The following is a 58,734-nucleotide window of genomic DNA, read 5'->3' on the forward strand; positions in this document are numbered from 1 at the left end:
CTGTGCGTGTTACGTATCCACGCTTGATTGGAGCAGATGATGTGGAGTGGCATAAGACACCATTCGTGCTGTTAGAGAGAGTGATGCTACCTTTTAGGGCAAATGGGGGGTGTAATACGTGTGATTCGTACGTGTTTCACGCAGCTGTGCAGTAAGTTCAAGACGGCGTGTATTGAAAAATAAACTTACACACAACAGCTATTACAATGCAAAATATCGCCTGCATACAATGCCGATGGAAATCAGTTGAATGGCAAATGTATTATTTATGTGTCTGTGGTTGATTTATAATTGACAGGAACAACACGCTTCTTACAATTATTCCTTGGGCAATAGCACACATTCTCATTAATTGACGCACACGTGTATGTACAATTAGTTTTACCAACCTTGAATATTTTAATGAACATCACTACTCCCTTCATTTTTCCAAAGATGTACCTGATAATGACCTTCAAATAAATGTAGAATTTAGAGTCGTTTGTTCGTGTCTAAATGATCATCCATGCCCATCAAATGTGTGATGTGCTGTTCACTGTATCTCACTGAGTATATGGCCCTTCAGCAGCCATGCATAAACAGAGCATACATGTTAAATGGAACTCAAGGACTTATGCAGTCTTTTCAGTCGCCAACGTTAACACGCGCACTTCTCTCCAATTTAACATCACTCTTGGGATAACCGATATAAATGATTTTCAGCAAAAGAATTGTTTTCCGTTCGTCAGCTTCAACGACTGGTGACTTAAAGCTCATTTTGGCGTTTTCTGCGTCTCTTAAAAACTTCATTTTAATTCTGTGCCACCCCCATATCAGATCGTCCTGATTAACTATGTTAGATTCGATTGATCTCCGATCGCTCTGTAATTTATGGTGACTTGAATTGGGAAATTTAATTTTAAAGATGAATCAGAATATGTGCATCAGTCTAGAGAAATAATCTTGTTGACATTCGTATCCTGTGATGTATGCAAACAACTTTTCAGATATAATTAACAATTACAATTAACGTTTATTTAATTAATATGCATTTTCGTACGGTGTTCATTCTGGCACACAAAACGTATAAATAGTGTTGTTGCATTGCAGTGTAGCCACAAATATCAACGACAAATAGTCAATAATACGTAGGATTTGACACCATTAACAGATTTCAAAACGAATGTGTTCCGCCGATGTGTAACTCAGACATGTTTTAACACTGTTATTGTTTGCACTGGTTATTCTAATAGGTTTACCAGATTTCTGTTATTTTGTTAGAACCCCATCCCTACAGTCGATGTCACATTCTACCCATTTCTAGTTGTTTCATCTGGGCACGTGTGTTATGTTGTGATACCACTGAAATCTGTCATGAGGAGCACAATTTCCAGCGCCATGACACAATATGAATTGAACTGTTACGATTGTCTAGCTGTTTGCCCTTTTTAAAGATAGTATGCAAAATACTACACTGTGTAGTTGGTTGTTTGCAAAAACAAAAACCTTATGCTCGTCCTTCAACAGTTCTAGAAAAATGCATATTCAAAAAAGAAATCGATCAATATAATATGTCACATAAAAGGGGTGACAGAAGGGGCATGTTGGTTAACAAACTAGAGACATATAAACATACATAACGTGTGTTTGTGCAGGTAACCTAAGAAAGGTTCTAATATTTTAGTGACTAAATGTTGTTTTTAGTGATGTGGTTTTACTGACATTTCTTCCATATCATGGAAATTCAGTGTAATAAAACAGAATAATAATCTTTGATATTTTCATTTTATATAATATAATATGCACATTATCACATAACACGCAAATACTTAAATATGATGATGGTTTACACTTTAATGCTTTTTTGAATTATTATTGTGAATTGTATTGATTTGATTATTTCTCGTATCTTCAAATATCAGCTAAAACGTCTGTGCGATATAAATCCACATATACTTGAGACGTATACTCAAATTCTTCAAAGCTCACTCTTTGAATTGACTCTAAAATTATTGACTATGTTACAAGTGCATTCTCGGAAGGTTAATAAAGTGAAGGCTCCAACCAAAAATATCTATATTTCTTACTAAGATAAACTGAAGGTAATCAGTGTTTATTGCAGGCGATAGTTTATGCTAATGAGCCAAGACGCACATATAACGATCTCCATCTTTAGCGTTAGCCGCTGGAAGCTGGGAGCGGATATATGGGATAAATAGGATATCAAATTACTGACTCGTACGGTAATTCTCATCTGTTCCGTAACAAAATGGAAAATACTACACTCGTTCAATAAATCTATTATTGTAATGTCATCATAAAAAATCCTCACATGTACTCAATGATCATGATATAGATAAAGGGTATGATATTATGAGGTTATTACGAGGATACCTCAATGTTTGAGTGTCTGAGTGCAGATCTTGAGGTGTCCTCGTAATAATCTTATTATTATTAATACATCTTTTCCTTCCAAGAATACATCATGGAAATGCCGAAATCGAAAATGTTTAGAAGAGAATCAGCGAACTTCTTGGTGTGGAGTCCGGTCAAACTCTGGTGGCAGCCATGTTTGTTTTTATTATTAAGGACGCTTTGTGCCATGCGTAATAATACATATTATATTATACAACTGTCACCGTAACGCCATAAGTTACAGCTTGCCGTAATTTTTCGGTATTTTACGGAGTATTTTCATCCTACCATATTAGGAAATGCGAATTCCAAATATGGAGTGATTACGCGCGTGTTACGAATTAGATAAGATACCACCATGATAAAGTGGAAATATCATACTCGACCCTAGAACGTTGAACGGAAATCGTATACTGCAATAAGTCTAAGAACGCAATATATGTATTAAATTATAACATATTTATGTCCAATGTGAAACGTGCAACAAAAGAGTTGCTCTGATACACAAAATACATTTTTTAGGTTAATTTATTTTATTAATTTCAATTGAAAAATTGTGATTTGATCGGTAAAAATAATGAAAATATGAATGAAATTTACAATGTGACGTAAGACATTTCAGAAATATCTCATTAAAGCAATCTTGTGTAATTTCCATATAAATGACTTTTGATAGCGGCGAAGTGCTATAAATGTTTTAAATTAACTCAAGATATTGGACTGTTAGTGACGCTTTTTGCTATTGAAGGCAAACACATACTGTCGTTTAAGCACAACGGGGAATATAATAATTTCTATGTGATGTTTTCAATGATGTATTGTATACCCCAATCACATTAATTGCTCGTGTATTTCATTCGCTAGATGAGTCTCAGTTTGGGCGTTGCCACAGGTGTTATTCGATTACAAAAGACGTATTTGCTTTATTGTCGTGACGATAATGACATTATATATATATATTCCTTCCGTTAACAGATTCTGCATATGCTGTTCTATGCCGTACTTATATAATTTAGTTGTGCAATCTGATACGATGTATCTGGAAATTGCTTTTCAACAATACCATTATGATTGCGATAATATCGTATTATACAAAAACTGCATGTTCTTCTCTCTGCAATGTAATAGGTATTCATACGAATCGGTGACAGCTTGGGGCCATTCATTATACAAAATGCACATTACATACAAAATGTCGTCGTTGACTTATTCTCGTTAATAAATGCGGCGTCAGAATAAGGATATTATGTTCATTTTTTAATTTTTCAGAGTGCAACACGAATTAATCACAATATACGACAGTGTATGTTTACACAAACTTGATCTTTTATTGTTTGATTGCGAACGTCCTAGTTTTCATAATAAGTGCAACTCCTAGTACTGCAGCGTGCAAAATGCAAAGTGAAATGTAATACATCACAATCAAAACCGTTCAACCTGAACAAGTCAAAGCCAGCCGCAACGTATTTATGTTTTTTGCCTGATACAATTGCAGCAGTTTGTTTTAACTAGTCACCAAGAAATTGACATTTGTAATCTAATGAAACTCATTTCATTTGCTCGAACAATTTCATGTTGTCGATTTAACAATCTGCCAGCTGGTTACATCATCCAACCGATCCATCGTTTGTTTTCTAGTCGGAGTGACATTGGTTATATTTCAGATTACATGAACTGTCATACTAGTTATGTAGAAAAGTATGCACTAACTGACAGGATTTTTGAGTAAAATATCTATATATACCGACACACTCATAGCTCGATTTATTCACATTCCAATTCATTTCATCTGTTACAATTGAGTATTGTGAGTGAAATTGTGTTGTATTCAACAGGCTGGTCGATGAGATGTAGGTTTTATTGTAAAATCTAATTACATTATTAACTGTTTGAATGTGTATATTCACTACGCAAAACTGAGAATAGTGCGGATTTGCATTGGTACGAACCAATGCGTGGGTGTAGTGCGCTTCGAAGAAACATCTGGGGAATCGCATCTTCAAAGATGTAGTACATTCGAACCTATGACAGGACACAATAATCATCCACATGAGCACACGTAAACAGTTCTTCTGGTAATTCTTCGTAGTTGTATCTCCTGGTTAAACCAAGCTTCCCATGTGATTTGCGTTGACAGAAATGTGACACGCAACAAGATACGATTCCACACCATCTGTCCTATGTGTAGCATATAATATAAAAGAACAAGTAAGCAGAGGCTGAATATTGGATTTCCACGCCCATGTACGTGTGTTATATAGCGTGATGTACAAATTCTAATAAGTATAACATGTCTATATGTAGACAGTTATACTATTGTTAACCTTGGGCATGGGGCGTAACTTTAATTTGTGTCACGAGTCAAAGTCAACAACTAGACTCATATATTTCATATATTTCTCATAGTAATTATGCCGTAAGATTATTGGCGTAATATCAAACTGGTGTACATTAATACATATTCATAATACTACGTTGACACATTGTGAATACAGCGAATGGTCCAATGAATATCCATGATATGCAACATATTGGAGATGTTAATTATACTTGTTGAAATTGGGGAATATGAAAATAGACATTAGCTTAAATGTTTATGAATCTATCAGTGTCGAAGTAGGAATCAAGTCATAGCTATGGTGAAACACTGTCGTGAAAAAAACAAAACAAAATCACGTCAATATCTGCTATTGTATCCGCACTCGGTTGACATAATTTCGATTGCCATTGAATAACATTTAATGCGAAGATTAAAAGTTAGTTGTATTCTGTTTTAAGACTATAATATTAAGGTAGTATCGAATTCTAAATTAAAAAATAATCTTCTTCTTATTTTTTTTACAAATGTTCAACTCATGGCACTATAATAATAAAAATTAATATGGCGTAACCTGGTAAATCGATGTACAAAATGGTGTGAAAATAGAATGTTTTTACCATTGTACTTATGGCAAGGATACATATAAATATTTCTGAAATTTGGTTAGGTGGCATATAGTGAAAACAATATTATATAGTGTCTTACAATATAATTGTTCATATTTAGAAGTGGTAAATAATTGTCACTATTATTGTTTTTATAATGACGAAATGTATTTTTATGCATATTATTGTACAACTTTTCGTAAAAAAAACGGCTCGACATTGAATTTGAAGAGTCAACACGTTAACCTCATGTTAAAAACGCACAGGTAACATTCAACCTTAAGCTGTTAAAATAATTTCAATCGTTTATTGTATACGTTTATATTTCTCAACAATGACAAACTTTGTAAAACTGGTAGAAAATCTTATTACCTTGTGCATTATTTTTTATAAAATGCAGAAAGTTAATTAAGATTTAGAATTATGTAAATTTAAATCTGTATTTTCCTTTTCAGTACGTTCCCCCTCATTAATTTCAACCTTATATTTCAGTGTACACTCGGTAATTTGACTTGTACAATATAATTATGGACACGCTAAAACCAATCTTGAAAAAAACGTCCTTGTAAAGTATAGAATAGGATTTATAGAGATAGGTGTAAAGTGCGATCAGCTATCTTGAAGTAAAACCAACATCAAAAACTTCCTTTAATTATGGTATGCTAAAAGTGATTAGTGTATATGTAATTCGTGTCTTTTAGTTGTGTACGGCATACAATTCAATAATAAACGACCTTAGTATATTATATTCAATGAAGCACGCTAACGTCAGGAAAACTACAAAGTTTACACACAATATACAGAAAAAACGTATTCTCATATTTGAGGTCAAACAGTTATTCAATTTTTAAATCGTTAATATAAATCTGCAACAACTCAGCACGATTCGCGTTGTTTAATAAGCACATAAGTTGATTACTCTCTTCAGCACTGGCCTTGTAAAAGCAGCATTCTAAATGAATGCGCTGATTGGAAACATGAATTATTATGGATGATAGGACACGATGAACTGTTTACATTTAACGTGATATATATTTAACGACATCTGGTCCCTAGTGTTTGCATATGGCATTTGATTCATGTATTGCAACTTTTATCACTAATTGAGTAAATAACATGTTTCACCAAACAGCCATATATCATTTGTGAATTGTGATTTTCTTTACTTGATCTTGTTGTGAAGAGATTTAAGCGAAGAATATTTGGATGATCTTTGATATCTATATACGAATACAGCACTGCAGAGATTAAGGTGATGAAATATGTGTGTTTTCAGAATCAAACCATAATGACTGAGCAGGTTATTTGATTGATTGGAAATTAAGATGAACGTGGCTATACTCAACACGTCATCTAATACACTTCTGAACTAGCTGTGGAATTGAATGGTCAGATGAATTCATCGTAATACTTAATCCATGCACTAATAAATATTATGAGTATGTATGGATCGCCAAGAAACACTCAATGCGTATTGAATTAATTGTACGTTTCTCAATTCATTATACGGGGCATATGCTTTTAAACAACCAATACTGGAACATGACGAGAGAACAAAGTTGTGGTCCAGTGAACACAAACAGAACACATCTGTTAAATGATGCATCATTAGACGAACTGACTGGTTCAAATGAGGTATCTCTTCATCAAACACTCCAATCTGCTTTCTTGGCTGGCAATGAAATATGATCAAGGAATGTCTTCTTATTCAAACAGACTTAGATTGACATTCATTCAACATTGTCACTCCACTGCATGTACTATCCGATTGGCAAAGGTCGCTTTAGAACGAATGAGAAAAATGTAATTGACAACATTGGTTCCAATTACCTACCAATCGCACAAAAACATGCCACTCCTATACAGATTGCCAGACAAGTAGGGTATAGCAGAGGTAATTCAAATATTAGTACTATGGACTATCAAAAATAAAAAAAAACGTTAATGACTGTGACAACGAAGATGAGGTTAAGTATAGGTGATAGATATAACAGTAATTGGTAATTAATACATTATTATAAAAGCAGATAGAATGGGGAAAAGTCGACGGATATTAAAGCAACTGACGTGACCCACAATTTTAATTTTGGTGGCAGACACATTAAATTGATCAATCTTGCGTGTACATTCACACTTTGGATGGAAAGGTCATCCAGATTTATCTATCTGTAATTATGACAAGAGCTATGGCGGTTACACAAAGCCATAACATGTTCGCAACATTCCCTAGTCATGTAACGCAAGGTAATTAACGCGTTTGATTGTGCCGCAATAACATGGAATGAAAAACTGTGTAATGTGTACACAAATGAGAGGTACTCGATCAAATTGGACAACACAATCGGGGTGAGAGGGGATCACTGACCATGACATATTTCGTTTATTGCTGTGTATACTTTCCTTTGCGTTACACGCTGTCAATATTTCTACACAATCCCTTTATATAGAAAAAACATCACCAAGGAACTTTGAAACCAATACAATCTGAGAGACCTTCAAAAGTTGTTAATTGGCATATACGGCTCGCACTTATTTACCCTTCCCCCATATATTCCGTCTCTTCTGAGAAGGAGAAGTAAAAATCTCCGAACTGATTACAACAACATACACAGGAATGAAAATCGCAACGGCGTCATTCGCTGAGCCTGCCAAAATCTATCCAATTCCCTTGTGTATGAATGAACACAACCACATGCTTGTAAGCCAAAATTAAACATCATATTTGGATGAAAGACAGTGCCTTGAGAGACTTGGATATTTAATAAGGTCAGGCCAAATATACTGAATTTAATTAGATGCAATAAATGTCCAAGAGTATTAACAATATTTATCACAATTTGATTGAAGTATGCAATGCATTCCTGGACCACCAAGGTCAAATACATGGTATTTGCATTAAAAGTTTATAGTTCGAACTATGCATTTGAGTTTGCGCACTGCCAGTAGACGCATATGTGGTCACATATAATTCCGTTCTGGTGTCAGATGACTAAATAGATTGAAATGTATGCGGTAAAGTTTTTGCTTGAGAACGACTAGCCTTAACATTCAAAAGTGTGTTTGCTTATACACTCTGTTACACGGACGATCTCAGATGATTTATATAGTCCAAAAAAGAAACTAGTTGGTTGTGACTTAAATCAACGTATGGAAAAGTGGGGCCCACTCTTTTCGAAATACAAACACCATTTATTGTTTGTATGCACTGTAGTCATTGCATTTTGGTAATGCACTTTTGTCAGACTGTGTGTAAGTTTGTGTTCATGGCCTTGTATATTCAATATTCAATTTAACGAATATGATTTCGAATATCGTTTTGATATGATGTCATTTCTACTTTGCAATCAGTTGTTTATGTATGTCGATGCATCTGCTTGATTGGTTCTTGAAATTGTCCTAAAAAGAATTCACATGCTGCTTCAGATATCTATCTTGGTTGAGGAAAGTATGTATTGATGTTTGTAGAATGTTAAATGGAAATAACAACTCGGTGCTGCTCACTCAACAACTGTATAGAGATCCTATTATGGCCATTTTATAGATAAGATTCCTCGGACTGAAGTTGAAAACAAAATATAGATAAAAATATATATTTGCTCGCACATACAAACCAACATTTTTCCGGGACTAGTGAGTCTGAAAGGTGAATTGTCCACTCTCAAAAGCTGGTATAAACCAATTAGTCGTGGCACAGACAAAATTGAAATGTGTATATGTTGCTCATTATATGTTCTGACCGATAGGTTCCAGAAATGATGAATGTACCAGCACTTCTCATCGTTTATTTCAGTCGGGTCGCTTGTTCGTGGCCTAAACAAACAAACACGATATTTAGGAAAATAATATGCTGTTCCAGTGTGATATGTGGGAAAAATAGGAAGTTGGCGGAAATTGCTACAAAAATCAATCAGAGTTCGAGTCAGCAATCGGAAGTGAAATAGACAATCAGAAAATTGAAATGACAAGTTGAATCAACAACAAGCAACCGAAAACCAGCTTGACGCTCTAACAATTTCCGATTTTTGTCACATAGAATGAATAGACCTATCAGAACATGTATAAGAAAAGGATGAACAAATTTCATTGGGAGAATTTTAGTTAGGGGGAAGAGGGACAACAAATATATTCTCATCATCAAGCATGGCTGTTATAACACGGTATCAATATACACATATATGTATTCTTTTCAATACAATGTATACTGATATTCTCATTAGCATTCTGGGCAACATAGTGATTTGTTTCCTAATAAATGCGGGACAGTTTTTAAATTGCGTAGTTTTTTGCAGTTCATGGTCGATTTTGCACTTTAATTAGTTCAAAAAAGGTTCGGTAAATTCATTCTTGTATTTGGTGAAAAATTTGTCATGACATGAATATTCCTTAAAGGCAACGAATGGCGTTACATATACTATATGACGTAATCATAAAAGCAATGAAATACTGATTACCCTGCGACACTACTACTAATAATTGTGTAAACAAGTCCTGAAACCCACCACATAGCGTGAGAAATGAACAACAAACATGTATTTACTATTTTTAGTACACAGTTTGTGACTATCGTCAAAGTACTGGCATAGGTTCGGGAGCTTAAATTAGTAATTAACATATATTTTCCTACTTCTCAAAACACTACCTAACTATCGCAATCAATCGCGAAGAGCTAAAAAGTGATAAGATGAATGTTAATAGCTACTGTTCGTATTTTCGCCCAGTAAAATATTTATATGTTGATCCTCTCAGGTCAGTATAATGTATACTAAAATATTTAATTATAGTATAATTCAGTATTAACTATATTTAGCACGTTATTGGAGACCTAATTTAAATTACTGGCAATATTATAACTACAAATACAAGACGAGGAGTATGAACCGACTTTTATTCTATTTGAGTCTTTTATTATGAGTTAATTATCTTTCTGTATACACTAGCCTTTCATCCCGCTTGCTTCTGTTGACAGGTATGTATTGATGGGAAGGGCTTGAAATATCACAATTCATATTGTGGAGCTGTAATCCGTTTTTTTTTAATTCTCAAGACAAAAAAGTATATAACAACAAAATATAACAAAAGTTAACGACTTTTACAAAAGTTAAGAGAAGTTTCTGCATTTCAACACACTTGTTCAAAATTAAATTTCAAATGAACACGTACGCATTTTATTTTACTTTATTTTATTTATAGTCGCAGCCGCAAAAACATTATTTTCGACTTTCTGTTGTTGTTTCGACTTGGTTGTAATGAATGCAAAACAGTTAATTTGAAAATTTACGTCTGGTAATCCCTGAAAAACTCGTTAAGTGTTATCTTCGGAGCAAATAGTCGGCAGAAGTCATGAAAACAATGTCATCAAAGGATGTTTACTTTCCTTCTATTTTTAGCTACATGCTGGTAGAGATTTTTCTACCATTTATTTTATTTCCGCTCTCCACTTTTGCAATGTAATTGAGGAGCGGGGCATTCCATTCTGTAAACAGGTGGTGAAGGTTATTGGCAAGGAGAACAATCAGAAACGAACAGAAAGGGTAAACAAAAAACAAACTATATTTTGTAATAATCTTTTGCTGATATATTGTTCATACTCTTTGTGGTTGTACTTGTTAACGTTGTCAAGGTCGTTCTTCAAACGTGGGCGTGCGAGGTGTTTCGCTAATACAGTGGCATTCGATTTATAAAGTTGCCCTTGAAAATATTAGCAACTTTTGAGGATGATTTGTTTATGATCATATTACTCTGTGCGAATAATCCTCATCTTCACGTGTCCGACTGATCTGGCGCCGGAAAAATCACATAATTCAACAAGGAGTATGGAAAAAGGATTATTAAAATAAATATTGAAAATTTAGTTTGTCTTTTATCTACCCCTCCCATAAAGTGGACAGTTCTCCTTGACAATTTACACCTACTCACACAATCGAGTGCTCCGCTTATCAATTACCTCCATAGATGATATTATTTACTCAGTAAATATCAGTGTACATTGTCAATGCAAAGGGTGGATGCTCTTGGTCAGAGTGCACAGTTTTTTCAAAAAGAGTTTCGGTGTGTGTGTTGTGCATCAATTATACAGCAATATAAGACGAGAATACCCATTGGAATGAGTTTTAAATAAAACTTTTGAAACAAAATCGGACTCATTACTAAGATACGAGAGCAGCCGTCAAACCGGAAGTCGGACGAAATACCAAATTTCGAAAGACATTTTCGATCCTTTGATCTATCAACATTAATGGATGGTAACATCGCCATTTTATCTGAAAGTAAAACTGCATTACAAATCAACATACCACAAATTATAGACCAATATTTCAAAATCGGATGTACGATTAATAACTAATAATTAAAAGAATAATGTTAATGGAACATCAAAATGTTCAAGGACAATAATAGAATTAATGATCAGAAGGATAAAAAATAAACTAAGAACATATCGACCTGCTATGGAAATCTACCTTAAATTATCAACTTCGTGAATGTGTCACTGAATTTTGCCTCAGTGACCACCAATAACAAATAGAAAGGAGAAGACATACCAGACCAAAAACCCAATAGAAAACAAAATGTGAGGTATCTTCGATGAATGAAATGCAGAATTGAATAGCTTTAAACAATCGTAGGAACTTCCTAATGTTAATGAAAAGCAAAAAAACTATGATCAGTGTCCTTCAAAGACAGCAGCACCTCCTTCTAAATTATCTTTTTTTCAAATTGTCCCTTTGCTTATTACATTGTTATGTCTTGAATTCTGTATTTTTAGTGTATTTTTTTTTTAATTATAGTTCGTGAATTGTTTTATTTTCCAATTGATTTTTATTATGAGAGCAAGTTTTATCTTTGTTATGTATTCACTTTAATTGTTTTCGAGGGGAAATTTGTAATGTTTAGAAAGAAAAAAGCTTAATGTGAAAAATATAAATACGGATTTTAACTTCATGGCCTTTGCTTCAAAACAGTGTTAAGTTTTTGGCCGCATGCATGGCCGTAAAGATGATATTTAAAAATGGATTCACGTTAGTTAATTATCAGCCCCGCCGATTGTTAGAATCACGTGACACTAAAACAAACACAATGTTCACAAAATATTAATAATAGAAAAGTACAAGTCAAGGGCTTTCCAAACATATATAGATGGTATGGTTTCTTGTAATATTTATTCCGATTATAGGTGTTTACATTTGTCATGTCAATAAACTACTAGTATTCAATTATCGTCTTATTAACGTTACGCCAGGTATCCGGAATCGTCACGTTTTCAAACCTTCCAACCAAGCAAAGACACACACAAATGGAATTCGTGTCAACCTCTAGTCCCAGCCGCCTCGTGTAGAACTGACCAAGACCGCTTTATTCACTTTCCAAAACACCGTATCTTACATGGAAGTTCAAGATCTCGAGGCGTGGCCTCCACACATTCCACTCATGTAGCCAATCACACACGAAGTATTTAACACGTCATATATACTTGAATAATTGTTCACTATATTAAGATACTACTCATATCGACTGTCAGAAATAACAGTCCGTCAGCAAAGTTTATATCCGTAATTAGTTTCAAGCACTGACTCGATTTCCGTCTAGTACTTTGTATAGACCTAACGATAACAGGTTATGAGTGAGCGTTGAAAGATCTCGCCCAGCCCTTCCACCGGAAACCAGTTATCAAGTCGTATCAGTGAATGACGTTATAAATGCTGAAAAGTGGACCTATATCTAGAAACATGGAAATATAATCATGACACTACCTTAAGCGTTTTTTAATAAATTTAAATGGAAAATATACATGTCACGGTTAGACTTTATGTGGTTTATATATTTACCTTATAGTAACTCAAACCTTATAGGTTCTGAATGATACCAAACTAGTTATTCACAGTACCCCATATGTGAATTTCGTGGAAAAGGATCATATCAAAGAATTAAATTTACATTCGGCGATTTAATCGCATATATGTGCGAGAAATAATATTTGAGTTTTCGCTCGGGTTCTTGGATTCAAATTGCTACAAATATAACTGTCACAATTGTTTTGTGATACATGCACAATATAAGCTTGTTGAAATTTATCCTGCATATTTTGTTGAATACGTACGTGGACAGTCATTAATTCTTTCTTTACAAAAAAGTGAATCGCAGAATGTTTTCTTCAATGTTGCCGTCAATCCGTCGCCATCAAGAAAACAACTTACTAAAGTTGTATGCATGCGCGTAGACGTCACGTATTGCCTTATTCACAGCGTAAGAAGCCCCATAAAAACGTTCAGCTAAGAAATTGGATGAAACATAAGTGTGTTCGTCTCCTACACAATTTTCATATATATTTCACAGATATGACCAAAATGAAATGTCAAAATTTCACGCATGATTTGGTAGGTATAAAACTTTTATCGTTATGAAATGGCGATGGGAAATATAGTAGTATTATTAGAGGTTATAAACGGTTATATAGCGGATAATTAACATATTTGAGAATTTACCCGTCGTGCAGTGCGCGTTCTAGATGTTGTATTCAAATTACAGGGCTAAAACGCAATCCATTTTTTTTGCATTTAGGACGATTTACGAAACCGATGACATGCCTGGCAAGTGTCAACAACGAACTCGTCAATTCAAACGCTATGATACAATAAACGCGCTCGTTGCCCAAGGGGTATTTTCTTTCGAAATGCGCAATTTATTACCATAGTAACACTTTCAAAAATAATAAACTGTATTATTATCTAAATGAGGTGTCCCTGTTTGGTCAGTAAATCGTACACATGCAATCATCCATGCAGTGCTCACGGTCATGTGATCTCGATTCAGTTAGCTATTTAAGGATTTTCAATAGTTTTGTGATGTGATCACAATCCCCGAAGTTCTAATATAGGATCATACAAGGTTGCATATGAAGGCAGTTCTATTTTATATCTCACAAATTGTTTTATTTTGCGGGGATTTATTTTCTCATTAAATAACTACGTTCATCTCTGTGTGAAACAAAGAAAAAAATCAATGATTTCAGGAAAACGTTCAAATGTATTTGAGTATGTGATCGCTACATTTTCACCAACCGCAATGGCCGGTTTCGAAGTGGCCGCGGAAAAGTTTTCGCGTGACTGACATTCTATCGCACATGTTGATCATTTTTAAGCCGGTTTATTCAGTTTCAGCCAGAATCACAAGTCTTCTAGTGCCAGATATAAAACATTACTTTAGCCAATCAGATGGCTGGATTCAGACTATATACATGTTATAATGTCAGATAGACCTACTTGTATTGGTAACCTCTATTTTTGCACGATTGTGTGGCGAATTTACTAAACCATTTATATAGTGTGAATAACAGCTGTTTCTGTATTAAGCAGATGATACAACAGCCTGTACATTTCTTCTCTAAACAAACAATAGCCAACTGTCCAATAATTGAACGGGTCAAACGCTTTAACAGTCAAATGCATAAAGGTTACTTGACAATGCATCACTCTTTTGTAAAATAGATGCCAACACGTGGAAAAAAACACTCAACGATAATCCTTTATTGTATGTAATCATTTTCTTACAGTATTATTAAACTAATATAATCTGACAAGTATAAAGATTAGTTCGATATTTAGTCAAATTTATGACAGAGTTGCAAACCAACGTGGAATGTTGGAATGACACCGGATATAGATCACGTGGTTCTCCTGCCCTAGTATACCGGAAATGTATAGTAGAACGAGTCCAAGTCAACGTACTATACAACCAATGTAAATTTACCTGCATTTACTACATGCAATAAAAAAGCAGTTACCCCTGTCATTTGTATCACGTCGCCTGTCTGTGATAGGCACGTGATTAAATACATTTCCAGTGTCACCATACTCGTGATCGATGAACCTCATAAAAAGTGTGGCTTAGTACCCTGGAACGACGAAAATGAACTTCTCTACGTTTCTGTAAAATATATTTTTGTCAAAAATGATTTTTTTATTAGTACAGCTGCCGCTCTCTTATTAAACTAGTTAATTAACACCTTTAACTCAAATATTAGGTATTAAAAGAAAAGAAATACCTAGGCGTATCCAACACGAAACAAAATACTTCTAGTGCGTCATAAATGGCTGTAGTGTCATGGTTTTCAATAAAGTTCTCAAACAACGCGCAGTATTATTGATCGTGCATCAAAAACAGTAGATTTGATTCGTCAGTAAAAACGCTATACATAGTGTTCGAATGTTTGTTTGTTTGTTTTTTATTTGGAAATTGATATTCGAACACTTTTAGTTTACGTCGCTGAACGCAAATGTTTCTCACAACGCAAAACGTTTTTCGTCGTCATTTCGTCGTCGCAACAGCATCCTGACTGTCGACCCGTCCTTACTAGAATAATACTCACAAAATATACGCAAAGGTCTTGTATTTCACTCATCCAAGTGTTTGTCTTTATTCGGCGGTAGACATGATGTAATATATTCAGGTAGGCAGGACAAACTTTCAACATGAATTGTTGGCTTGTAGGACACACTAAAAGCATAACCGATGATAAGTTAACGCAATTAACAAGTCAAATAAATCAAATTAAAAAAAAATAGCAAGTGCTTCACAGTGTCAAATCAGACAACAGGGATATATGGACCTCATGGTGTACATATATTGATGTCCCGTGTTTCGAAAGAAGTGAGCACATTCGACATCCGCTATATATCCTTCTGAGTTATAATCAAATGGTTTCCTTGTGATAATTGAAGATGACAAGTGACATTGGTGTCATCCGAGATCATCATTGCAACGTGTTGTTGTATTTAACCACATTATATCTGCCAGCAGATATTAAGAATGATAAGGTGAGTTGTTCTACAAAATTGTTTGTTTAAAAGAAGAAGAAAATGTTTTTTTTAAAAAACCTACATATGTTCTTCTGGTTATGGTATAGCGAATGAGTTTGGAAAAATATAAGGTACGAAAGAGTGGGGTATTGATGCAAAGGTGTAAACAATTGATGATAGCAGATTGTGTAGTCTCTCCAATTTCAATTGGATGTATGTCACTGGAATATAATCACTGAATGTAGGCTTGATGATTGAAAATACATCATTAATAAATCTGAATATGAAATTGAAGGATTTGCATTCTTTGAATTTGTTGTTTTTTTGTGTTTTTGCTTCATATGAATAACAAAATAATTCAACCACGCAATGAAGCACAATTTGTTCCCATTGAATTAGTTGGAATGACGATACGTGACAAATATGCTGTTAACGAGAAACCCTGATAATGTAAACTTCAGTGTAGCAAAGTTTGCTACCAGTTGTGTTTTTAACAAATTAAGCAGGGTCGTATCGTATCGTAAAATGAGGTTTTGGACAGATACAGTAATGTTTTTTCACAAATAACCGTATTGTCTCATGGGGAGAGTAAAGTGTTAATAAGGAATAAATCCAGGTTAAGGCTCGTATTATTATATAATATATGTTAAACATGTGATACAGGCTTTGTTTGAAATCTGATAATTTATGTATGTATTCTGTTCCACTTAATGTATTCTGTCATTTCTCCGTTGTTCAATTGATTCTTTGCAACATATGACTTAATTCAGAAATATGTTTATCATTTCGGAATATTGAATTCTTGATTTCTCTTTCAATGCGTTGATTGTTTATCTATCGAATAAATTCCCTGTGTTCATAGGCTTCAACAAATTATATACGGAATTGGGTCATATATGTCATTATTACGGGTTGGCTAAGGGAGTGCAGAGTGAACAATTGCATGGTATGCACGTTTTGGTGTTCTGTTTTTTTACAATTTCTTTTGAAAATTGTTTCATACCATCGCAATTAAGTCGGTGGTTAACCAATGACACAACAGAATATATGTTTTTGAAGTAATTTGAATTCTTGAGATTCGAATATAATTTAGAACATTCGATGTCAAGGATTTATATCAGTGTTGTTATTCATATTCATGTTATTTATAATAGAACAAGATATTAGTGTTTGCATTCTAATCATAGACAATAACATGTTATAATATTTTTATACATATTTATGTATAATAATATAATAAAATTAGTCAACACCAGTTTTTGCTCGATAGATACACGATTTAATCAGTTACATTAATTGTGTGCATTTCAAAGACACATTCTATCAAATATAGACCATTCTTATATATTAAGAAATGTGATATAAAACAAAGAACAATACAAGTTTAAATGTTTAGGAAAATGTAATATACGCGTAGTTTACATCAGCTGTTGAACAAGTCTCACTAATACTGTATGTTCCCCAGTAAACAAGAACAAGAGAGAAAATTGGATGTATATAGAAATTAATAGTGAAAAATAAAGATACCCCAAATTAATTAATATAAGTATCATAAAAGAATTCACGTTTCAAAAAATGTAAAGTTCTTGAACGTAACACAATGGAAACAATTTTTTATCGGTTCCTGAGAAGAAAATACTTGATCAACAAGTACCTCTTTTTTATACAAAGACAGTCGTATCTGGTGTAGTTGATTTCTGGTCCATATATGTTTTTTCATGTCAGGTTCTTCTTAGTTATCACTGAGTGTGCAGTTAACGGACAATATCAAATCACGTAGCCATAAATAAATACCATCCAAATAATTCATTCATCGTATCCGCCGTATCACTTCCATGTTCACCTTTGTTTTGTACTAGCTATTACTGTGATGTCTTTTTGTTTGCTACTTTCTATGCAATTGTCTTCTTTGTCTCCATTATGCATTGTCTTTTTCATCATCTCATTGTCTTGTTCATCCTCAGCTTCAGCTTTCGCTTCTGCTTCTGCCTCCGCCTCTGCCTTTCTTTCATTAACTCCGGCGACCACTCCATCAATAAGTGCATCCACAATAAAACGAAACGTAATCTTGTAGATTTCCTCAATATTTTTAGTGTATCGGTCTTCTAATGTCTCTTTCACTGCAGACAAAAATGGCTGCTCTATTCTCTGTTTATGAAGAAAAACAACAATGTTAAAATTTGTTAAGTGTACGAAATGAAGTTGGGTATATTTTTTATAATACATGGAACGTGCGGTTCATTTCGTGAAAAAAATTACCCCCTCATTCAACAACTCGTCAAATATGAAACATGTTTGTTGCTGCACTGTTTATTTCTCACCACGTGACTGCGCACGTTAAACACTCGATCACGGCATGTTTCAGTGTTGATGTTTTTCAACTGTTGATCACCACTGATCGACAATTGTACTCATATACCTGACATGTTTTAGTTGGCGTTTTACGGTCGACTGAAAATGAGTAAAAAATGAATAGCAAAAACTACCACATTGGAGTATTATTAGTATTATTATAAGTTTGTGTATTTTTCCCAAATATTTGAAAAACAGCTAAAGTAACACCGATTTTTAAAAGGCGACAATTAAAACATAGATACAAAAAACAATAGACGTATCTCATATGGGCATTCTAACTGAAATATCAGAGAAACATGTACACATGTAATGTGTACGCATGCACAATCTGGTTTCCAATATCAATTTAGTAAAGCATATTCGTAACGTTATGGAAATTGATAAATTGGTATAAAACTGTAAATCGTTGTGGATATAAATGTGCGGTGTATGAATTGTCTGAGTTAGTCGAAGTTATAAAAATAAGTTCCAAAGATATTCATCCGTTTTTTTCGATTGTCAACCTCCGTATCTACTTTTGGTTTGATTACTCGTTCTTAGTGGACCGTGAAACGCCAGCTCGAACATTCCAAACACATAAAAGATACAGTCGTCTATAAGTGGTCGTCGTAAACAATTTAAACAGGTGTAGTAATAAAATCGAAATAGTCGTGCGGCAGAAATATTCGTTGTTTATGTGGGGGTCGTATTTTAGTATCGTGTTTCATCAAAGGGACCGCGTGTTACATGCAGATAAAATACTAGTAACGTATATCATATATATATATATAGAACTATACAATAGGCGCGTTTTTCCATTCTGCTACTTGTTCTGTGCTTTTATTGTTTTAGTTTTCCCTTGGAATTTGGGAGGATGAGGTTATCCTGAGCCACAACTACCTCCATGTCACCCTTGGGTACACAGAACGCGCGGGTGAACGCAGTGCTTTTCAGCCCTCCCCGAATTATTACAGATTTGGCCTCACGACTTAGTCGTGTCGGTTTTCAGCTTTATTGAACATGTCCTGGGTACGATTACGACGTTAAAATTGCATCCGGTTGTGGAATTTTTTTGTACTTGGGAGAATGAGGTAACCCTTTGCCACAACTACCTCCAACTACCTGCAAAAATTGACGTTGGGCAAGGTGTAGTACCTGTCAGCTTTGGGTGCCAACTTCCCACATAATAAGTGAGGTTGACGTCAGTAAGGGCATACGTTCATAAAAGCCTTGCACCAACTCAGCCTCACATGTGAGGTATTACCTATTAAAGGCAACGTTTACATTTATTTAAATATGCATATATGTGTCCTGGGCAAGATTTTAAACTACATCCGGTTGTGGAGTCTATGGACATGGGAGAATGAGGTTACCCTTTGCCACAACTACTTCCAGGTCACCCTTGGGCAAGGTGTAGCACCTGTGAGCCTTGGGTGACAACTTCCCACATAACACGTTTGGTTGACGCCAGTAAGGGCATACGGTCGTAAAACTCCTGCACAAACAGATCCGCATAGGTGGACAATTTTTCATGTAATATGTATATATTAGTTTCAGTGTGACTGGCCTGCCGACGGGGTGCTAAGGATTTCATTGGAAAAGTTATCAGTTACCTCCGTTAATGTAAATTTCGTTTTACATACCCGTAAATCAAAAATCACAATATGTATTTGAGATTAAATGATAAAGGTCTGTTGATTGTGTTAACATTGTGATAACAGAATTTTTGCATCCAACCACAATATGCCCAAACATAGTTGTCCTATTCGACTAGCGAATATAATGATGCTGAATAATTATACAAAAATTGACGTTGACTCCGGCATGACGAGTGTATATTAGTGTACGCTTTAAATGTACGAATAACATACAGTGTCAATAAGTCAATAGTTGCGTGTAACTTATATGATGCATATATGGACTGTGTGTAAATACGGCTTGCGCGTGCCCATCGTGGCGCTACAAAGGTACCTTGCCACGGTAGAATTACGTGCGTTACACACGAGTTACATCATGGTGACTTGATAGTTGCAACATTTGAATCACGGGCGCTCTTAGTCCGTGGTTTCTGTGCCCTAACCCTGAATAACCATATTAATGATTAACTAATTTTTACCACAACTGCCGCGAATGGAGAGGTCTAAACTAATTAAATTACTGTTGGGAATACCCGTACCTTTATTTGTAGTCAACTTGTTGCATACTCTGCCTAAGCGGTACTTGTATGAACGCCATATTCAGCCAACTATATATAAGAATATACTTCCTGTCTTTTATGTTGATGTTTCACAGATTGAAAAAAAAGCTATTGTTCAAAATTCTACATTTATTCATTTGTCACATTTTACTGGTAATTGTATCCTTGTAGGTTGGGTAATAATAGTCAAATGAGACATTTCTGTGAATTACAAAAGTGCATATTATAGATAATCATCTGACGACTGATGGAAGAAGACATACAATAACACACGAAGCAACGACTGATACATAAATAACTAATCATAATAACGATAATGCCTCCTTATCTCCAGACAATGTAACTTATATATCATTACAAGCTCTATGAATTGTTAATATGTATGTATCTTATTATACTTAGAAAGAAAGCGTCGTAGCTTTTAGTCTCGAACTTTTAGTAAATTGCAATTGTCATGCTGTAATGATATATTCAGCTTACGGCCAAATCAATTACTTTGTCAGCCTCATTACTTTTTAAAAAGTTATTTTTTGCTTAAATATCATGCATGACCTATAAACGAAACCAAACTCATTTCACTTTATTTCAATCGCCACACAAAACTAAAATGGCCGCCAATTCATAGACTGAGAATACGATTTGGTTATTTAGAAATAATGATTACACTTCTCAAGAAGGCCACTAGACAAGCCCCCTGTTATATAAGAGGAGGACTATGACAATAATTCTGAGCTTGTTATGGTCAGTAGAGCTAATTTTTAATTATATTTCAAATCAGACCACTCGATCATGTCAAAAATCCAAGAATCCACCAAAGCCATTCTATGATATGCCATAGGCACCCCTCCTCCCCCCACACACAGAAACAAAATTTTAGGATCACTTTTTTGTCCGTCGAATAAAAAAAAAGGTTAACAGTCAATATTTGATGTTATATGAGATATAATATGTGTATTTATCTCAAACTAAATATCAACTAATAGATTGAATAATCGAACCTGACAATGACACAGTTAATATTAAGATTATATTGACAACAATCTTCATTTTATTTATTTATTTATTTATTTATTTATTTATTTATTTATTTATTTATTTATTTATTTATTTTTTTTTTTTATTTTTTTTTTTTTTTTTATTTTTTTTTATTTTTTTTTTTATTTATTTATTTATTTATTTATTTATTTATTTATTTATTTATTTATTTATTTATTTATTTATTTATTTATTTATTTATTTATTTATTTATTTATTTATTTATTACCACAAGCAAGGGACGGTTGCACTACACAATTTAATTTAGACGTCAGCAGTAAAAATGTCCTACGCAATTGAAACGTAATTTCTACATTAAGCGTTACAACTTCTGAGGTGTTTGTGCATAGGTCACAACTGCAATAATTTAAGTATTTCTATTATTTTTGTTTTGCTTAAAATTCCAAACATGGTAACTGAAACAAATGAAAAAATAACTAACTGGTAACTGAAAAATGATTATTCGGGTACGATGACAGAGCAAACGTAAACAAATAACTTGCCTTATAAAATTGACATTAAAAAATTACATGGATACGTGAAAGGAATATTACAAGCTTAATCCGGGCGATATTAACCGTGCTTATCTATCTAATGGAGACAGAAAAGAGCGATATAGCATGAAATTAGTGCCTCATTAACAAAACATGTGACTGTCAAATTGTGGACCCAAGGTTGTCACGCGCCGATGAATTGACATTCATCACTTTTGTGGTTCAATACATCGTCTCAAGTGTTTGCATCGTTATTTTTCATGCAGTGGTAAGCAGGCCAGAGTTGACAGTGCAGTTAACCAGCAAACGTGTGTATCCTGTCGACTTTTCCCTTTACAGAAAATCTGAGCCAAACAAATACTTGCGGTTTGTTATTGGGGATGAAATAAACAAGTATTCTTCTTCTTCTTAAAAAATGAAATTTGCCACTAATTTGGTGATTAGTTTGATCCATTATGATCGGGAGAATACGTCTTTATTACGTCACAATTAAAAATTAGATCCAAAAACCATTCCCCATTTTTATAATCTTTTAGTTATCGTTATTTATTGTGTTCATAATTATTTATAATTATTATAAAATTAAAGCGCAAATTGTCCACTGTCATGCGAATTTGTTATGATTTGCGTAATGTTTATTGCATTTTCAGCTGCCAAAGTGTATGTATCTACCTAATTGCGAGAATTAATGCAGAGTGAGCTCCCCAGTCCCCGGGCCACTTTCAACACATACCCAACATGAAAACCCCTACGTTTAATATATCATTTTTTATGTTCTTGATTATAAAGAGTATTAACTAACTGATTTATGTCAAAACTTGTTAATAATAGGAGAGTTTCGACCGTTCAAATTGCCTCTGTAAATACGCCTAGATTAATTATAGAAGTCAGTTTCTCGTATATTCAGAGTTGTTCTTTGATCTGATGTATGATGTTATAGCCAGACTAAGGTCTATAACCACGTAAATTCTAGAACGACCATTCAAGATCATTCATGATAAAATGTGCGTCGTTGTTCACTGTAGGCCCGAATGTCATGCGTTTCATGTGTTCGCTCCGAATAGCGACGTTCACGTTCTAAACACCGTTGAGAATACAAATCATCAATCCTGTTACCTGATTGGTAAAAACGGTCCAGTCAAGTTATAAATAAAACTCCTTGCGTTAAACAAAATCTCTACGGAGTATAGATTTCGAAGGCATATATATGTGCGTTCTTGCCCCACCGCACGTATGTGTGCGTTCTTGTCCCACCGCGCGTGAGTGTGCGAAATGTTCACGGTGCCTGAATGTGTACACCCTGGTCTCAGCGCGTGCATATGTGACTCCGTGTTTCTGAGCGTGATTGTGTACGTCTTTGTCTCTTGCTTAGACGTGTTGGTATGAGCGTCATTGTGTTTTTAATGTGCTTCTTGTCACCGTGCGTCGTTGCCCAGTTAAGCTATGGTTATCGAATAACGTGACTACTACATCTCAAATGTGTTTGTATTTGTTGTTTATTCATTCCACGCAATATGATACCTTAGATACTAGATGGGGCAAGAGTCACCACGCACGTAATAGGTACACTTGAATGTGTTCACTGATAAATCAGCGACAATCGTGATGTAGTTAATGATTAATAACCTCAATCACAAACATCAACACGTCGATAGTTCCATATTCACCTGTTGTGGTGGAATTTTATTTGTATTATGAATGTCGAAACATTTTATCATACGCGTATTTATTCATTAAAAAAGTACATTTCAAACAGGACTAAGAGAAAGAATTATTGAATTTCGCCACATGTGTCATAGGTTTTGATGGATATATTTGCTCGCTACGACGACAATGTCGATGTTTTGAAGTGTGTTTAAAGTTTAAGTCTGCAATGGGAATTACAGGACAAAGTAGCAGCCTGTCCTTCAATATACAGGTTTACTGACGGTTAAGTAGATTATTTGGAAATTGACTCTTTTTAATTTCCACTGATTTTAAACACGTGGAAAACGCCCCCAAGGCTTTACATAAAACATCTGCACTGATCCTCTGTGCTAATAATATTTAACAATTCTTGACACAATCATACCGGAAGGTAATACAATTATCCCGACCATTTTAAATCACTCTAAGGCGAGAGGTTTGATATTAACTCGCGGATGTGCAGCAGCTGATCAATGTACTGATAACAACAGGACGAGCACAGAAATCCATTGATCCTCTTTTTTTGCGTTCTGCATCATTTTCCTAATGTCGAGACAGATATATAAATGCATACATACCACGTAGGTATTATGAGAACATATACATCGCGTCTTCTGCAGCTTACGAGACGCGTGAGCCAGTAATATCCTTAATGTCAAGGACGGAGAGGTATTTCAAGATGTACATTTGGTTAAATCTAGTGAACATAAAACATACACGTTGGACGTGGGAGACGATATAGTGCGGTTAAATCTAATAACATGGTGTATACATTTATGTTGATTTAAAAGCCTACTTATAAAGGAAATTAGTTATAAATTGACAAAATGGTAAATATTTACTAAAATACAAATATCATTTTCTCGAAAATTAGGCTGGTCACCCCAACTTTTTTTAAATGAAATATGTTATATTGCCTGGAAGTACAATTTATTGGAAAATGTATAAATTCAAAAGAGTAGTACGACTCATGAGTAGGCTTCTACCTTAAATGAGCATATCGATGATTAGACAAATGATACATCTCTCTTCAATTATACCCCCCCCCCCACTTTACTTGATGCATTAAATAAACACTAAGGCGGCCGACTACGAGGCGCTTCTCTGTGAAGTGGTTTTAAAAGTTAAATAGATTTTTTTTTCTTAATGGACAGTTATAATGCCACGGCATTGGAATCGGAAATTGGACGTAACGATTGCTCAAACCTAGACATACGTATTCCACAGGGATTGCTGAATCTTATATTCACAGACACGTCATTTAGCTGCTGCACCTGTAACTAGTGATGTAGCTAGAAAGCAACACCGCCACGGTTTCTTTTGTTGTATTCACTTGAGATTCATTTTCCTGACAACATGAGGGGCTTCACAGCTGCGCGGATGATGTACGAGTTCGCAGGAAAAAAACAATTCCAAGTCGTATTGTTAGAAATATGTTACAATGGTTCAGAACGCCATATTGGCAGGTATTTAGTCCCAACCTCCAGCGATTTGTGGTCACAATACCGTGATGTTTGGATCTTCGCAGCAGAGTACTGACCTCGCAACCCGGTTGCTGCCTGAAGTGCCGTAATTTGATCAATTTGGCACACACGAAGCTTTCAGTGAAATGTTATATCGTAACTAGCGAAATGACGTGCTTCATTAGAAGTGTATTGTTCCGTTGAATTGCAAATATAAAAATAAAAAATAAGTCTAGCAAATATAATGTATTGATTTTTGTATTCATCTTAAAATGACGGGAAAATATCTAGTAGTTATTACAATTTACCAGAGTACGTGGATCGGAAGGATTGTGTTAAATTCTGAATACCTTCCAAAGATAACTCTCTTCGTAGGAGTGCGGGGAATCACGTACAATACAAATAAAATAAGAATATCTTTCACAAACTCATGTAAGCATAATTGAATTGTTTGGGTTTCATACAATTCATGAGATTCCCCTAAAATACCTGCAATACGCTTTGAGTGAATAATGAAAATTATGTTCGATTTGATGAATAGACACAACGAAATTGTTTAAATCAATTTCAGGTTTACAGTGATTTAATATATTTTAAAATGTGTTGCCAAACCAATTGATTTCGTCATTGTCAGTGATCACAATGTCTGTCTGTCTTTATTTGTTTGTTTGTTTGTTTGTTTGTCTGTTTGTTTGTTTGTTTGTTTGTTTGTTTGTTTGTGTGTGTGTTTGTTTTTTAATCATTTATTTATTTATATATTTATCTATTCCTCGGTTTCAAATTCATAGTGAATCCATCACTATATTACCCTAGGTTAATTTCACTAATCGTCAAAATAAAATGAATAATTAAAAAGTCTGCAAATAATTAATTAATGCTTGCTCAGTATTTGTGAACGAGATTAATTATGCGCATATGTAGTTTCACCAAATGCACAAAAACATGTTTCTGATTGTAATTAATTACAATATGTTCAGTGTATGTGCCTTGCGAACCGATGCCGATCAACCACAACAGCAATTATGCATTCTTATATGGGTATTGTGCACGGATATGCAACTGCCGACTATGAAGTATTGAAAAAGATTAATGCGTATCGAACAACCATTACAATATGACATCTTTGTCGTGTAAACTAAAAACTACACAGGTATGGCACAAATAATGAAAACGTTTACATACATATATTTCAAAGAGGGCGCAAATCGGCATGAAGAGTACTAGTATTCCACGAAATAAAAAATAACCAACAATAATAATGCGATTTACACTCTGAGGTGGTCAAATCATGGACATTTCGTTTTAAAATTACTCAGAATCTGTCCGACAGGGGGCGATATATCACCCATTACGATTTCAAGTCTCGTATGTCAAATAATCATGGTAGAGAAGTGTATTAATTAAGAGGATATTATGTTCTGAAAGAATGTGATATACCCATTATCCTGCTTATTTTAAACAAAAAAACGCCAGTAATTTGTTAGAACGCATGCCGGACATCGTCGGGGAGAGGTTGTTCATTTGCATTGATGATCGCCTTTCTATGAACGTACGTTGCTGTTGAGTTTACCCTCCTGCGAGCGAGGAATACGTTTTTTTCAGCCATCAATATTTTGACGGTTTCAGTAGATTTTTGAGTTTATAAGCCACGATGTCCAACGTTCAATCTGGCATTGTTATGGCATGACCTAATTTTATCTTTCTATTACATAGTTCATATATATATAAGAACTATATGAGCAACATTATGACCATTGACCGGGGGGGGGCAATGTACATTATGACCGGACATAGGAGAACAGACACTTGTATTGTCAATTCGTATTGTATTGTTGAAAGAGCATACGCATGTTTGTTAATAGACAATGAATTGAATAAAGAAAATCAGAGGGATGGACATAATAAAATTTTACGATTAATATGAATTACAACTGAAATCAGTGCACGGTGAGAATGCTGTGCCAAATGATCAATTGTCAGAAATACAATTGCCACGAATGACGCTTGTGATGAGGACAACTTTAACGTGAGGAGCGATTCCAGACCCGGAACAACAACTTGAACATAAATCGTGTGTGTAGTTGTTCTGTACTATCACAGTACATGAAATTCCATCAAACCAAAAAGTTGTATTCTTTAACTTGAATTTTGTTATGGTATTCATTTTTGAAGTTGAAAAAGGGAAATACGAATCTTATCCAGAGGTGTTACATCGAGCACGAGTATCCCCCAAATAAAAACGTTCACCATATCCTACCATATTCAAAATACATTCAACTAATTTATTTATTTGTTGTAACACGTCATAGGCTTCCGTTCGCAGTACAGACATACAAATTTAAATATGTAAATGAGCACACGCAAAAATGTACCACAGTCTGAATAAAGTCAGTGTCACTAGTATAATAATGATAACACTTAAATTTTAAATTAGTAATTTTCGACAGAAAAAAACTGACGATTGACGATCAACGACGTAGCGACAGTTGAATTATCAGAAGAATTATCCACCTCGCACTAATTGAATAAAATATGGTTATACTCACCCAAAATAACTGCGGATTGAAATCTGTTCTTGTGTGGGTTCTACCTATTTTTCCAAGAAGTTCGACAACAAAGTCGATATCGTCAATCGACGCGATCGCTTCGTCTATCGTATACATGACAAGAGAGGCATGGTTCTCCAATTGCTGGCTCTCGCGCATATCTTCCAGATCGTCGAATTCTTCAAAACCTGTAAACATATTCTTAAGCTCAATGTTGCTTTGGAAAAGTCTGCGAAAACAAAAAAAATAACATTTGTAAATATTATTAACTATGCACGGCATACAACACTTACATCTACATTAACGTGTACCCACAGACAAAATGACACAGGAAATAAGGTCTAGGCCTAATGACGCATGTAGTTATTACAGTCACGAAAATGTTCCGACGAACTTAAATTGATGGTCTCTGGGGATAAATTTGACGCCAGCTACGGAAAAAATCTAAATACGCATTATCCAGGTTCCGGGTTTCTACTGGTCAACTGGGTTATAGAGAGAGAAAAAAACGCAATGGGCTGTTATGCATTCGAGAGAAGATGTACATTTACTGTGATGAAAAAAAACGGATTACAGATCCGATAGTTTCGGATGAGGGAGCACATGTGAGAAATGGTTCAAATATCTCGCAGGAATTCACTGGCTTATTTACGTGTAGTGAGTGATGTAATACTAACACACTATGTACTACAAACAAATACATATAAAGTGGGTGCCTAACTTTTGTGAAGTCTTATTATAAAAACACAATTCTTGAAGACTTTGTTCTAAGAATACACTGTGCGATACGTCACATTTTACGTTCTATCACTTTCACTCAAAGAACAAATGTAAACATCTTGTTTTGTGTAGTCTGTCCAAAATATTAATTCAATCGGATTAACTGAAAAATATTTTACTATACAAATGATTCGTATACAAATCCAAAAAATACGTAACGATCGGTTCGGAGTTCGCGTTACAGCGCTAGCACATCCAAGAAAGCCGAATAGTATTACAAGTTTTAAAGAACAAGCATCATCTCCGGGTGTGAGCTATGAACATTTTGTTTTTGTTACGGAACTGCATTACTGCGCCCCCATCGTCAAGCCTGCGATGTATGATGCACTACCTGATTGCTAACGTGTCAGTAGGGTTTGTTATAATGTACAAGAGAGCCCCCTAGAGGTGAGTCCGGTAGTTGAAGGGCATAGTTATAAATTGACCGTCGTAGTGGAGTGCATTTTAATTCAGAGAAAAGCCGAAACGCGTTTTTAACCCAATTTGTCATGCTTTTGTACTTTTAGAGGTTATTTGGCAGTGAGTAGATAGATTGGATCTGACAATGATAATAGTAACGATATGTCGGTCTCCATCATCTCAACGTTTCCATCTAATGACACTCATAATTTGGGATAAAGCGGTGACTGCGATCCAAATTGAACATTAAATGGAACACTGACATCACGTATGTCATTTGCCTTATAGATAAACGCACAATGTAAAATAATTACGTCGACATTTTACGTAAAAATTTGTAATTCGTCATTTAATGAACTAAAATTAAAACATCTGAAATAATTATTGCTAACGCTCGTAGCCGTTATGATTCTAGTCAGAACTGTTACCAATTTGCAATGGCGACTAAGTGTTTTTCTTCATATTAATATAAATGTACACTTTAAGAAAGACGAGCCAAACAACTTAGGCTAATCGGTAGCGGCCTTTTTCTTGTTTCTCGTTCGTTGGGAGGGACGTGCATTTTATACGTGTGCATCTAAAAAATAGCGGAATTCATATAAATTATACGTTTGTTTTTGTTCTGTTTTAATGAAGGGAATATAGTTATAGTGCTAAAGTGTCAATGTACTATTACACGATGTTGTACTATGTAATACAATATTTATGTTTATTAAGGATATACGTCTCATTGTAATTAATTTTCAATTCCCAGTATGTCGATATATTTCTGACAAGATGGATAAATTATTAATGCCACATTCTTGAAAAATAGGAAACGTGTCGTGAGGGTAATTTATCTGTCTATTTCACATTGCAGACCTTTTAAAATATTAAAAAAATGGCACCTAATGTAAATTGCGTTAATCGCTGATATGCAAATGGCCTTAACATTCACATTCATGTGCATAAGGTCATTTATAATAGTTTCTCTTTGCGTACACGACAAGACCTTTGTCATCAACAATAATTTGTAACATACGTGCTTTGCTCTAAGTGGCAATAATGATTGATGCGAAACTGTGAACATATGCATGTAATTGAATTTCACAATGTATTCAAATTAGGGCCTATTTCCGTTGTTTACGGCGCACATGTCGGGAAATGCTGAGTTTAAATATGCGATGATGATGTTGCATCGGTAACACTCAATGAGAAGTGATATAATTAATATTACTATGAATTACGAATATATCATTATTTTGTTGTGATTCTATGGCGTACTGTCGGTGATATTTATGGATATCGTCAATGTATATGCAGGCAGACTAACAATAAATCCTTGGAGTCAAACATTATCAAGAGTCAGATGGTCGCCCCTGAAATTCAGAAATATGTGCGTTTCAAGTTAACATACGTGGCATATTTAAAACAACTTGCCTTATAAGTTGATGATGGATGAGAAAAGGCTATATGAACCTGAAGGTGGGCAGTCAAAAAGTCCAGTGTTTGAAAGTGAGTGAGCACATCCTGTCCCCCATGTGGCTTCCCGATCTAACGATGTGAGTCATGATCAAATAGTTCATAGAGCACTGTGACAGCAGATCTGTCTTTGGCTGGTCTTCACATTGCATTTGTAGCCTGTCATACTTTTCAAATGATGTCATAGTTATGAAACTTAAATAGGCTTAGCATTTTTTTTCTCTTCTGGTAGAAAGTGCAAAGATTATGCGAGTCAAAATCAAGACAAAGATCTATGTACGAAAGCATTTAATTGTTTGGATTTTCAGGATATTCAATTTCGGTTGAATTTATCTCTTGTAATCACTAATTTTAGGAATATTGATGGCCCATCCAAATCTCTGAATGTGTAATTGTAAGGTATGGTGGCCTTCATGGTATTCTAACTAGCCTAATTTTGCTTCATGCGAATAACAAAATACAACAGTAATTATTGGGGAGCCTAACACAGTTGAAATTCAATACATTATTCTAAAATAGAATAATTGATATGCGGTGATAACTATACAGCATCAGAATATACAGTAGTGTCGCCCATATTGGTTAATCATTTATCGTGTGATGAAACCAAGTTTCTTGTCAAGAGAAAGTCAACACATTCGCCAATCAATCTTGAAGTTTCGCTTTCCTGGGAACAACGCAAACGGGTTTTATAATTTTACCGCACATGTCTTCAACTCCATGAATGAGAAATATGAATACTAATCAGTCAATCTGTTCTCATCGATCAGAATATAGATTATATGCGGTGATACACGGAGACAAATATCGAATACACAAGAACGTCTCTCCAAAATGAAATTACAGATTGATTCTCTATAATTTCTTTTTATCGAGTTAGACCCCTTCTGTTTATGTCATATGCGAGACATCGTCAAAGGTGTTTTTATTGTTGGAAAGCAAACAAATTATATTGATGAGACTAGCCGTTGTCAAGAACAAATGCGATTATAAGACGAAGGTATTTGCTATATGAATAATGGTAGTTCTAACGTTAGGTTTCAGTTCATTATAGTTTAGATCAAGTATTCGATATCATTTACAATATACGATATGTTATTGGGTTTCCTTGTTAGTCAATGTAAACAGTGCATGGTAGATATGGGTTCAGTTCTATTAACACTAAACCAATACATACAAGGATTGGATATGTTCCGATTTTGACGATAATTAATTGACTCGCGGTGATTTTACAATATGCAAATAACTGCCTCTAAGGAAAATAACATTGCGCCTAGTTGGTAACTGGTGCCGAAATCGTTTTTTTGCCAGGATTGTGTTTCATCATTATCCACTCTTTCGAGTTTGTATATACACTAAACAAAATTGTCTTATTCGTGTAATGTAATAAATTTTCTTTGAGACAAATATTTTATTTTCTTGCTTTCGATTTAATAGCATGATTAGTCGTAATTTTGTGGTTGAATATTCTTTACAGACATAGCAATGGAAATAAATTAATATTCATTTTGGGGCAGGTGTGGCAAACTTCCTTTCGAAAAGTTAATTAGATAAACCCTTCACAATCAGTTGTTAATAAATTTACAATCCTATATATATTGATTAAATATATTATATGAGACTAATTACGGTAAGAACATTATCATCTTTCACTACTTTGACTTGAATGGTCGGATTATTACGACGAAATCTACTTTGAAGTGTGTGTATTTTCCGAATGCATTCGCTGTGCGCGTGGAAATTAGTCACATGTGCATAGACGTCTTTCATTCAAACATGTTTGTTTTTGTTGAATATGTTACAAGATAATCTCAGAAAAGCATGGACTCAATACAAATTGTGTGATTTCGACATACGTGTGATCATGATTATTTGTTATGCCCAGATTGTTACATAAATGGAGGTACATGTACCACATGAACAAACGATAACGCGTTTTGAAACACCTTGAATCCTTTGTAGACTTTGAGGTCCACATATTTGTTCTCTTATCGTAATGTGATTATGTGTGTTTTAAAAAGTCTGTCATTAGTGTGTTGCTTTCTCAATTGATTTGTGTTCTCGGATGGGCGTGTGGTCGGCATTTGCTGATTACGAATTGCAATTTCGATTGCATGCATATTGTTTTTGCTTTTTACCAAAACGTGTCAGTGATTATGATCTAATACGAGTGGTATTCATTAGTACGTGGTTATTCTTATGTTACGAACATTGATCTAATTACATTAACATCGGGAACTTACGTCATTGACCAAACGTTAATATATTCTATATATTAAAGAGACCTTGGTAATATGAAACTTTTATTAGATTCAGAATAAAATCACCGACGATTTCTCGTATCAATATTTGCTCTAAGACCTCACGACCAGAGATAAAACATTGTGTTATTCCGGTTTCATGAAAACTGCATCGCACAACTAAGTACTCTGTATTGTAAGAGTGGGTAACTCTAAGGCTAATCAACAATCATAATTGATAATAATGTTCACACCCACTTTCGCTAAAAAATATGCATAAATGATAAACAAAAATCGGTTTTCATTATATATATATATATGTATGGCAGCATAATTGTTCTGATGTCCGCATATTATTAAAACTACATATTCATCTGTTTCGATTATGTCCAATCGGTGGCATTACGAGCAGAATACTGTACTGTTGTTAGTGTGGTCATGGCAACAACTCCATAATACACTAAGCAGGTCGTTACTCGTAATGTCTTACCTCACATCATGCGGCATCTGACAGTTATTAAATATACTGTGAACGGGGATTTAATGATATTAACCAATTTAAATGCTTTGAAGGACACACATTTAATTCAATGTTGCACGCGAAATGTTTATTCAACCGCAAATGATGTCATTGAGAACACTAATGTGTGCATGTTAATAGTCTATGACGAAGCATATGCAATATAGAAAAAGCTTCTTCCCTGTATATCTTCTATACAATAAGTTGATGTGCGTAGAATATGTATTCGGGTTATATGAATTACACAGGTGCACTAGTTCGCGGCGAACAAAGCATTGCGTGCATTGTACACGTTTGTGTTGCTATAGAGATTAAACAGTAACTCATATAATAGCATTTTCTCTACAGAATACATAAGTTGTTAATCACGTGCCCAGATTTAGACCCTTTGGATTATGGTCTATCAAACACGTGATTCGTGTGAGGTGGTCAACAAGAAATTAATCTGCCGTTGTTTTATGTTCTAACTAGCGTTACACCAGACACGCATGCGTGTTGCGATCTTCAACAGATAAATCAGTTTACAAATACGAAATTGAGAATATTTTGTGCCGGTATGGTCCGTCGTTCACTGCGAACAAGACACCATGACGATGTGAAATAATGCCATGATATAATATAATATGAAATTGGGTTGATGCAATAATTGACATGTCAGCCTATTCGGGTCGGGCCTCATTACCTTATTAGGCGCGTATCGACGCTGGTAATTATAATAACCTTGCAAATCCGTAAAGAATATTCTCAATACTTCATCATCTGAAACATTTGCATTGGCTATCAGGAATCCATCCACCATATTCCCTATTACCGCACAAATTCAATATGGTCGGGATTTGATGTATATTAATGAGTTCAATGGACAAAAATACTAAGTAGAAATCATATCATATATTTTATTTGAGAATTTGAAATCGTCCCTTTATCATTGTTACCTAAGGCAAAATCACAACTCGTTGATGAATAAATGATATACATCTTTCAAGGTAGATGATATCGCATGGGTGACTTCATATTATCAGATGTATTTATTATGAACCTTACAGCGTTTATGTGTTGTTGGCGCGTAGCGAGTGGGAAAGTCAATCACGAGCAGGGACGCGAAGCGAACATAAAAAATGTACTACACAGGACTCGCACCTACCCGGCTCTTATCAGTTGTTTTTGTTTTTTCAAACAGAATCATGGAAAGCCATAGCTGTTCTTAGTGTATTATCACAACGCGTCACCGCGCTTGTTTTGTTTTTTTTCCATTCGGTGCGCGCAAACAGCATAAACAAATGAAAATCACTTCACGGGATAAATGCTTTTGACATTGTGGAGTCACAAATTTGATATCCTGTTTATCCAATGTGTCCACTACACGGCCTAATAAACGCACAAACTAACATACAAAGCTGTTTTGTACGCGTACTCTAGACTCCTGGAAGGTCTGCCTAATTCACATAAACGATCGCCGTACACGAACGCCATTTACAAGTACTCGTTTGACGATCACATACAAATGTCAATCATTTTAAAGTTAAACAATTATCATAATCATATTCCTTACATACTCTAGTAGTTATATTTCCGCTATATTACTATTAACAAAACTATAGATCTTAAATTCGATAAATAACGGGGACTGTGCCATACATGGCTTATTTTTATGCGATATGTTTATTAATATGTTTATTTTTGGCACCATCAATGTCAATGAATACTGTAAAACGTCGGCATGGGTTTAAACTACCCATGTGTGTTAAGTAACTAAACATTCCCGGGGAAACATGTCTGTTGTCTAAGTTCTTATCTGATGCTGCCGCTCATATTGGTAACTCAATTCTTCCAATGGAATGATCATCCCGCAAGAGCATTCAAAGCTGTCTCTCCGCTATTATGACATTTCACTGGAATAATTGGACTTTGGTCGGATTTGTGAGCGCTTTGGATAATATCTTATCGAGGCCACGAGTTGTATTAAACTCAATGAGACTTGGTTTCATGTATGAACGCAAAGCAGAAATGATGCCGAAGTGTTCTTTACAATAACTTGTACGTTGAATACTGGTACAGGCGGAAAGAGTGAGTGAGTGAGAGAGAGAGAATGAACGTTATTTATTGTAAATTGCTCGGAGAAAAAGCCAATTTAAAAGCGGATATTCGGCTGATATGTCCTGCAAATCGTTTCACCTTGTTCAATATTTGAGCGTGGTTTTCTAGAAAATAGCTGATTTTAACCAGTAGCGTTCAAACTGCTAACTTAATATGTTAATAATCGATTTAGACATAATATATACGATACCGACATTACGTAGCAGTTAGTATACTAGCTTATTTTTTTATCTGCTTCACAACAATCTCAATTATACTTCGTGATAGTTATATGTGGATCGATATGCCTCCAGCATTTGTCAAGAAACAAAATGTCAACACAAAGTGGTTTGTTTGTTCAGTATTTTTTTTTTAAATTCTAAAGTAACTGAAATAAACGACAAACCAAGTAGACGAACTCTTTTTTTCCGCCAATTGTCGCAATTATTGGCATTTTGGTCTCAGTCAAATTTAAATAAACATCCAATGTGTTTCGCGTTCACTGTCTTTGGCATCGTCGTTGGGCATATTTCCAAATTCCAAAATGCAATCATTGAGTAATTTGATATTATACGCTGAGCTCAATTGTTCTCAATTCATAAATATGAATTATGTCGTTATACTAGATTGACCTATTGTAAGCCATAATATCCTTAGTTTGTACATTTTACATCCTTCCGATTACAAATTGTTTTTTATCTCCATCGCACGATGTAGCTATTGACTTAATTGGTGTCAACGAACTACCACTCTTGTACTCTGTATGATAGGGATTACAAATTGACGGCGAAAAATGTTTAGCCTTAACTCAATAGTGAGATTCAATATATCTGTAAAATCATTTCATAGGGCAGAGTAATTTGTCAGAAATATTCTCTTTATCAACTACCAGTCGAATTTATGTAAAATTGATGTGTGATCTGAAAAAAATAAAGCAATATCATGTGATGATAGCGAAATAGCCTCAGAAGACCTTTAGTTTTCAGACGTAGACTATGAAACTTTTGTTTATGACTCAGACGTAAAGCAAAATGTGCTTTTTTTTTCGATATTACATGATAGATATATGGTAATAGATAATGTTTTTGTCTTTTAAGTTTGTTTGCACCTTTGTTTGTTTATAATTATACGTATTATTCAATATTTTCAACTCAGCTCTGCTCATGGAATATGATTGGTGATTTCCATTTGGTGAGATTTTACGTCTGATTTCTTCAAATACCCATTCACGCGAAAAGGTGTTGCAGTCAACACCAATAAATGGTTTGTTATGTCGTATGCTTCGCCAACGACAGTTTAAAAGGTGTAACCAAATATGCCTGAGAATTTAAATCAAAATTGGTCTCTGTGGACGAGAAATAACCAGTTGTCGTCTGCTGAAGTAAGCGTTCCGGATGTTATAATTTGCATATGACGTTGCGGGCCCGGTTTGCGCAAGCCCGTCGAGTAACTGTAGGTCCACATTCATTACACGCTATTTCGAGCCGTCTTTAGAGTGGTCGAGTGCAGTATGTGTTGCTTACAGCAGCGAGACGTGGGTTCGACTCTGCCGTGTTGTTTATGTTCGTAAAATGTAATCTGTACTTAAATTAATAGCAGAGATCACATGCCAACTAAACACTAATGGTCAACCTTCATATATTATGAAAAATAATGTGGCAATAAAATATTTTTGTGTCATATGACTTGTTTTGTTTCTTCGTTCTTGTTTTTTCTAGAAAGTCATCAAAGAAAGACTCGTTCACAGACTTTCATCATAGTATCATGCTGGTCGTTGAGGGTATCACCTTCCTAACTATGTGAGTGAGGTATTGAAATTGCATTACAAACTCAGAACAGGAAGAATATGCATTCAAGAAACTGTTGAGCTTTGGCTGATAACCGGAATAGTTACACATACTCAGGTCGCTCACCGGTTATCTGAGTTACGTGCACGCCAGCACGATCCTGTCATCGTAGTATTGGGATTACCTTATTGTATGAGTTTACATGTGTGTTTACGTGAGATATGATCGTATTGCATGATGGGGTGGAATGTGGAAAACATTTGATTTGACCTGTTGTCATGATTTCAAAGCCTCGGCAAAAAAAAAAGCAATCACATCAGGGGAATTAATAAATCACGTTGAATTGCTCAGATAATGGGGTGTAACAGAAATGTCACCAATATACTGGTCTCCTGTGTTTATGCTATATTGCTTCACTTTTAGTGAGTATCATGTACCAAAAAAAAAAGGTCGTGAACCTTTCTCGCGCAAAATCTAATATTGCGTCAGGTGTTCTTATAATCTCAAGATACGTAACATTGCTTTGACATTTAACGACATTTGGAGAAGAGCAATCCAATCAAGGTATCATGCATACAGAATGTGGTTACGTAATCAGATCTTTAAAAGATCAACCAGACTTAATCTTATGACTGAATGGATGATTACCAAATAACGCGGCTTAACATTAAGACCGTAAGTGAAATATGGTTTGTTAATTATAGTGCCATTTTAACGGGAAGCTTCGATAATATAATCACTGGAAGAATGATTATGCAGACTGTAGATCGTTGGTTTGTTTAATGTGACACTATCACCCCGTGTGATGATTTGTTTATGCACACAAAAACAAAAACATATGGTGTTCACTACAAGTGCACCTTGTTCTCTTGTGACAATATTTCATATATAATTTATGCCACACAATCGAGCCTGCTAAATATTTGATACTTCTAGCGTTATTGTCAGAGAATATGTATACGTACTATATATATGTATAGCAAAAATCTAGGCTATAATATTGAAATTTCAAATTTCAATTGAAGAACGGGAACGGAAATAATACCCATTTTAAAACATTTAACACGTTCCACTTAAAGTTTCAAAACGCTGAATGCGGATGTCAAAACAGGACATCAAAATAAAATGACATATGTTTTGGCTAGAGTGTTCACGCAGCTATAAATTATCATTTCCAATTAATAGAACCGTTTGTGATTATGCAGTAAATAATAAATCATATTAGCACAGAATGTTAACTAATGTTTTGCAGCTGAATTCAACCTGTGTCTGGGGATTGAGCTGGGCGTGAGCGAAATATGATAGCATGATGCAAACAATATATAAGTAGTTAGGGTTTTATATATATATTAACGTCACGTTTTGGAACTGTTTCCATTATCTGATCAGTTTCTCTCAGTGCTATAAATCAAACTAAAATAACATTGACGGCATGTGCTAATGGTGAACCGATAAAGCAAATAAAGGGGAAAATAGTTCGTGTGAACGTTTATCTTTGTGTTAGATTAGGCTTTAATATCATTTATAGATTTTCTGGATTTGCTCACTGCCATCACTACTCAAGGCTGTGCCAATGATGTAAACACATTACCAAGCTGCAGAGCAGGTTGTAACATTTTTGCTTGGGGGTAAGTCGTGTCTCAGACACTTAACAGTATGTCAACATGAGGTGTACACGTGGTCTCAGTATGACGTCGTCGTGGCGATTTCAATGGCATTGTAAAGTGTATATTTCATTTAGTGATATCATTTCGTATATAACTTAGCCATTTTTTAATATAAATATTGGTCTGCTATTTTTACATCGATTTATATTATATGTTTTAATTGAGTGATGTACTTGATATAGTGAGTAGATACAGTGTTGGAGTATCCCTAAGTACTTATATTTCGGTTGATGTCATTAAAGTATGTTTTACGTTAATATTAAAAGGGCATTATAATTGTGTTCTAGTAACAGCGAGGAACATGGGCATAATTTACAAGTCTTAAATGGTTAAAAGTGAGAATATGTTGTCGGTCATTTGTTTTTTTGTTCTTGTGCATGTACATTTCCACATGTGACTTGTTCTAAGATCTACAGTTGGGAATGTAAATTCAACTTTCATAAATGTATTTGTTTGATATGATGAAGCAAGTATTTCAAGAGGTTTTGAATATTTACTGCCAGAAAACTTCTCCAGAAGAAACATTACAACAACAACAACAACAACGACGACAACGACAACGCCGACAGACAAGATCCCGCTATACAACACCACACCCTTCATTAGCATTGATGACAATGTCAAAATACATAAACTAGGTAGAATGATTCTCCATTTCGTAAGTTAAATATAGCATGTATACGGATTGTAACAATATATTCTGAAATTTCCAAAAACAAAGATTGGGGTCAGTGATATTTTTACACAAGTCTTTGATTTCACCAAGTTGTAAACAATATGTGTTTCGGAATATCGTATACATGAGACAGATGCCGGTGGTCATTTTCGTTTTCATCATTTTCTACCCTACTTTAGAACATTCTCGCTATGCCTCCATCATTCACAACCAAGGACAATATGGCGCGCTCGTTGCATAAGGACGTTACTAATACTGTGTGTTTTGCTATTCGTCTTGGTGGAAGCGCTTTCGACTTTCAGGCGATGCACACGCATTATGGTGCAAGGCATCAACACTAACAGTTGCTGCAAACACAACAAACAATCCTGCTTCCTCGTCATGCGTGCATGACAAACGTTAATTCAGTTCGAACGTATAAGAAATCGCCCAAGCTTATACCTAGTTATATATCAAATTTGTCTGAACATCATGAATATTATGCGCAACAACACACAACGCAGACTAGATCTGTTAAATATATCTTTTCTCGGTGCTAGTTACAATGTTGGAAGATATTTGCTATGTTTTTGTCGCCTGTTCTATATTCATGGATATCGCAGTCAATTAAGTTTGAAACTCGATCCTACGACTACTAAATAATGAATACTATATACATGTATATATATATATATACTAAATAACTTGGAATTTTGTTTCTCACTTGGTTAGCTAGAATGCTGCTGGGAATATAACTGTCAACGGATTTGATTCAGTTGGGTATTTCAGTTACAGTAGAATAATCAACTGAAAATATTATTTTTATTCAAATTACGAGATCCAACTTTCTGCTCGTGTAAATTACTAGTATATATGAAGATATTTGAAAACCTAATAATAAATGTACAAGTTTCCATAGCAACACTGCATAATAAATATGGTCAGTGGGTGGAAATGTGTAGCTTTCAAAGTAATAGTGTAATAAGAAGAACATAAGGTTTAAAAGAAACACGGTCGCTTGAGAAAAAAAATGTTCTCTTTGTTATTTATTTTACTGGGAGCCAACCTAACGTTACACGATATCTAATAATAAAAAAGTGTAGACGCATTTCTTTCTCCCGAGGGTATATAGCACAGTATTCACTAACTTTCAATCGCAAGATTAATTTTTCTCCTCCCACATCTATTAGAAAAAAAACGTTCGGAAATTACTTTTTTGTGAGATTGAAATGTCTAATTTCACTAATTTCCAATAAATGCCTAGTTGCCACGATTTGGATTTTAATTATAATATATATATATATATATGTTTCACATTTGTCAAATTATATCTGAGTTTGTATAATTGCTTTTACACTGTACTCGCTCGGCATGTTCGTTTGGGCTTGATCACATGACCTAGTTCAAGTCGGCATTCGATGACCTTCTACAGATGAGCAGATTTACGTTTTTTGTATTTAAGAGGATTAATTGCTGGTCTGGAAATATTATCGTGTTCACATGTTGTTGTTTTTTTATATTTGTTCATTTTCGGTAACATAAGAGAAAAAAGAACGCTGGCGCCTAATTATGTCGGTGTTTAAGCCTCTTGTAAATGAGTCTCTGCGTATCTATTATGTACTACTACAGATGCGAACCCATTACGCTAAAATGACGGGTCTGAAATATGATTTAATCTCTTAGGAGAGGCAGCACCGGTGATCATTCCCGTAAGTGTATTGGCGTCGTAACCTGAATTATTACTGCTACTGTCAACTGTATTTACATTTATTATATTGTCAAGTATTCGCAATATGTGTCGAATGTACAGGGAGTCTAAGCTAGTATATTGACTTATATATACCAGGCACAACTTAGTTCCCACTGTTTCATAGACACGCTACTTCTCCCAAATATTTATACTGTGCCAGTATGAGTGTTCATCTCTTTTTATTTTACAGTCACTCCCGCCAGACATATCTAAGATCAATTCGCGTTGGATCGGGTTAGCCAGAATTGCACATACCACTTCATCAATACAACTGCCAACGACGCAATGAATGCTATAAAGCAAACATTTCTGGCTATCACAAGACTCATTATATTATATTCAAAACTGAACGCAACAAAGTGAAAAATACAATTTCATTTTTCTTTCGCGACGTAGTATATGTAGACAACCCGCTAAGAATACTGATTGTCCCTTTTTTGTAATTGTTAAACTCACTCATGCGTTCACAATATTAAAGACGCCATGATTTTAGTCGTAGTGGATAAAATATTATACACTGTTTATAATAATGCCTTTTATGCCGTCTTCTCCGATCCTTTCTTAATTATAATGTCACCCGTGATATATGCATGATTGTTGTCACGGTTACTAAAGAGAGGTTCATTTCTTATAGATGTTACGTCTACATACATATATTAGCTGTTATCGATAAGAAAATTATAAATGCCATTCATCTTCTAAATTATTCATGGTACAGGATTGGGCAACGGCACTATTAATACCGTACCTAATGTCAAATTACTAAATATATTTATATTTCTTGCATATCAATGTGTATGTAGATGAACGCTGCAATACTATATATGGCGAGTGATTAAACATGACATTCATTTCACTTTCTAACTTATTGTGTCAATTTCCTATCGCGCACAAACTGTTCAATATTTCAAAAGTCGGAATGGCATTGGATCCGAGAAGTTGCCGTGGAAACAAAATATGATGTTCCAATAAATGTGTTTAATTTCCTGTAACAGTCATTCGCCAAATTTGAATGACATTCTTTGTGACGTTTTGTGAATTAGAGTAGGTACTGTAATCTTATATATTTCATCGGAACGTAAATGCCCTTCAACTGTTTCAACAAATCCCAATTCATGCGATTAGCCTAAATAAATAAACAAAATACACATGGGACACCATTTACATACGTGTTTCTTTTAGTGTTGCCTAGATCGCATATCACCACTTCATATCATATCATATGATTTCCGCAGTCACATGAAACAGCAAATACCAACACCGTAGTTTTTTAGTGTAATGGTTGGTACTAGGTCAAACAGATTAATGTACAGTCGGCAGCTCAAACAAAGCAGAGTACCACATATGCTACTGTAAATGACGGATTCCAATATTTAATCTGTGAAAGTAGTTGTAATGCCCCGTGCGTTGAAATTGTACAGTCACTGAACAAACACAGACACGATTCCCACAAGAATTCGAGGAATATTACTTTCGACTGGGCGTCCATGGCACCTCTCTATGGGGGCTTTTAAATTAACCTTGTCTCAAAGGTTAGTTCTAATGGGTCGTATCCGTTTCGAGGTGCCCTGGAGTGGTATTTGTCGGCACACAGTGTTGAAGTGACTAGAAACAGAAACGGCTGACCTTCACCGATCGGCGACCAATCACTTCTTTCCATACTAACGAAGATAGTTATCTAACATCAGATACGAATGCACGTGTACATGTTCATCATCATTTTGATTTTCTGCCGTTTACGGATCAATCCAATTGTGACTCAATTATTGTTTGTAAATGCAATTATCTATTTATGACAAAAAATAACAAAAAAGAAACGTAATATTTGTTATGATCAACATAACAGATCGAACATAGTCCTTAACATGTGAGGCGTTTGAGTATTATAGAATTTGGTGTCAACGAGACCCCCCCCCACTCCCGAAATAATTATAGAATTGAATATGCGCATGTGTAATAATGATCAGAACGAATCGAAAGCCACAAAAAAGCATGTGCTCCCAACAAAAGAAACGGTTTACGTGGCCAAATATTAAAATAATAATTAAGATATTACACGATGTACTTTTCCCTGGGGCGTAGTTTTATTACAAAACATCAGTACAGAGTATTCTCTCTGCACAGGTTACTATAGTGTAAATTGACTCGTCCATTGATACGTTGCAAACTTCGATACAAACAGATTCAACGCCAGTCTATTTGTAATTAAGCGCTAAATAATGAGCGGAAATGTACAGACGAGTTATAACAGCACGCCAAGCATAGGCAAAATAGATGTATAATTCCACATTCAAATGGTGTTGCCGTTCCACCACACCCATAACATTTGCCTATATTGTTATGAGAACCGCTTTCAATCAGAGTGAAACTGTAGCCAAAAGCGATGGGTACTAAGCGGTGAACGAAATCGTACAACTGAACGCGCCGTTTTTGAATTGCCTGAGTTCTCTCAATTTCAGTTAAATTAGCGTATAGTTTGAGCTGTCATTCGATGTATTACGTATATATTATCGGTATTATATCGGATCACATTAGTATCGTCAATATATATTACACTATTAGGTTATTGTGGTTATTTGCCCAGATGGTGGTCACAATGTGTATTATTTATAAATAATGTCATTCACTGTATTCTCTATATTCGCACTAGTTTCATTTTCGGTATTCAATTAACGCATGTTGTAAATTGATAGCATTTGATTCGGACTACTGGGTCTGTGTGATATATACAAACGAGCTTGAATTGAATACAAAGTGTTACATTGACCTCATCAAGTGACCTTATCGCAATACTGGTATATCTTGTGGTTATTGCGTGGACGGGTACGTCATGTTATCAATTGTGCTTTCACAGTGAATGAGTAGAAACAATAATTTATGGTTTGAAAGGTGCGAAGATGCCACTTGTCTGTGTGGGTATAACGAAGCTTCCACGTCAGTTTATTTCACATAACCAGGCAACCACACATATCTGCAAACTGTTAAACGACTTGTATATATTGTTTCTCGTGGAATTGCTCGTCAATCGAATAGTGTTTTGTGTTTTAGATTTGTGAATTCACTAATACGGATTTAAAACTTGGGAATCGATTGGATGTGATGGTATTCTTACTTTACGAAAAAACGCATCACCGAATAATGTTGTTCGTGTGTGAATTAACGTTCGTACTGACTGAACGTGCAGTGACGCAATCATTAGTCGTAGACTAACTCACAGTGAAATTGATGTGATTACCGGTGTCAGCCCATGCATGTGACGTAATTGCCGCTTAGGTAATGGAAAGCAGGATGACAGGTTGTTATTATGTAAGTAACTGTAAGTATATATGATAGGGAGTATCGTATTATTGACCTTTTGTTTCATATCACAAACCGATAACCCAAATCAAATTTAATTTCATAGAATGAGTACTCGAAGATGACTGATACACGATACACTATTGTAACTGTGTAACAGCAGACAGTAAGAAAAGTGAAATGCACCAAGGTTATTGGACAATGTATTTCAGATATACATGTATGTATATATCAATGTGCCACTGTGAGGTTAAACGTACGTGTTTGGTTGCGCACGAGTGGTAAACATGGTCAGGGTCCATGATTCACAACATGTCACAGACTGGCAAGACATATGTATATAAAGCGATCTGCGACATACACTCGAGCAAAACCTGGATATACACTAGATATAAAATATCAATATTTTGAACTCGGATTACATTTTTCAGTTAGACAACGCGATCGCGCTATTGCTCGGCAACGATTGTTTTTTCACACATCGTATATTCATACATATCAGACATATTACGCAAACAGTCGACGTCAGATTACAGTGATGAAAAGGGGACTTATTGAGAGCATACTGCTTGAAATTGGAACACAGATGGAGGATCTGAGAGGAACATTTAACACTCGGCATTAGGTAATATGCTAAAAACGCCAACCGTGTGATTCGGATATGAATGCGGACAACAAACGACGTTAAGTTACAGTAAAGTTAGAGTACCGTGGCGAGATGTATTCCGCGAAATAGAGTAATGTTAGAACCGATCAGGAGACTAGGTTTAAGCTGATTTCCTGAGGGTACTCACTACTAAAAAGGATCTCGCATATACGAATAAAGTCTGGTTTTTTTTTAGAATTTAATATATCACTGCTTTCTTTTTGCTTTGCTGCAATTCATGATATTAAAAATCGAAGAGGATTATGTTTAATTTCCTACCTCATAAACATAGATTTTCCAGTGTTCTCCATATTCCGCGCAATTCCTTTCCATGATTTGGTAATTTGAAATTTCTGTCTTGCCGTCAAAGGAAGTCGGCTATCTACAGGTGCAACCTTCTTCTTTTTGTATGGGTCAGCATCGCCATTTTGTGAATATAGATCCGGTTTCGTGGACACCGTACATCCCATCTCGAGGGCTGGTTACTTAATCAACGTACAGCACAAGTTGCCTTGGAGTTTATTTTCCTAGTTATGTACTAGGTATAATAGATGAAAAATCAGTTTCAAAGCGTTTTGCGATCCATGAACGTAGGCCCACACCTTCAACGATTCCGAGACTTGATATAATCACCGCAATATCCTGGGTGTAAAGTATTCGGTAAACGAGTGTGATAGATGTTGATGGAGAGGCGCTCTTCAGCTCGGGGAACTGTTACTGATTCACATCTCAAATCGCAATCGTGTGTTCCAGACCTAATAAGCCTTGATGAACGTTCGTGAAGATTGCGTCAGTTACGCACGATGGGTCACTTCTTTGTGATATGGAATTCCAATCGTGTGTTCAGTAACGTCGGACGTTATCACAATTGCACATCACCGATCGGTAGCTTTCGTGTACAGGAACAAGGCGTTGAAGTTCAACTATTGATCCAAGCTCACTGCAGTAGCGTGCTAATATACGTACTCGCCGTACCACCTAAGTAAGCTGAAAATAAACATAGTGTGGTAGCATCAGTCGTACCCCTTATGCCTCGCATATATTGTGTAGTAAGTATCATAGAGGCTAAGATGAGAGTACTGTAGCTATTAAACGTTCAGCTAAAAATAGACTTGATTCTAGCTGAAATAGAATAGTGATTCCTAATGTATTTTTTTTCTGTTTGTGATCTAACAGGATCTCTCTCGAAGCTCCCTGATACACATGCGACAACCTGTCGTGAACATTTATTTTGTTAAAAATGATGTATTGTCATTTTATTCTTGTTTTGTTTATTTTAACGCTAAGCCATTTGACATGCCGCACGCGTGTTAACGTATTTATTAACTGTAGAGTTTGGGGAAAACGTGTCTGGAACATGATCAGGTAATTGGTTCGGCGGAGGGAATCAATTAAAACACACCCCGGAAGAGCATGAGTTATGATATCGAAGGAACAAGTCACGGAACTGCGAAAATATGTTCATTCAATACACGACATCAATTGAAATGAATAGTACCGAGATGCTATCGGTTTCCAGGCTGCATCCATATGGCGGAGATGAACAGCCGTAGCAAATCCATCCCTGGATATGTGTGGCACTGTGTATATAGGCAGACATTTAAGCAATCATTTGTACGGAGATGACCGGATTTTCACCCGTATAAACACCAACCTACCCGTATGAATGGTTGAGCGCGAACTTAAGACGACCCTCGTGGACATATCCAATCATACAGATCAACGTAGTAATCCATTCGACGATGTCATGCCATATCCTATTACTCGTGTCAATTCGCCTGTCGGAGGTGATCTTGCGCTCGTCACCTACGAGGCTTCTAGGCACGTTTCAAACGCGTTAGGGCGCCATAGATTTACTAGTAGGTTACTACTACGATGTATATCGTCATTTAGTGTACCATCTGCAGAGCTTGATAGACTATTAGTAACATCTAACAATCATTAAATAGTATCGATCAGAGGTTTGAATGTATCAGTGACCTGAATAACAATCAATTACGGGTACACTGTCATTGAAGTTCATGTATGCATATTCTAATTATAACACTTCAATATATAGTGTTCAGTCGGAACATTTCTTGTTTCTATAAGAGGGATATTTGTTACCCACAATCGCATCAATCATTAATTAATTGAGTGCTGCAGTATAGTGTATCTTTCACATCGATTTCCTTCTTACGCGCGTAAAAGGCACAGCGCGCGTAATAATATACATATCCTGTTGTTTATGTGTCGTCTATGGACATAAAGTCGAGCCCTAATTTGACCTCGGAGAGCTTATTTTCCCCTCCATCAGGTCCTACGTGCCAAATAGATTTAGTTTGCAGAGTTTATGATCGTCTTTTGGATCAACGTGTAATCACCAATCTATTTAAAGAGCGAACAAACAAGCCCTTATTCGCGATTTTTCTCAAATTGAATATTATATATATTCATCCGATTGCTATAAAACCAGAGACAAGATAATGCCGATATTTACGGATTTAGTTAATGGAAAATCAAGTTTTTTAATTGCAATTATTCAGTCTATGTTAACTCAGCTGCTTCCTCATAACGCACATACCGCGTTTACCCAGTTTGTCCTGATCGTTTCACGGAGGAACGAGTTACGCGTTTGAAATTTGTTGATCCATTTCGATCAGTTTTCGTAAGACTTCCGCTTAATATTCTCACATATAGACACGCACATGACAGCCCACGTAGGCATAGTCTTTCGGGAAAACAGGGAATGGAAAGATAAGAACACTATCCATCTAAATACAACGGTTATTCTCCAATATAGCACCAAAGCTGTCAACTAATAGGGTAACTGGTGCCGTGGATCGGTCTTTTTATGTCAATCAAATCATCCAACATGCAGGCTTGATTGGCGAAATAATTTCTCAAATGCAGCCCAATTTACCGACCAATTTTCTCATTGCCGCTAAGCGGGAATCTCACTAGGCAACAATGAACCGTTATACAGAACGACATTGTGCCTGCCTTCATTATAAGTGGGATGTGCTACTGAATCGAAAATATCAATTCACCGTCAGATAGCGCTGCAATGATAGTCATCTGACGAAAAAAGGATTAAATATATTACAAAAAATACAGTGTTGTTTCCATTCTCTCTCGAGACCAACCAATATCTGGCGCGATTGCATGGCAGCGTGAATTCATTGTTGGCTGTTTGAGCAAAATCCACCAGGGTACGACATTTTTCGCAGGTATTAGACAGATACAGCGTCGTAATTGTACAGCAACACCGGTGAAATCAATCGGTGTCTCGCCCTTCATGTGTTTTTCATTATGATCATGTAGTCGTCTTCTCTCTATACATACCCGCTTTTGAACTGAATGGTCCAATTATTAGTGCAACTAAACAGGCAACTCGGCGTACTGAAAAATAATAATGTTTCTTTTAACACAGAGACTCTATTGTCAAAACATATACATGGCGGGGATCATGTTTGAGACAATAAGGGAGTGATTAGTTTGACTGAAGTATAAATATTGGTTCTACACGTCATTTATAAGAAACAGAGGCCTTTCTATTTGTGTATTCTATTCATCGTTTGTATGTTTTCATTGGATTGGATCTACTTTCGTTTTTTGTTATGTTCTTATATATTTTGGTTTTGGAAAGCCTGTTTTATCTGCATGCTAATCATTACACAGCTTCCGAAATGACCAAACACTAAGTATATCATAGTATAAACAAGTGATTATTAGATGTGTAGTAAGGGAGTAAAATTTACAATGAGTAACGTGGTTAACGTATGAGCGAAATGTTTATTTTAATTCGTTTCATTAAAATTTACAACAAGCGCGGCAAATCATTAAACTAAACGAGAACCTTCATTGCACGTTCTTGACCATATAGTTAAGTGTGACACAGAAAGCAAATTTGTATGTCAAGGCTAGACTGAATTGACTTCTTCAATATTTAGGCATTACTTGAATATGATTCAGATGATCAAAAGTTAAACAATCGACAAGTTAAACACACACAGGTTCATTAAATTTACCACAGACACTGGAGCTTTGTTCACCATAAATAAATGAGTCGCTTCAATGTTTGGTGTCGCATTAATCCGTCTGCAATTTACCACGCGTTTCTCCCACATGTGGGTGACAGAACTTGTCTTTTAATGATTGATTGATTGATTGAATAGTTACATTCTACTACAACGCATCATTTTTAAATAACGGGCTTTTGTTAGTGCTATCTCCCAACACCGATGTCACATACAGAAAAAGAAGCCAACACTTTCCAAGCATACAGAGAATGCTTTTATCGTAGTTGCTCGCAATTCGACAATCAAAACACGGTTTTTGTGGCTTCAAATTACTCCATGGTCGATCAAACACTTTGTGTACACAACCAATTGAAACGCATTCGATATGCGGTCTGTTGAACAAACGAAATTGTGCCGTGGCGACACGAGCAAAACGACACCTTATAAATGTGGGCATTATGACGAGCAGAATATTCTAACCATAGTTACGTGTCGTCAAGCACGTGTCGATAGCACTGAATGAAATTGACATAATTTATCCGGCAAACACAGCGGAGTTATGAAAAATATTATTATTAAACTATATTCTATATTCTGGGACAAGGAGATTCAAATATTGCACTGAATAAATAAGTATAATTATAATTGCATGGTATATATTGTTGTATACGAAAACATTTATATCACATCCCTCCACAAACAGAAAACGAATAAATTTAAAATATAATGTCACGGTGATCATAAACCAAGAAGTACGCTTGGTGTTCTTATGATTCGCAGTTACCCAACTAGACAATACTCAGATGCCAACGCGCTCTAGATGTCTTCAATATTCATGTCAACAAAACAAATGTATTTTTGTGGCATTCCCACTTGAGCTTAAAATGTAACTATGTCCTGCAGTACCCGCAAGGAATATGTGTGTAAAGTTTAAAGGCGGCACTTATTTTATACATTTTTTTTCATGAACGTTTACTTAAAAATAAACTAAAGGCTGTCCCTGACCGAATTGTTACAGACCGAACATAACTTTGATCTTACAATTTAACTTTTGGAATCACACGGCGGAAATGTGTGCCAAGTTTGAAGGTACTGGGTATCATTCCCCGCACACATATACCGAGATTTTTTATCTTTTGTACTGAAAATCTGAACATGCGTGTAAAATTTAACAGTTGTAGCAATTTTCTATATTGTGAACACACATACATATATACTGTGGCCTTGACCGTTGAAATTACCATATTTTACTTGACTTGTAAATAAGTAATTGAGCGCTGGCTATGATTTGAGAATCACAAGAGGAGCATGTGTACCCATTTTTAAGGCGCTGGCTATTTATATAATACGAAAACGGTTGTCCCTAAAATGTACTATTTTTTTGTGGAAACATGTAAGCCGACTTTGAATTTCCTATTTTTGTTTTCATTCAAGTTATGTTGCGAATATACATACTTATAATTATATGACACGGTATATTGGAACGTCGTGTTGGTTTTCTTACTGTAATGGTCCAGTCATAACAAGAATCGTAGTAGAAGCACATTAATGTTGTTCCCTGGCCTCATTACAATCATATGATTTTAGTCGTATTGGCGTGGCGCCAGGGGATTGAACCATGGTGTGTTGAGTTATTGATCATAACCCGTGATAGGCGAATCACCATACAGATAATGATTATTGGAGCGATGCATCGAAATGAAATTGGAAATTAAAACAATTTGCAACACATTTGTTAAATAAAACAAAAAAAAAGTGAAAATATTTTCAGCGGCTTCCCTGATGCATACGTCATGTCTTATTGGTATATTGTTAATTCACGATTACGTTAATTAATATACGTATTGCATAAACATCCTGAATCAGCTGATTGTTTCTATTCGGATGAACGAACACGGCTCTACGCGAGTGGAATAGTTGTCGTCATATGCAAGATATATACTGTCCATAAACATCGATCTTTTCAATAAATCAGCCCAATGAATTCAAGTTGACGGTGATGCTAACTCAGAAAGCATATCGATTTTCGCGTTGTGTAGTTTTAAAAAAGAAGTATAGAAATCGGTCGGACATTGAAGGTGGGTGCTAAAACAATAAATGATTGTATGAATAGTGATCGTATTTGCGCTTCTGGCAGTCAAGACATCGACACAATATGATTATTATTATTTATTCCGGTTGTTTGAAAGTTCTGCTCGATCTTCTGATATAAACACATATGTTGGAGGCATGTCTACAAACATTAGTCATTGTATTGTATAGTATTATATTGAATTGTATTTTTAAAAGTGAATTCCATGATACTAGCATGATTACTCCATTATTGTGCACACAACGAAATCATTCTAACAACCTAATTCGTGTGCACCTTGCCATGTATTTTAAACATCCGTGTCTACACAAGTCATACTAGCTAGTATCTTGATATTAACACTCCACATACATTCTGTGAATGATTCCGAACTACTATATTTGATACTGAATACATTGACCTTTTTGTTTAATATATGTATTGATGCAAACACGTTCGGACATGTTAAGTTACTCTCGCGTATTTGAGCACGTAGATTTAGCGACAATAATTCGTCTCAAAAAACTACGTGTTTTTTTCTCACTGTTTTGTTTTAAGAAAAAGCGTCAAATAATTTGCATTACGTCATATTCTTACTCTTTTCCCTTCTCACTTCGTGAAAAAGCGATTCGATACACATATATACGCATGTTCGTTGCGCACACTATTCAAGATGCCAATAGTCAAATTTCAAGCGATAGTTGGAAACGGTTCGGAACCTGTTTCCTGTGAAGAAATATTTCTGGCCGCTTAATGCTAGTTTCCTTTTTAGAAAAACCAAATCATCATTTAGTTTCACACCCACACATGACAAATCAATTATCAGACATTTATTGCAGTAGTTTTTTGTTTGTTTCTTTCTTTCTACCTTTCACTGTCAGTTTGTTCAAATCATGACTAATGGGCTTATACGAATTTAGCTTAATAGTTTATACTGTGTGGGATCATGTAATTAGCGTCAAAATTTGCTTAAGTTATCAAATTTAACTTAAAATCAATTTTATTCTATATGTGTATTGTGTATTTTTCTTTTGGAACATCGTTGTCACATATTGTTCCTATGAAACCTTACTTTGCTGTCGTACACACTATTCAATATCCATTTGAACAGAGACGCCGATATTTGTATCTTATTAGAATATAGAATATGATCTGTGACACGTTTATTTTTTAAATCACGCGATATTCCGTCACAAGACGGAAAGCATCGCATATGCTTCACGTTCAGCAAAACGATTGCCGTGTCTGCGATACGATCCAACACTACATGTGCTGAATTCGTGAATACTACTTTGCCCCATTCGCGTAATAAATAACCTCTTAGTATAGTTTACGGGACACAAAATGATATAAGTCACCTAAGGTCAATTGCATAAATACAGTATTTTATTGTGACTCTTTAGTAGCAACTTGACCCTAAAGCTATTGCCAATACACGTATTAAAGTCGTGATTGATGCTACTAAACTGTCCAATCAGAAACGAGGCACTCATCACATGACTACATTGTATATATCGTTATGAAAATTGATAAACTATGTGTGTTTATAGTAACATGCGAACCCAGTGTATTGGTACATTTACCGTGCGCCCCCGGTCATCTCATGTTCAGCTTAATATATAAAATTGAATCTTTCGTGATAAATGAATGCAATTGAAATTCAACAGTGGCTCTCAAATCGCTTAGTAAGTTTCATGTGAAACTAATCTGTTATACTGAGGTCACTACTACAAATGTACGGAGAGTATAACGGAAATTTCATGTTTTCGATCAAATCTATTCATTTGTGAAACCCGAGACTATCACGCTACTATTAACAATCTTGAAAAATATACAATGGTGCGATTACACTGGTTCTCGTCATTAGGAATCAGTATTTCCTTATTGTGTGCGATGCTGGTACACTGATTCTTATTTGAAATCATCAGTATTTCCTAATAAGGTAGGAAACGGATATACTTGTCATTATTAGGAATTTGGAATCAGTATTCTCTAATAATGTAGGATACGAACATTCCGTGTATCACCACACACTAACGGTTCACTGCGCTGTAACTACCGAGGTACCGCGGCAATCACTTAATATGTATAATACTATATCATATATAATAATTCTTCAACCATCGTGAAGGTTTGGTGCAAACTTTTGCTATTTTTTACGTAATTTTCTGTGATTGTTTTTTGGTGATTTTGAACTAAATTATCATAACGTCCTATTGCATACATATCTTGGTCGATATTTTTGTAAAATTAAATATGGGCTTCAAATTGTGACTGGTAACACAGGATCACCTTAAGGTAGAGATGTAGTTTACCGGACAGGTATTTTAATTAGTTAATTAGGAAACCAAGATGACCTCCCTTGTCCACAAAACTATATATTTTCGGAAAGCTTATTGTATGAATTTTAAAGTTTTGTTAGTATTTTATTTCTGTCAAAATTGGTTTATGGGTACATCTGTTTACTATGAAGAAAGTGCCGTCTTGAAAACTGTCTACCAGTTGTCAATTTTGTAGGGCAGCAGCTCAAATTTCACTAATTCAAGTTTATGCACAAATTAACACGCAGGCTAGTTGTCTGTACGATTGTTGTAACACTGTTCAACCAAAAACAATGCCCCGACGGCGTTTTGAAGATAAACACATTGTCAATCATTTGTGAAAATTTCAAAACAAAAGGTCAAAGCGTCTAGGAGCTATTTTTTTTAAAGTTCTGAAATGTGCTCTAAAAAGAAGCTGAGATAATTGCTAATTTGCATAACAATTCACTCAGTAAGAAGTTTGCTAATGCTCATAATTAAAATGGCTGTTACAGTTTCAAATTTAAATGTACTATCGTTTTGTAAAAAGTTAAATACAGTGCATAATATGGAGATCCCATCATTTCTTTTTTCACCATGTTTTTTTTATTATTATTTATGTACAGCCTTGCTAAATCTTGCTAAGCATCCAAAAGAGATAATGTTTGCACCTGTTATCTATATTTTAAAATCGTTTTTTGAGTATGTTCCACTATTCACAATTCTACTAAATTTCAACAGTCTATTGCCAAGACGTTTAGGATAATAAAAAGCAAAAAAAAAAAATTTCACTCCCAAGTGCCCACGAACCTGCATCTCTACCCTAATGCTCGATCATGAATAGGGCTCAGCATCATTATTGGAGAGATGAAATACCTATATAGCCATATTAGGTAGATATTTATTGAAAAAGAAACACCATCGCAAATAGTGAAAGAAGTGGCCTACCACTTCATACTGCCTTAAGTCCTCAACCTTGTTTCTAACTATTTAACCAAGAACATTCGAGGGCATGGGTGATTCACCGGTTGTGACAACGGTGTAACCTTCTTGATAAATTTCTATTAGACGCAGATTAGTGAGTGTGTATATTAGTGTCATCTCCCGTGAAATTTACCGCGGCTTAAAATGCTATTTTCTACGGTTAACTTACAAGTTGCTTCGGTAAATAGTGTGGCTGGTAACATTCATTCATTCATCCATTCATTTATTTATTTATTTATTTATTTATTTATTTATTTATTTATTTATTTATTTATTTATTTATTTATTTATTTATTTATTTATTTATTTTATTTTATTTTATTTTTCTAGAGGTGAGTAGTCTCGAGGTAGCTCGCGGAACGACTCAGTTGGTTACAGTTAATTAGGCAATGAACATAGACTTGATTGCAGCAGTTATAGACGAGAATTATACCATGTACACGTTCATGGGAGAAGCAAATAAGTAAGGCCACTGACGAGGTTCTCGACCGTGCAAGGTGACGTCGTTATTCCACAAGCTGATGAATCATTTGCAGATGACGGTCATGGCCGAACAGCACCTTGGGTGACTCACCTTGCTGAACCATTTAGAGGTACAGAAGGTGTGATACACACTGACAGATTGATATCATATCATAGCACAAATTGGCTTCTCCGCAAAGATCCCAACCAAAGCTTTTGAACTTTTGCGTGTAAGTGGAAACATTCTTAGCGCAAGGCGCAAGTCACCCTGAATCTTGTGATTCACTACTGCTTAGCAGAGAAGATTGTTTGACATTAGGAGGTAACATAAATTAGACGGTAGTACGTGTATCTCCTTCCTCGTGTTGGATATGGTGGCCGCATCTGATTTATTTAGTGCCATTAGAATTTCTGACTCAAAGGCAGCACAGGAAATGGCGATACAAGAATTTGTCAAGTGACTCTTATACAATGGCTCTCATGTCTGCACGTCCAATATTACTTGAATGAACGTTCTCGCTCATTGTGCCACTTTTCTATTTGCGAATCATGATTCTGCAACATAATCGCAGCAGCCATGAACGTGAACGCTGCCGTTGAGATTAATGTAGTTGGAATTAGTGCTCCTCCCATATAGTGTTAACATATCTCAATGTTTTTGAAAGTTGATAGACGTGTTTTGCGGGATGCAGATTTACAAACCTGGGTGGTTCCCCGCCTCTCTCTTCGGATGGTGTCTCCTAGCTTCCCTGGCAACCCAGTCAACCATTACTAAGAACCCCTGTTGAACACTGCTACAACTTCAAGTTTGCCAAAATGCCATCGTTGAGTGCATCACTAGCGTCATTGACTGTGTAAAAGGCGCAGTCATAGTAGTGTCCGACTCCCTACACTTATATTCTTGGTGGGAAAAAAAGGGTACGCCAAAACATACACCTCATCCGACTGAATGAGAACATTCATGTGGATCATTTCAAAATTATGCCCCCCCCCCCAACATAAGTAAGCTGCTGTGCACATCTGGTGTCACCCGACATCAAAGACGTGTATTTACATGTACCAATTCACCCGGAAAGCCATTGGACCTTTGCTTCATCATTCGTGGAATAAGATATCAATTCAATGATTGCCCTTTTGGGGTCTATTTACCACTATACGTTTTCACGAAATTAATTGCAGTGTCAGTCACATGGCTGCACAGCATCTCGATAACAGTTGGTTAATAAGAGATCAGTGGAAAAGAAATGCTTTCACCACACGTCCTCCAAACAAGCATTTGTGGGGGTTTCGTTGTAAATGCAAAACAATAATTTCCAATCCTGTCCTGGAATTTAGTATTTCTGAAAACGGATTCCAACATGCATCCAGGCCTAGTTACACTGGCGCTAGGGCAGTGTTTCAAGACCTGGCGGTATCTCTTTACTACAGCCCTACCAAACAGCTGTTACAGCAGGCCTTGTGCCTTAAGTGACACTCAGAGTATGCTCAATTCAGATGTTAGTTTTCAAAGCCCAATGGTGTGAGTCGATGCTTTGGACACAAATATAATGTCTGACAACTTAACTATAGTGATGTATGTCACAAAACAGGGGGGCAAATTCCCCATGTTAATCCAGCTGGTGGAGAAGATGTGGCTCTGGTGCAACCAGAAGAAAATAGAGCTAGAAGCCCCATACCTGGCTGTGGTGTGAGAAACAGGTGACCGATGTGCTTACTTCAACTGTGAGTGGCAGAGTACTCTGATACTCCGTTCGCCGCTGCTAAACCTGTTCATCTCAACCAAGAACTTTAAGCTTAAGACATCTGTCACTTATGAATGTGAATTGAGACACTGCTGTGATTGGTATGACCAGAGGCAAGTGGATCAACTGGACAACTGACTGGACTCAAGTGTGCCCCTAGTATTGGCTATTTTGGTCAATCATATCATACTCAAGATCTCACACCCATTGCCATGAAAAGATGCAGGCTAGCTGAGGGTGGCAGCCTATGCCGATACACAGGTGCTTTATTCAAAGCAGCGATCGACCAAGCTTGCCGTCGGATTGAAGCATTAGTCTGGTCTTATATTGTTATTTAAACCACCATACACACCACTAAACTTAAAGTACTGGAACAATGTTCAAGTCAGCGATCGACCAAGCTTGCCGTCGGATTGAAGCATTAGTCTAGTCTTATATTGTTATTTAAACCACCATACACACCACTAAACTTAAAGTACTGGAACAATGTTCAAGTCAGTTTGACAAAGAATCGCAATGCAGGATTTGATGCAACTCCCATTATTATCCCATCTCCTTCACATATTGTGGGTAGCAGAGAGAAAATACAGCTTACTTTCGGAGTTCTGCGTAGCGATTATTATAGAACACATTATATCAGGGGAGATACGAAGCAGATGTCTGTCTATTATGTGGCAGAAAAAAAAAGCACACAGCTACATTCCACACGAAGATTAGCCATTAGGTGAAATACATGGTCCATTCAAAGACGTCTCCCCAACCCTAACCAGGTCATTGGATGGAATAACTTTCCGGCATTCCAGTCAGGGTTTCAAACGTCTGCAATAGCCAGTATATATTTATCAGATTTAGCCTATGAAGATTTCAGCCGTCTCAGCCTGTTGGTTGCTGGCCAATGAGAAGACATGGTTTGGCGTGTCTTTCTGTGTAGGGGGTAAGTTTTCAGTGCGATTTGTTTACGTTTTGATAATCTCTGTTTTCAGTTGACTCCATTTGTAGCCATCACTTTCATCCAAAATGTGTCACTACTGTTGTGAAATAGCTATTTTCTCAGTTTACAAGAGTTACTCTCAGTTAAGGTGTTAGAAATCTCGTTTTAGTCACTCTAGTTTATGTCTCGACCCTACTTCATCTGATATCATTGCAATCTCCAATAGATTTATCAATGATGAATAAATCGAACTGGATATATGGGCTATTGACCCCCCAACCCCCAGGTCATCAATTTTACCGGCAACTGAGGGTGATAAATGTCCGAACTAGAATCAAAATAGAACGCTTAATAAGTTTGATAACAAGTTTAATCCAATGCTTCCAATGCATCGTGGTAAGGTGATTACAACTTCACTATGTACAATTAAATATTTAATATTAATACATTTATTATTCATCACAATAATTATTCCATGATAAATCTATCACAGGTTAATAGAAATGCCATTGGGTAAAGATTTAACTCTCTGAAAAGGTTGGTTTACAGGTCTTAGCTTTGATGATTTAGTTTAATTTATTAAATAGCTACACGTAGTGCCTTAGCATTAAACATTCCATTAGTGCAAAATACAACATATGTGCGCTTGAGTACGCCTGAATTTCGAATACTTTCTAATCAAAACTTTATATTCAGAACTTAATGTACACCTGTTAATTTCACATATAAAAAAACAAACCCTAATTAAAGCCTATATTATTATTAACGTGTCTGACGATGAAAGAATATCAGCTCATTTGTATAACATTGTGGGTGATCAATAAGTTCAGGCCTTCTATATAAAACGTTACAGAAGGAAGATTTTTCTTACACTATTTTTCAACATAGTCCCCTCTAAATTCAATGCACTTCGATCAAGGATGTTTCAGTTTTCCAAATCCCTGCTATAAGACGGTTTCATCTTTACCCTTTAGACAGCTGAGATGACATCATCATCAGCATCAAAACGGTGACCACGCAAGTGGAACTTCAGTTTAGGAAACAGATAGAAGTCAGACGGTGCCAGCTTTCTTCTCCTTTTCTCTTTGATTGCTACTC

General features: G+C 35.5%; 1 protein-coding gene across 1 annotated transcript; it reads right to left on the reverse strand.

The window, feature by feature from the left end:
• Positions 1 to 17,368: 17,368 nt before the first annotated feature.
• On the reverse strand, positions 17,369 to 46,109 carry LOC102800857 (neuroglobin-like). Its single transcript, XM_006822076.3, has 3 exons — positions 45,425 to 46,109; positions 27,868 to 28,096; positions 17,369 to 18,260 (listed from the first exon to the last, which is right to left on the reverse strand). The coding sequence occupies exons 1-3, from the start codon at positions 45,613 to 45,615 to the stop codon at positions 17,952 to 17,954; spliced, it is 729 nt and encodes a 242-aa protein (XP_006822139.1). The 5' UTR covers positions 45,616 to 46,109; the 3' UTR covers positions 17,369 to 17,951.
• Positions 46,110 to 58,734: the final 12,625 nt, after the last annotated feature.

The sequence above is a fragment of the Saccoglossus kowalevskii genome, chromosome 2 (genome assembly GCF_978046115.1).
Source record: "Saccoglossus kowalevskii chromosome 2, keSacKowa6.1, whole genome shotgun sequence".
NCBI lineage: Eukaryota > Metazoa > Hemichordata > Enteropneusta > Harrimaniidae > Saccoglossus > Saccoglossus kowalevskii.

What these genes read in the sequence shown, in the direction of transcription:
- LOC102800857 (XM_006822076.3), bottom strand. Translation starts at nt 45,615, where the DNA reads ATGGGATGTACGGTGTCCACGAAACCGGATCTATATTCACAAAATGGC. An exon ending in GGAAAATCTATGTTTATGAG is followed by an intron (nt 28,097 to 45,424) that starts GTAGGAAATTAA and finishes TTGTTTTCGCAG; the next exon opens with ACTTTTCCAAAGCAACATTG. An exon ending in TCAATCCGCAGTTATTTTGG is followed by an intron (nt 18,261 to 27,867) that starts GTGAGTATAACC and finishes CTTCATAAACAG; the next exon opens with AGAATAGAGCAGCCATTTTT.